Raw genomic sequence first — 72089 nt, 5'->3', positions numbered from 1 at the left:
CTCGTGCAAAGGTTCCTTTGGCTCTTGCTTGAAGGCTAGAATTTCATCCCGAAGAGCCGCCATATGACTTGGAGAAAAGAACTTGGCAATAAATTTGTCCGCCAATTCATCCCATGTTGTAATAGAATGATTGGGGAGCCTTTCTAACCAATCCAATGCTTTACCCGAAGAGAGAACGGGAAAAGACTCAATCTCAACGCATCCTCGGACACATTTGTCTGCTTGCTACCCCAGCATGTATCCACGAACCCCTTCAAGTGCTTGTAGGCATTTTGATCTAAAGCGCTCGTGAAATACCCTCTTTGCTCGAGCAAGGTCAACATAACATTTGTGATTTGAAAGTTCCCCGCCCGGATTCAGCGAGGAACAATAGCACTGGCGTATCCTTGATTTGGTAAAACTCTGGGAGCCACTCTCTGCGGTTGCGGAGGAGGGTCTGGAACATTGTTGTTCTCATTAGCATTTATATTGGCATTTCGTCCTCTCCGTGGAACTTGAGGTAAGACCTCATCTTGTTCTAGATCCTCTACCTCCTCCCCCGCTATCACGTTGCTGAGAGGGTCATTTGCATTAAGATCCATTTGTACCTGATTGATCGACACAAACAAAATTAGTAAACAAGAAGGAAAGAGAAGCAAAACACAAAACTAAATAAACAGATAGTCAACACCGTAAGATCCTAGGCAATGGCGCCAAAAAGGGATCACTGCCAACTCAACGCTACACTAAGGTAGGAAGAGTGGGTCGCAATAGCTTTTACCCGATATGAAGGTCGGGATCGAATTCCTCAGGGAGCTAGTAGTGGAGTTGGATTGTCTATCTATCCTAGAGATGTGTTTGTACTCCAAATGTCACTTCAAACATTTTTAGGTTTTCAAATTATAACTATTTTTGTAAAACTATTGATTAACACTAAATTATGCTACGAGAATATTGCTAAGTTGTATCTAATGGGAAGTCGGGCACTAGGGTCGTGACACTACCTAGGTGACTAATTAACGGGTAGATGTTACTAAGGTCCGATTGACATAATTGGGGCTTATGCTATAACCGTTGCGCAATTTTACCCACTCTCACACCTCTTGGTAGAGAAAGTGACTTTGCCCAATTGACTCTCTCGAGACCAAATGGGTAGGCAAATTAGACCAAGCAACTAGGGTTCAAGTAGGGTAATTACTCTCTCGAGGTTTAACCCGTTAATTGGGACTATCATTTCTCACGAGTCCATCCCAATTCCTTGTTGGGTCAATTTTGGGGTTATGGACTCTCTTTCTCAAGAAGAGTTAAACCCACAAAGCTTGAATAAGTGTTTGCAACCACCAATTCTAGATTAAAATATAAAATCAACCCAAATAGCAAACACCCACAGTCAATCTAACACTAGATGGCAACACCCATCAATTACCCACACTAGGGTTGAGCCACAACCCTAGCTAATGGGTTTAGCTACTCATGCTAGATAAAGAAATTGAAGAAATAGATGAAGAACTAAGCATATTAATTAATTGCTAAAATTAAATGACAAAAATCTATCGTAAATGTAAAGCAAAAGTGCCAAAAATGGCTACAAAATACGTTCTCTCGAGCGCAGCTCTCCACTGATATATCTCATTACCTAAAAATGGTAAAATGTTCTATTTATACTAGGCTAGAAAAACTGGACAAAAATACCCCTGCGGGGTCAGTGCGGGCCACATTAAATGGACCGCGGTCACACTGGGCTCACTCCTGCTTCTCTGAACTTGGACTCCGTAGACCGCGTAGAATGGACCGCGGCCACGGAGGGAGCTGGTGTGGTCCGCGCAACCACGACTGCGAACCGCATGGCACTGGCTTTGCAAACTTCATCTCTTTGAACCTCATTACCGCACAAAAGAGTAGTGCGGTCGTGGAGCCTTCACCGCGGATCGCGAGATGTGTACCACGATCGCGCTTCTTCTAGCCTGATTCACCAACTCTCTGAACCGTCTAGTGCGGCCGCATTCCACTTTGCGCGGTCCGCACTAGGCCTTCTTTTCTTAAATTTCTTGGTCTTTGGTACTTGAGCAGGTTTCACTCCTTTTTGAGCCGATCTTTGACATTTTGTCACTTTGTCGATCAAACCTGCGATCAAGCACAACTTGTGAGCCTTTTAGGACTATTTTGTAATAATATATGATCAAAGAATAGGCAAGTAGGGGCATAAAACATGTTAAAATCCTAACTTATCAGTCTCCAAGGTGACGCCCTCGGCCAGGAAGGGCAGTGTGATCTCTCCAGATGTCCGCTCGACTACATTGTTAAAACCTGGTAGCGTGATGCAGCGTGGAACATCTTGTCCTCGAACTTCATTTAGGTGAGAACTCGAGGATGGATGATGCACACGCCGCTTCCATCATCGACCATAATACATCTTACGTAGAGTTCGTAGAGGGCATTTGACCCTTCCTCAATCGCTCATCAACTTTTTGGTCAGTGATAATAGGCGAAATCTAGGTGATTTAGCTATTGTTTATGCTTCCGCTTGATTATATTCCAATGACATATTATGGTTAATTGATTAAAAATAGGCTTTAATTGTGATATGTATACATTGCAGGACGAGGAGCCTGTATGATGCTTTCAAGAGGATATTGGAATGATTTATGAGCAAGAACAACCCCTCAGAGTTGAGTGCGCGCAAGGACGAGATGAAAAAATGGACGAAATCAAGCTCCAGGTGCGCGAAGGCGCGCAGGAGTTCACGCGTAAGAAAGGCTAAGGCAGAATCATGCGCAAAAAAACGCGTGAAGTTATGCACGAGCTCGCGCGTGTCCGGTCAGGAAAAACATTATTTAGGGGTAAAATTGGAAATCTGGAGAGAAACCCACTTAACCTATATAAAGTCAAGCTCGCCCAAGGTTAAATCAAAAAGGGTTTTCATAGTTTAGTGCAAGAAATAGAGAGGCAAGAGGCAAGGAGGAGTTTTTACCATCAAGTTCTTCTTTTCTTCTCTTGTTTTTGCTATTTTGTGATGAAATTGAACTTATTTGGGATGAACACTAGTATGAGTGGCTAAGACCCATTGTTCTGGGGTCATGGATAAAACATAAATGTTGTTGTTTGGAGTTTAATTTGACAAAGTGGGTTTATCATATTGGGTTGTTTATTTAATTCTGCGTTCAATTATTCTGCTGAGTAGCTAACAGTGAAATACTATCTACGAATCTTTAGTTGAACTCGAAAGTGGGAACTTTAGATTGCATATAGAATTAAATAGAGCAAGTTCTTGAACCTGGGTCTCGGGGAACAGATTCGCAATTGGGATAGACATATACCCAATTGTCTTGCTTGGTTGAAATACAGGAATTGTAAATGTGTTCTTGTTAATCTTAATTCCATAGACATATAGGCATTGAGTTGACTTGAATATTCGAGTAAGAACTCGACAAATTCTTATGAGTAATATCAACCCTGTCAATCAATAACCCAGATAAATTGATTAGTCATTCTAAGCCAAGAACACAACACGATTGTTAACTATGCCCGTGACCCTGGAATATCCTATCCTACTGTTTGTTACTCGAAAGTGGTATTTGTTTGGTTACTTGCTTTAGTTAGATTAATTCTTTATAGTTTAAGCAGTAAAACAATTACATCTCTCTTTTGTGAACAATCTCTTGGGTAGATATAGAAATTGGGTTTGAATCAGTCAACAGTTAATCATAAGTCTTCGTGGGAATGATACTCTACTCACTACTCTATTACTTGATGATCACGTGCACTTGCGTGAGTGTTTTTGGTCACAACAAGTTTTTGGCGTCGTTGCCGGGGACTTAAAAATTAGCTACTTGACTGAATTGAGCTTTTATTATTTATTTATTCGAGTTTTAACTCTCAGTTCACTTTGTTTGTGCTAATACAAGAGTTTCTATTGAATGTGAAGAAGTAGAAGCGCAAACAATCTCCTTCCTCTCGATCCTGAAATTGAACGAACACTTCACAGATTGAGGAGAGAGGTGGACACTAGAACCAGAATTGAAAGAGAGTTGGACATCGTAGTTCAACCACAGCCAATTGAGATGGCAGGTAATGAGGAACGCGCGGTGATTGAAGTCGCAAGGCCCAGTCTGGCTAATATGACTCAGGCTATTGTGAAGCCTGACATCACTCGACACTTTAAGCTGAAACAATACATGGTGCAGCTGATCCAATCCATAAGGCTGTTTGTGGGTTTACCTCATGAAGACCCGCAGAGGCATATTCAGAATTTCTTGGAAATTACGGATACCTACAACTATCCGAACGTTTCCAAGGACTATGTCAGGCTGACACTTTTCCCCTTTTCAACGATTGGGGAAGCTAAGGAGTGGTTGAATAAAGAGCCAACAAATTCAATCCGCACTTGGGATGATTTTCTCGAGGAAATTCTTAATCAAGTTTTTCCCCATTAAGAAAACAAAGGTATTGAGGAGTCAAATTCTTGGGTTTGAACAACGAGCTGGCGAGACACTACGTCAAGCATGGGAAAGGTACAAGAAGATGCTCAGAGACTGTCCTCATTATTGCCAGACGGACGAGGTATTGGGTCACACTTTTGTAGATGGGTTAGATGATGCTTCAAAGATGAATCTTGATTCAGCTTGTGGGGGTAGTTGCATGGCCAGACCGTATAGTGAAATCCAAATCTTGCTGAATAACTTCACTGCTAATGATAAGAACTGGCAAGGTGAGGGTGATTCACGAAAGGCAGTTAAGCAAAAATCAGCTAGGTTACTTGAGTTAGACGAAGTGTCAGCCTTGAGAGCCGATATTTCAAAGCTGGCCAATCTTATGACTAAGATGACAATGAAGCAACCACAGACAATGCAACACGTACAACAAATGACTATTTGTTGCGAACTTTGTGATGACAGTCATATGAGTGATATGTGCCCCACGAATCCAGAATCCATCTATTATGTGGGGAAACAGAACAGAGGTCCACCGAATCAGCATGCATAATACGGAAATTCTTACAATCCAAATTGGAGGAATCATCCCAACTTCTCAAGGGGTGGAAATCAGCAGAATCAGAATCAGCATAGACCCCAAGGGAATTTCAATCAGCCTCAGAGACCACCCCAACAAATGGAAGAAAGTACCAATGATCTGCTAAAGAAATTGTTGATTGACAATCAGCAACTCAGGATCGACTTCAGAAATCTTGAAAGGCAAATGGGGCAGTTAGCAACAAATCAAAACACTAGACCTGCAGGCGCCCTCCCCAGTGATACATAAAAGAACCCTCAAGTGAATGCAGTTACACTTAGAAACGGGAGGGAGCTAGAGGAAGTGCCAAAGAAAAAGAAAGACAAGCCTATACCTGAGGGACAGTTGATCCCTAAAGTGACTCAAGAGCCAAAGAATGCTGATGAAATGTCAGAGCCAGTGGAGGCCCCAAGACCACCACCACCTTTTCCCCAGAGATTGCAGAAAAAGAATGATGATCGCATGTTCACAAAATTCCTCTCTATGTTGAGCCAGGTTCAATTGAATATCCCACTTGTTGATGTGCTTCGTGAAATTCCAAAGTATGCTAAATACATAAAAGAAATAGTGGCTCACACGAGAAGATTAACTAAATTTGAGACAGTGGCACTTACTAAGGAGTGCACTTCAAGGGTCCAAAATAAGCTCCCTCAAAAGCTTAAGGATCCTGGCAGCTTCACGATTCCTATGCGCATTGGCAATATTGATGTGGGTCGTGCTCTTTGCGATTTGGGGGCGAGCATAAATCTAATGCCCATATCCTTGTTCAAGCAACTGTGCCTGGGAGCTCCAAGGCCCACTACTGTGATGTTACAACTGGCTGACAGATCGATAGCACACCCTGAAGGGGTGATTGAAGATGTGTTGCTGCAGATTGGGAAATTCATCTTCCCTGCTGATTTCATTATCCTCGATTATGAGGCTGACGAACTGGTTCCAATCATATTGGGGTGACCTCTCTTAGCTACTGGTGATGCAATTATCAAAGTGAGAGAGGGAAAGATGATTTTGAGGGTAGATGATGAGGAAGCACTTTTTAATGTCTACAAAGCAATCCAACTTCCCTGCCACTATGAGGAGCTCTCATTGATATCTGTTATTGAGGCCGATGAGCAGATTCATTATCCGAGTATATATCTAGATGATTCTCTAGAGAAAGCACTTATGTTGCTTGATAGCCTGGGGGTTGATGAGGAGGTTGAGGAGATGATACACATCCTTGATACATCTTGTGCGTACCTGCAAGGGACGCACCCCTTCGAGCCTTTGAATAGACCAGAAGGGCCTCCTTCAAAGACGTCAATTGAGGAAGCCCCAAAATTGGAACTTAAACCCCTTCCACCTCACCTACAATATGCTTATTTGGGTGACTCTAACACTTTACCTGTTATTGTCTCGTCTGACTTGTCTAAATTACAGGAAGAAAAGCTGTTGAGAGTGCGACGTGAGCACAAGCGAGCACTTGGGTGGACTATGTCTGACATTAAGGGCATTAGTCCAGCCTTCTGCATGCACAAAATCCTCATGGAGGACGGACACAAGCCCAGTGTAGAGCAACAACGCCGACTCAATCCAATCATGAAAGAGGTGGTAAGAAAAGAAGTTATTAAGTGGCTCGATGCAGGTATTGTATTTCCTATCTCAGACAACAAATGGGTAAGCCCCGTCCAATGTGTACCGAAGAAAGGGGGACTGTAGTAGTTAATGAGAATAATGATTTAATACCTACACGAACTGTCACCAGGTGGAGAATTTGCATTGATTATAGAAAATTGACCAATGCCACCCGGAAGGACCACTTTCCCCTCCCCTTTATTGACCAAATGCTTGATAGATTAGCTTGCCAAGAGTAATACTGCTTCTTAGATGGTTACTCGGGGTATAATCAGATTGTTATAGCCCTAGAGGACCAAGAGAAGACCACTTTTACGTGTCCTTATGGCACGTATGCGTTCAAGCGAATGCCCTTTGGTCTGTGTAATGCACCTGCGACTTTTCAAAGGTGTATGATGGTCATTTTTACTGACATGGTTGAGAGGTTTTTGGAAGTGTTCATGTATGATTTTTCTGTGTTTGGATGTTCTTTTGATAACTGCTTGATGAACCTTGATAAAGTACTTGCTAGGTGTGAAGAAACTAACTTGGTGCTAAACTGGGAAAAGTGCCATTTCATGGTACGTGAAGGTATAGTCCTGGGGCACAAGGTTTCCAAAGATGGTTTGCAGGTGGACAAGGCAAAGGTGGAAGCGACTGAAAAATTACCTCCACCGATATCTGTCAAAGGCATTCGCAGTTTCTTGGGCCATGCAGGTTTTTATCGTCATTTCATTAAAGATTTCTCGAAAATTTCCTCTCCCTTGTGCAGGTTGCTTGAGAAAGATGTCGCCTTCAAATTTGATGATGCCTGTCTGAAGGCATTCGAGGAGCTGAAAGGAAGGTTGGTTACTGCACCAATCATAATTGCTCTGGATTGGGAGCAACCATTTGAGTTGATGTGCGATGCGAGCGACTTGGCTATTGGTGTTGTCTTGGGAAAATGAGAAATAAGATATTCCACTCCATCTACTATGCGAGCAAAACTCTGAATCTAGCTCAGATGAACTATACCGTCACGGAAAAAGAGTTGCTTGCAGTGGTGTGGGCATTTGACAAGTTCAGGTCATATCTTGTGGGGACCAAAGTCATCGTCTACACAGATCATTCCGCTATCAGATACCTATTTGAGAAGAAGGATGCCAAGCCGAGACTGATTCGGTGGGTCCTGCTCTTGCAGGAGTTTGATTTAGAGATCCGAGATCGCAAAGGAACAGAGAACCAAGCGGCTGATCACTTGTCCAGGTTAGAAAATCGGAACCATGTGGTTGAAGGGGGTGCAATCAAAGAAACATTCCCTGATGAGCAGTTATTGGCAATCACCTCAAGCACAGACCCGTGGTATGCAGATTATGTGAACTTTATTGCAAGTGGGGTGACACCACCAGAATTGACACCAGACAATAGATGAAGGTTCTTGCATGATGTGAGGCTCTACATGTGGGATGAGCCATTCTTATACAGGCTATGTGCAGATCAGTTGATGCGGAGATGTGTACCTGAGGAGGGGATGAGTGCCATACTTCATAGTTGTCACGCCTCGTCATACGGAGGTCATCACGGTAGAGACAGGACCGCCCAAAAAGTGCTACAATCAGGTTTCTATTGGCCAAAATTGTTTAGGGATGCACACACCTTTGTTAAAATGTGTGACAGGTGCCAAAGAACCGGGATGATCACTAAGAAGCACGAGATGTCGCTGCAAAATATCCTGGTAGTGGATCTTTTTGATGTTTGGGGAATTGACTTCATGTGACCTTTTCCATACTTGAACGGCCATAGATACATCTTGGTGGCAGTTGATTATGTGTCTAAGTGGGTGGAGGCCATTGCTCTTCCCTCTAATGATGCGAAGGTGGTGGTAAACTTTGTCAAGAAGCATATCTTCACACGCTTTGGAACTCCCAGAGTGTTGATCAGCGATGGAGGTACGCATTTCTGCAACAAACTGTTAAACAATGTCCTTGCAAAGTACGGGGTCAAGCATAAGGTCTCCACTGCCTATCACCCACAGATGAGTGGTCAAGTGGAGGTTTCAAACAGAGAGTTAAAGCAAATTATTGAGAAAACAGTGAGTGCAAATAGAAAAGATTGGGCCGAAAAGTTAGACGACGCATTGTGGGCGTATCGAACAGCATACAAAACTCCCATAGGTGCTTCTCCTTATAGATTGGTGTATGGGAAGGCATGTCACTTGCCGGTCGAACTTGAGCACAAGGCCTATTGGGCAATAAAGAAGCTGAATATGGATAGGGACTTAGCTGGAGAGAAGAGGTTGCTGCTACTCGATGAGCTCGAGGAGTTTTGATTACATGCATATGAGAATGCCAAATTGTATAAAGAGAAGACTAAGAGGTGGCATGACAAGCACATTCAACATCGAGAGTTCGAGCCAGGGCAAGAAGTTCTGCTGTTCAATTCGAGGTTGAAGCTTTTCCCCGGAAAGCTTAAATCTCGTTGGTCGGGCCCTTTTGTTGTGGTAAGCGTAAAGCCTCATGGAGCCGTGAAGTTGAGAGATATGAGTTCAACTGGCACTTTCTTGGTGAACGGTCAACGGATAAAACATTACTGGGGTGGTGACTTTTCACGTCACAAGACCTCAGTGGACTTGAAGGATGCTTGAGAACATGTTGAGTCGTGCCGCGACGTTAAATCAGGTGCTGGATGGGAGGCAACCCATTGAAATGTTGTAACCGTCGTGCCACGACGTTAAATAAGACGCTGGTTGGGAGGCAACCCAACGATAGTAGTAGTGTTTTAGTTTGAGCTTTAACTTACTAACAAATGCAGGAAACGAAGGGCGGGTGAAAGGACCATCAACTACAAGCAAACCAGGTGAAAATAAATGCAAAAATAAACGCCCAGGAGCGTGACTTTGCGCCCACTTCGCGCACAAGTTCGCGCGCCTGAGCGAACTATTCTGCTTGGAACTCAACAGCACCACGCGAAGAAACGCGCGAGCTCCAAAACTTCGCGCACAAGTTCGCGCGCCTGTGCGAACCATTCTGCCTGGAACTCAACAGCACCGCGCGAGGTCCAAAACTTCGCGCACAAGTTTGCGCGCCTGGGCGGACCATTCTGCCTGGAACTTTTCAGGCGTTTTGTTTTTCTTTTTAGTTTTAGTTTTTCTTTTTATTTTTTTTTATTTTTGTGGTTTAATTGGTTATTTGTTTTAGACACAATTACCCCCCATTCTATTAAACAAAACCCAAATCCCCTCTTCCAAACTCTCCCAACTCCTTCAAAAACACCAAATTCCAGCACCCCTGCCCCCATCCCCCTCTCTCACGATTTTCAACAAGGTATGAGCCCGAGTTGTAGTTTTCTTTATTTTTCTCTTTCTACTTTCAGATTTTTTTATGTTGTATCTTATACCATTAGTGTAGATGTGTTTTGTGATTTGGTGTTCAAACTTGGTGAAATATGTTTTGGGGTTAGTTTGTTGTAAGTGTGGGGTGGGTAGCACTTGAGTTGGGTTCTGGATAAGATTTTGTGGGGGGGCCTTGTTGCAAGACACTTAGAAAAAAGTTGTGAGAGCCTAATGCCCACAAGGTGTTTGTGGAAAGGCCTCAATGAGCATGATTATGTATTTGTGACCAATTTTGCGCGTGAAGTGAGTAACCACATTAAGTCACACTAATTTTGTTGGGCTGAGCTAATGTGTTCACATTTTGCAGGTATTATGGCACCATCGAAAAAGCGCCAAGCCACAGGTCCATCCTAAGCCGCCAAAGGGCAGCTCCTGCACGTCCCTATGATAGCAACAAATTTGTCTCCCCTGAGGCTCAGACCCGTTTTACAGAGAAGGCTGCCAAGAAGCCAATTCCGGAGAGGGGCATTGACATCAAAAAGGTCAAGGAACGATGCCCCCACATGTACAATGAGTTGATGGAGCAGAGTTTGTAGGCCTTCATTGACGAGCCAGGGGAGGCTAATGTAATGGGTTGGTTGCGAGCTTTGGGGCGTGCGTGCAACGTGAACCCCGAAACCATTTCCGATCAAGAGTGAAGCTTCAGGGAAGTCTCTTTACCTCACTGCTCTTGTAAATTTTAAGCCATGGGGACATGTCTTCTTTTTTAAGTGTGGGGTGGGGGATTCCTTCATTGTATGTTGTATGTAGTTGTACAAATTGCCGGGTTGTTTTGTTTGTTTCATGTAGACTTGATAGTTTTTGTTAAGCAGGAGTAGTTTTTTTTGTTAATTTAGATAAATGGCTCGGCCCGACGACGGATCCCTTTCGACGGGGTTCTTGAGTGACTAGGTCGAGAAAAAAAACTGAAAAAATTGTAGGCTCTTCCTGATGATGGATCATTTAGACGATTTTCTTGAGGGAAGTGAGTCTAGAGAAAACAACAAAAAGATTTTTTCATTTTTTTCTTAGGTAGTGTAGCAATTCCCCCTTGGTTTTTCTTTAAGCCGCGGTTCTTTTCCAAGGGTTTAGCTTGAACCGGGCATAAGTAGTTTTTATTTTTGTTTTCTTTTTGATTTGTAGATTAGGGTAATGGTCTACGAGCTATAAAATTGAAAGAGAACCCATAGCGTTGACACACCTGAACACAATAGACCCTAGAGTGTAACGCTTAGTCCTAATTGCTGAATCTCACAGAAAGTGCCTTAATTTGTATGTTTGTTACTGAATTGAATGCTCGTAATGGAGTGTCTTGATGAGCTGATCTGGAATGAGTCTTATGCCATATGTGGTGAGTTTTGTGTAGTCCATGTATTGTACTTGTGTCTAGAACTTGCCCGGTATGTGAGTTGAAGCGAAATTTTAGGTGATGCTCGGTTTGAAAAATGATGTTAGGCTTTCTTTGACCTTTTTGAGCTTAATTGCTTATCACAAATAAAATTTGTCCCTAGTTAACCTTTTTGAGCCTTTAGACTTTTGGTTGGCACCCGCATTACAAGCCTATACCCTTTTGTTCTTAATTGACATTGTTTTGATCCGTTTACCTATTAAAGCACTTCAATTATGAGAGGAGAGCTAAAAGAAGTAAGAAGGAAATAAGTATGGGGTGGCTTTTGAGTGGAACCAATAAAAGGATGAAAGGTGCACTTATGTTGTAAACGAATACAGCACTAGCAGAAATTGAGTGACAAGAAGAATAAACTAAAAAAAAAGGGAGATGATTACATTGTGTCTTGTTCCAGCTAGTGGGAATGAATTAATAGAGTGCTTAAAGAAGAAGGGAGTATTTGTGGGATGATATTGTGTGTGAATGAGAAGTGGGTTGAAGAATTTGCGCTAAAAATTGCTCATGTGATGTGTTAAAGTGCTTAGGGGTTGAGTCACTATTCCTAAATACATCCTACCCGTCCCTTAGCCCACATTACAACCATGAAAAAGTCCTAATTGATTTTGGATCGAGCTAGCCTACATTAGTAGAGATTTACATTAAGGGCAAGCTTATGGTACCAATTGCATGCATGTGACCTCTTTTGTGAGAGTGAGTGATTTCCTTGATATATGTGAGTATATGAATTGAATGTGGTGGATTGAACTCAGTTTTTGTTGATGTAATTGTGAGGGCATATGATTCGTGACGGAAAAGCAAGTCTTGACTTCTGTGTAGAGTACTTTGAGGAAGTGTGAATAGTGCATGGCACTTGAGAGTCGACTTTGAGGCTAGGATTGTTCACTGCTAGGCGTAATACATGTACATTGTTCTAGGTGTAATGCATTAAGGGAAATGGTTGAGTGAAGGATTCTCTAGAGAGTATAGTTGATTGCTCGAGGACTAGCAATGAATTAAGTGTGGGGTGTTGATAATAGGCGAAATCTAGGTAATTTAGCTATTGTTTATGCTTCCGCTTGATTATATTCCAATGACATATTATGGTTAATTGATGAAAAGTAAGCTTTAATTGTGATATGTATACATTGCAGGACGAGGAGCATGTATGATGCTTTCAAGAGGATATTGGAATGATTTATGAGCAAGAACAACCCCTCGGAGTTGAGTGCGCGCAAGGACGAGATGAAAAAATGGACGAAATCAAGCTCCAGGTGTGCGAAGAAACGCGCGAAGGCGCGCAGGAGTTCACATGTAAGAAAGGCCGAGGCAGAATCATGCGCGAAGTTATGCGCGAGCTCGCGCGTGTCCGGTCCGGAAAAACGTTATTTAGGGGTAAAATTGGAAATCTGGAGAGAAACCTATTTAACCTATATAAAGTCAAGCTCGCCCAAGGTTAAATCAAAAAGGGTTTTCATAGTTTGGTGCAAGAAATAGAGAGGCAAGAGGCAAGGAGGAGTTTTGACCATCAAGTTCTTCTTTTCTTCTCTTGTTTTTGCTATTTTGTGATCAAATTGAACTTATTTAGGATGAACACTAGTATGAGTGGCTAAGACCCATTGTTCTGGGGTCATGGGTAAAACATGAATGTTGTTGTTTGGAGTTTAATTTGACAAAGTGGGTTTATCATATTGGGTTGTTTATTTAATTCTGCGTTCAATTATTTTGCTGAGTAGCTAACAGTGAAATACTATCTACGAATCTTTAGTTGAACTCGAAAGTGGGAACTTTAGATTGCATATAGAATTAAATAGAGCAAGTTCTTGAACCTGGGTCTCGGGGAACGGATTCGCAATTGGGATAGACATATACCCAATTGCCTTGCTTGGTTGAAATACAGGAATTGTAAATGCGTTCTTTTTAATCTTAATTCCATAGACATATAGGCATTGAGTTGACTTGAATAGGCAAGTAAGAACTCGACAGATTCTTATGAGTAATATCAACCCTATCAATTAATAACCCAGATAAATTGATTAGTCATTCTAAGCCAAGAACACAACACGATTGTTAACTATGCTCGTGACCCTGGAATATCCTCTTCTACTGTTTGTTACTCGAAATTGCTATTCGTTTGGTTACTTGCTTTAGTTAGATTAATTCTTTATAGTTTAAGCAGTAAAACAATTGCATCTCTCTTTTGTGAACAATCTCTTGGGTAGATACAGAAATTGGGTTTGAATCAGTCAACAGTTAATCATAAGTCTTCGTGGGAATGATACTCTACTCACTACTCTATTACTTGTCGATCACGTGCACTTGCGTGAGTGTTTTTGGTCGCAACAGTCAGCTTAGCAACTTTTTGGTCGCCCGCAACCCACTTCTGTTCAGCCCATTCTGGAAAGAATCTACCGTCATTCCTTTAGATACATTCAGGAGGGTCATTCTTACACGGTTGAACTGGGCGAGGAAGTCCCTGAGTCCTTCGCTAGGTGATTGCTTAATAGCGAATATGTCGTTCACCCTTGCCTCCGCTTTTTTGGCCCTAGCATGGGCGGTGACGAACTTGTCAGCCATTTCCTCGAATGTTTCTATGGAAAGCACAGGTAACTGCGAGTACTAAGTCAGGGCCCCGCCGGTTAGGGCCTCTCCAAACTTCTTCAACAATATGGATAATACTTGTTCTTTTGCGAGGTCGTTGCCTTTCACTGCAGTGACATAGTGGGTCACATGATCCTCCGGGTCCGTCGTGACATCATATATTTGCAAGTATGGTGGCATTTTGAAAGTTTTTGGTATTGTGTGTGGTGCAGCCTCGTCACTATATGGTTGCTCGACAAAACGACTGGCGTTTCTTTTTGGCAGCAGCTTTGGGGCACCTCGTATTTTGTCTACCCTTTCTTGGTGCTCTTTCATTTGGCTACGGAGCGTTTTGTTCTCGTTCTCCATATCCTCCATTTTCCTCAATATAGCTGTGAGGATGTCATTACCTGCATCACTAACATTGTGAGTAATACCTGATGTGGGGGGAGCGTATTGTTCGTCAGCTGCTGATGCGGCACCAACTCTTGTTTCTTTCCTATTCGATATCCGAGCGGGCTTGACGAGGAAGCCGGTTAGCGTATTTGTCAACCATGCCTCAAGTAATTATCTCACTGCTGGTGGTGCTTCTTCTGTCGTGGACGTAGAGGTGCCCTTTCCGTGCGAGGTCGTGACACTATCGGGAGGTGGAGGCGAGTTGTTTTGCCTGGGAGAGGTGTTTGGTGTTATATCCACACCCTCCATTTCATCTATTTCGTTGATGGTGTTACGGAGATTGGCGGTGAGATCGGCTATCGCCTTTCTCTTTTCTTCTCCAGTGCCTGCTATATCAGATTTGAGCAAACAACGAGATACGACATTTTGCAAAGTTTTGTGCGTTTTGCGTTTTTTTTTTATCTAGAAAAAACTAAAACTTTTAACTAGAAAATCCTCACAAATGGCACCAAAATTGTTTGACCAAAAAGTGTTAAGCCTTTTTGTTAAACTAATTAAACAAATGATAATGGGTAAATTCTAATTAAATATAAAAAATCCTAGATTCAAGATTGATGGATAGTAATAGTTTAGAAACCGAATTTAAAGTTGTTAAATGCCAAAAGGAGGTTTAATGATATTGTTATAAATGAATGAGGGGATAAGGACAAACAATAAATATGATAGATGACAATAACTGTAAATAGAGAGAATAATTCACCCAAATGTATAACAAGGTGGATGATTCTCCCTCTGACAATGATATAAGGTAACCAAACGTGGGAATATCAAATACTTTATCGGATCTGATGTGGGAAAGCTAGGAATAAACAGCAAATCGAATCTTGTGTAAAGATGATGTTTGTAGTTACTGGAGAGTCAACTTTCAAGAAAGAGCTTATCAAAATAGAAAATTATATGTCACATTCTTTCTCTCTCTATTCCTGCTTATATGAGATATATCTCTTACCTACTGAAAGTACAAATGCAGAGAGTATTCCTCAGAATATTCCTTTAAAATATCTTATTGCTAAACTAGCCGTTTTTCCCGATGTAAGTGCTCGACCTTGACATTAGCTACTCAGCTCGCCAGTATTGCTTCTTAAACACGACCTCAGCCTAACTGATTCTTGATTGCCTTACTTCAGGCGAGGGCCTCTTGATCATATTTTGACCCGTACATTTTTCTTCTTTATTTTTTCTTGTTTCACTTTTTTTCTTATTTCTTTGGATTCATTTGCATGATCCTTAAAAGACCAAAATAAAGAAAGCGACAATTTCATGCCAAAAGCTGGTCCAATCTTCAGGCTTTTCTTCTTGTTATAAGAAGATTTTACAAAAGACTAAACTTTTGAAAAAGTAAAAGATAGACAACGAGATGGGCGGGCCAGCAATTTCCTTAAATTATAACTATTATTCATTAAAAATTGAGCTACTTATAAATATATATTTTTTTTGGTCGGACTGATAAGTTTCAATAACTATCAGCTGAGACAATTCAAATTTCAAAATAATAACATTTTTCAAATAAAGATTTATTTTTATTTTTATAGGCTTCAAATTAAGTATCACTATGAGCACATCCTTCTAATTAACGTGGTCAATTCTATAGGAGGAGAAGTTTTCCTTTGTTCTACTTTGTACTATCATTATCTAGAGAGTCAAACTATTATTTTCTTTTGCCTATAACATTTTTCAAATAAACATTTTTCAAATAAATGTTAGTTTTAACTATGTACAAAAAATTATGAATCATAGTATTTTTTCAAACATGAAAATTTTAGTTCTTAAAGAAGAAACGGAAAAAGCCTAAAAATGCCACTTAACTTTCAGAAAAGGCCTATTCATGTCATCCGTTAAAAAATGTTCATTTCATGTCACTGTCGTTACACATATGGCTCACCTATGCCATTATTGACTAACGACTCAATTTTTATTTGGTTCATCCATGCCACTGTTGTTAGTCAATAATGACATGGATGAGCCAAATGTGTAACGATAGTGACATGAAATGAACATTTTTTTAACGGATGACATGGATAGACCATTTCTGAAAGTTAAATGGCATTTTTAGGTCTTCTCCATAAATACAATGTTTGAGTTCTTGTATGAGCTGAATAATATTGTATTTCCCTGGTCGTTCAATCTTCATGCTTTAAGAATATAAAGATCATCAATTATAGGTCAACCTCTTTTCCCTTTTTATTGTCTTTATATTCCCAAATTTGTTTTTGCTATGACTTGACGTCCCCAGGAAGAATAGTACATATCCCAGTTCTTATTGTACTTGAATAAATCTATTATTTCCTGGCGCCAACCGCGCGCAACTATAGAACCTAACGCCACGAATTGAAAAGAATTATTCCCTCCTTTTCAATTACATTTGACTTGGCACGACGTTTAAGTTTTTTTTAAAAAGAACTTTTGTAATTTTAAATATTGCACAATATTCGTATGAATATAAAAATTTCTCACTTAAATTGTTTTCAAATATAAAATAAATTATTCTTTTTAAGCCGTAAGAAAATAAAGTGATGTTCAATTTAGTATATACCGAGATTAATAAATGAAGAACAATTAGTATACGCTAGCTATAAGCAAATAAAATAATACATTTGTCTCATGTACTTCACAGAAGACCTAAACTAATATTACTCTTGTCAAAGAGTGTTTGATAAAAATTATTAAATGGCAGATTAGAAAGTATAATGTGAGGATAATAAGCTTCTATCAATCAAAGGCAAGAATTTAGTTAAAGCATGGGACCAGAAAGTTTGAGTCTCTTAATTAAGCTAATCATACATTCTTTTTCACGCAAAAGATGCAAATAAAAAGTTGCTTGCTACAGCTACTTGTGTCGGGAATATATAACTAAAAAATAATGAGGGAAAGGGGGGGAGAATAAGTGGTTAATGTCCATAAATATATGCAGAAGATACTGAAAATAATAGTATTTCCTTTTCTGGTGTAGTTATTTAATGAATAGTATTGGCTCTAAATAAGTGTATTTTTGTACACTCTTTTATTTTTGTCTTTGTTAGGGAGTGGGGAGGTTTGTGTAATTAAATCCATGTTTTTTTTAAAATTCAACAAACAACTTTATTAAACTTAATCAGCCACCAACAAGTTTATAATAAAATTAGGAGCATGCTTTCAATAAAAAGAACTAGTATAAGTTCTCGACTTTCTTGCCAAACAATAAACTACTAGATTTGCTTGCTTTTTAACCCAAACCAAGAAAACATTAGAATTTCTTTTTAATAAAAAACGACAATCATATAACTAATTAACACTCCAAACAACACCAATCATAATTTCCTTAACATCACATTCAACTATACCCGAGCTATCAAAATGTTTAAACAATCAGTCGAGATCAAACTCCATATTTCTCAATTTATTTGAAAGCGATCTTCTTTAATGTCACTTGCTCCTTTTAATTATGTTTTTACTATTAACGAAAGAGGAAAACAAAACCTTAACTGAAAAAAGTACTGTTCTTTCGTAAAATTTTAAAAAGATATCGGACTTGGTAGCTAATGATCAATTAAAGAGGAAAGAAGAGATAGGGGCATATTTTATCCTAACTCGTTAATTAGGATGAGGAGTGCATGCAGTAAGATGACACATTATTAACTTTAAAAGAAGACGAAATTATAAATTTCACTTAGATACAGTAAATTGTCCAAAATGAACTACTTTTTAATCCTTAAGAGGCTAATTAGTTCAAAATCAAGTTATTCAAGGATTATAATCTTGAAATTATAAGCAAAACTAAAATTTGAATAAGTTATCTCACCTTTGTCAAGATCTTGGTATAAAAATAATATACCAAATACGGATAAATTTAATCCTAAAGTTTATATCGAGATAATTAACCCACCTAATTTCTTGAGCCAAACAAGGAGATGTCTCACTAAATAAACTGAATTAACTCTCTTATCCGATGAATCTTGATGAACTACGTCTACTTCTTCCGTGTCATATTATGTGTCGTGTTTCTCTTTTACACACCCCTTAAAAAATATTAATAGGAAAGGGACTAGACTATCTACCCTTATTTATGTCTTGAGATATAATCTTTTTTCATTGAATATTTATTTTATTTATGTGTTACCTCTATCTTCAAGAACAATTATTACTAAGGGTAAAAAGGAAAAAAAATAATCAATTTTGTCTTGAATTTCTAAAATAACAAATAATTTAAAACAACTATTTTTAGTAACTATGACTATTAATATGGGATAGAGGGAGTAATAAGTATTATAGGAGCAATGTCCAGTAAAGTAGGAGCCTATTTTCTTGTTCTTATCGAGCTATAAATATACTCCGCAGTAATAAAATGTTTTAATTACCAAAACAAAGTATTATAGGAAGGAAAAATCCTTTTGGCCACACCGTTTTTGGCCAGATTGATCCAAATGGGGTCATTTAGGTAATTTTACGCCCTTGTCACGACCCTGGTTCGTCCTTCGTGAACCATCGTGATGGCACCTAGTCTCTACGACTAGGTAAGCCTAACTTTGCGAAAGATAACCAAACTTGCGGAAGTAAAACAATTTAAAAACAGAAATAAGGCAATAACGGTGGGTAAATGTGTCGCTCGGCATACACCATGTTTAACTCTCAACAGCAAACATAAATACAAAACCCGAAAACCCATGAATCATAAGCTAAGAAAAGAAATACTACATGGCTCTAACTCCAGAATTTCTAATAAAGAACAGAAAAGTACATAAAGGCTAAATACTAAAGGCAGGAATAGAAAGGGACTCCTTGGTCTGCGGACGCGGCAGATGTACCTCGGAGTCTCTAAGCAGTTGCCTCCCTCAACGATATTAGGCCTGATCAGCGGTACCTGGATTTGCACATGAAAAACATGCGCAGAAAGGGCATGAGTACACCATAGCGGTACTCAGTAAATGCTAAGCCTAACCTCGGTTGGGTAGTGATGAGGAAGGTTAGGGCCCCACTGAGATTAAATACAATATAAGGGTTAACTGTATGGAATACAACAATATAGATAAGTGCAACAGTAAGAAATAACATAGAATTGACAGAACAACAACAACTAGAACAAAGACAACACAAGCCACGGAAAGAAATACAGCTCAACATAAAGATAACAACCGGGGGCACCTTCCAGGATACCATCCTGTAGTCCCATCTTTACATGTCCAGTGGATCTCCCGGGATACCGTCTCGTAGTCCATCATATATATATATATATATATATATATATATATATATATATATATATATATATATATATATATATATATATATATATACACACATCTCTCGGGATCCCGTCCTGTAGTACAACTCATAGTGCGTGGGGATCTATCGGAATCCCGTTCCGTAGTCCCAAATGTAAATACCTAGTACTGGGGGAATCTACCAGGTGCATTCCCATAGTTCTATATAACTGTGTAGGGGGATCTACCGGGAATCTAACCCTTAGTCCCAAAGTAAATATGCAGGAGGATGTACCGGGAATCTAACCTGTAGTCCCAAAGTAAACAGACAAGGGGGGAGCTACCGGAATGCCACATCCGTAGTCCCAATGTAAATACGCAGCAACAACAAGAAGATATTCATAAATGAAATTTCATATCAAGAAAATGAGTAATTCTAGCCTAACATGCTTCACGTAGTGCAATCAAGGCAATTTAAGCAAAAAGGCAATTCAAGTCAAGTAAACATGCTTTCTAACTAACAACATGCTAAATTTTGCAAGTATAATAAAGCAGGAAAGGAATCATGCTAATAAATACTTTAAGAAAACTGGATTTCCAACAATTTGCACAAGTACGCGCCCGCCACCTCATGCACAAGGCAATTCAATTACCAAACATATCAATCCTAAGGGGGAGGTCCCCCACACAAGGTTAGACAAGCCACTTACCTCGAACCGGCTCAAAATCAACTTGAAACCACACTTTTGCCACGAGTATCCGACTCCAAATGGCCCAAATCTATTCAATTCAATCGCATATTGTAAATAACACTTCAAGTAACTGATTCTACAATTAAATTCTAAGCTAATACACGAAAACATGTAAAATGACCAAAACGACCCTCAGTCCAACGTGTCGGAATCGGGTAAAATATATATTTTTAGAACTCTCGTACTCTCACGAGTCTATACATAACAAGAACACTGAAATTGGAGTTTAAATGGCCCCTCAAATCCTCAATTAAAGGTCTTTTAAACTCAAGCTCTAATTACCCATTTTTTTCAAATTTCTCACCATTAATTAGGTTTTAAATCACATAAAAACGAGTTATGAAGTCAAGGACATTACCTCCAATCGATATCCCTTTGCTTTCCTCAAGAATCCCTCTCAAAAGCTCCAAACCCGGATGAAAATGGTGGAAGAACAACCAATTTTCGCAAAGGCAACTATTTATATGTTCTGCCCAGCGATTTCCGCATTTGCGACTCTGGGACCGTATCTGCGGTCCCGCTTCTGCGGACCACATGTCGCATCTGCGACTTTTATTAAACAGCCTAGGAGTCGCATCTGCAATACTTCTTTCGCATATGTGAGACCGCATCTGCGGTGAACCTTCCGCATCTGCGAAACCTGAAGGAGAATCGAGAATCCGCTTCTGTGGCTCATACGCCGCTTCTGCGGCTCCGCACCTGCGGAACCCAAACCACAGGTGCGGTTATGACAGACACTAGCAAATTTTCTGAAATCTCTGACTTCAAAATCTTTCCGTCAATCATCCAAAATCATCCCGAGGCCCATGGGACCTCAACCAAAAACACCAACGTCACCTAATACCTTATTCAAACTTGTACCAATCCTTAAAACACCTAAAACAGCATCGAAACCTCGGATTAATCAAGAATTTAAGCCTAAGAACTCCAAGTTTTCTCAAAATACGTTTTCGATCAAAAACCTAACCAAACCACGTCCGAATGACCTGAAATTTTGCACACACATCCCCAAATGACATGACGCAACTATTGCAACTTCCAGAATTTCATTCCGACTCTTGGATCAAAATCTCACTATCGGACCGGAAACTTCGAAAATTCAACTTTCGGCATTTCAAGCCTAAATTAGCTACAAACCTCCAAAACACCTTCCAATCACGCCCCTATTCCGAAATCACCTAACGGAGCTAACAGAACCATCAGTTTTCTATTCCGAGGTCGTCTTCACACTGCTCTGACTACGATCAACTTCCCAATACTTTTAAGCTCTCATTTAGGGACTAAGTGTCCCAAAACTCTCCGAAACTCAAAACCAAACGTCTCGGCAAACCAAAATAGCAGAAATAAACACGGGAAAGCAATTAATAAGGGATCAGGGTATTAATTCTTAAGACGACCGAACGGTTATCACATCCTCCTACACTTCAACATTCGTTCATCCTCGAACGATCATAGAGACATACCTCAAGTAGTGAAGAGATGAGGGTAACGGCTACGCATATCCTGCTCGGTCTCCCAGGATGCCTCCTCGATCGGCTGGTCCCGCCACAGAACCTTCACCGGAGAAATGTTCTTTGACCTCAGCTTTCTAATCTGCCTGTCCAATATTGCCACCAACTCCTCAACATAAGATAGATCTTTGTCCAACTGGACTGAACTGAAATCCAACATATGCGACGGGTCGCAATGATACCTCCGGAGCATCGAAATGTGACGACCCGGCCGGTTGTCTTAAGAATTAATGTCTCGATCCCCTATTAACTACTTTCCCCAAGTTTATTTCTGCTAATGTGATTTGCCGGGATGCTCGGTTTTCAGTTTTGAGGAGTTTTGGGACACTTAGTCCCTAAATGAGAGCTTAAGTGTTAGAAAGTTGACCGAAGTCGGAACAGTGTGGAGACATCCTCGGAATGGAAATCTAACGGTTCCGTTAGCTCCTTTAGGTGAATTTCGGGCTGGGAGCGTGTTCGGAATGTATTTTGGAGGTCCGTAGCTAATTTACGCTTGAAATGCCGAAGTTTGAATTTTTGAAGTTTCCGGTCCGATAGTGAGATTTTGATCCGAGGGTCGGAATGGAATTCTGGAAGTTTCAGTAGCTCTGTCATGTCATTTGGGATGTGTGTGTAAAATTTTAGGTCATTCGGACGAGATTTGATACAGGTTTTGATCGAAAACATAATTTAAGAGTTCTTGGAGTTCTTAGGCTTGATTCCTATGTGAAATTGGTGATTTGATGTTGTTATAAGCATTCCGAAGTGTTGATCAAGTTTGAACGATGTCATGGGATGTGTTGGTATAATTGGTTTGAAGTTCCGGGAGTTCCCGGTAGGTTCCGGGATGTTTTAGTGCAAAAATCATAGCTGTACCAGGTCTACAGGGGTTGCAGGCCCCAGAACTCACTCACGCGGTCCGCTCAAAAATTAGTGCGCCCGCGTTGAGTGTTGTGCGGACCGCACAAAAGCGGGCGCGGCCGCGGTAGGCGTCGCGCGGACCGCACAAAGTGGGGCGCGGCCGCGGTGAAGGGCCCTCCCGCTGGTCCTATTTCGGAAGCTCATATTTTTTGATCTACAAGGAATTTTGAGGTGATTCAAAAACAAAAGTTGTAGCCCTTCATGTCTAGTTTCCATAAAGGTACAGATATTGCAATCGGACATCTGTAGCAAAAGTTATGGCCAAAATACTAAAGCCTGTGACTGCAGAGGGAGGCCTGTGCGGCCGCACGTTGCCTTTGCGCGGACCGCACTGGCTTGCGCTGACCGCGTGAGTTTTGGTGCGGCCCGCACTAGCTGGAAACCTGAGGGGTACCTATAAATACGAGGTTTTGGGTTTTATTTAATATTTTGACCTAGAGAGCTTTGATTTTGGCGATTTTTGAAAGGTTTTTCAAGAAATTCATCGGGTAAGTGATTTTAACTAAGATTTGGCTAGGATACATGAATCTAACACTGAATTCATCATTTAATTCGTGATTTGAGATGGAATTTGGGAAGAAAATTGTGAAACCTTTCAAAAATGTAAAATGATGATTTAAAGGACCAAATAGTGTCGGAATTGTATAATTTTCATATGGTTAGACTCGTGGGAGTGCGAGATTCCTGGGAATATAAATTTTTACCGATTCCGAGACATGGTCCCAAGGGGAGTTTTGGTCATTTTCCATAATTTCGCGTATTAGCTTTGAATTAAAATATAGGATCATTTGTTTTTAGATGATATTTACGATATGCAATTGAATTGATTAGATTTGGGCCATTTGGAGTCGGATACTCGTGGCAAAAATGTGGTTTCTAGTTGATTTTGAGCCAGTTCGAGGTAATTCAATTGCATATCGTAAATATCATCTAAAAATGTGGTTTCTAGTTGATTTTGAGCCAGTTCGAGGTAAGTGGCTTGTCTAACCTTGTGTGGGGGACCTTTCCCCTTAGGATGTGCTATATTTGATAATTGAAATTCCCTGTACGTGAGGTGACGAGCGCGTACTTGAGCTAATTGTTGAAAATCCGGTTTTTCCTTAAGTATTTCAATTGAGTTCTTTTCTTGTTTTATTCTACTTGTGAATTTAGCATGTTGCTAGTCTAGAAAGGCATGTTTAGTTGATTTAATTGCTTATTTGCTTAAATTACCTAAATTGCATTACGTGAAGCATGTTAGGCTAGAAGTAAATGTTTACTTGGTACGAAATTAGCGTTTAATTTAATATTCTTCTGTTGTTGCTCTGTGTTTTAAATTGGGACTACGGGTTATATTCCCAGGAGATTCCCCCTGCACATTTACTTTGGGACTACGGGTTAGATTCCCGGGAGATTCCCCCTGCACATTTACTTTGGGACTACGGGTTAGATTCCCGGGAGATTCCCCCTACACATTTACTTTGGGACTACGGGTTAGATTCCCGGGAGATCCCCCGTACATATATTGAGGATACCGAGAGATCCTCGGGATACCAAGAGATCTCTAGTACATATTGAGGATACCAAGAGATCCCGGACTTATATTGAGGATACCGAGAGATCCTCGGGATACCAAGAGATCCCTAGTACATGTCGAGGATACTAAGAGATCCTCGGGATACTTAGAGATCCCCGATTACTTTCCTTATGGTTTGCTTTCATCATTGTTTCCGTTATTGTACTCTTATTATCCTGCATAGATTCTTACTGTAGGTTCTCAATTGCACTGCTTATCTTATCCTGACATCTTTATATTTTATATAACCTCAGTAGGGCCCTGACCTTCCTCGTCACTACCCAACCGAGGTTAGGCTTGGCACTTATTGAGTACCGCTGTGGTGTACTCACGCCTCTTCTGCGCATGTTTTCATGTGCAGATCCAGGTACCTCTACTCAGGCACACTATCAGTGAGGCAGGAGGACTACAGAGACTTCGAGGTAGATCTGCTGCGTCCGCAGACCGACGAGTCTCCCTCTTTATTCTATCTTTAGTACTTAGTCCTCTTTCCTTCCGTTTGTTAGATATTCTGGAGTTTGGAGCCTCACTATACATTTCTGTAGCCTGTGTTTTCCGGTGAGTTTCCGGGTTTTGGGATTGTTTTAGTCTTGAGATATTGAGTCGTATATGCCGAGTGACATTCAGTACAATTTCCTTTTTAGATAATTAAATATGGTATTCTATTTTTCCGCAATTATTAGGTTTCCGCAAGTGTTAGGCTTACCTGGTCACAGAGACTAGGTGCCGTCATGACATGTTCACGGTTGGTGAACTAGGGTCGTGACACGAAACATGAAATACCAGATGAACTCCTGCCAAGCTGGGAGGTAAGGCCAGCTCATAATCAACCTCCCCAACATGCCTCAATATCTCAAAAGGGCCAATAAACCTCAGACTCAACTTCCCTTTCTTCCTGAACCTCATAACGCCCTTCATAGGCGAGACCCGAAGCAGAACCCGCTCTCCAACCATATAGGAAACATCGTGAACCTTCCGGTCCGCATAACTCTTCTGTCTGGACTGGGCTGTACATAATCTATCCTGAATCACTTTAACCTTCTCCAAAGCATCCTGAACCAAATCTGTGCCCAATAGTCTAGCCTCACCCGGCTCAAACCAACCCACCGGATATCTGCATCGCCTACCATATAAAGCCTCATACAGGGCCATCTAAATGATGGACTGATAGCTGTTGTTGTAAGCAAACTCCGCCAATGGCAAGAACCAATCCCAAGACCCTCCAAACTCAATCACACACGCTCGGAGCATATCCTCAAGAATCTGAATAGTGCACTCGGACTGTCCGTCCGTCTGAGGGTGAAATGACGTACTCAACTCTACCCGAGTACCTAACTCATGCTGAACAGCCCTCTAGAACCATGATGTGAACTGGGTACCTCTATCTGAAATGATGGAAACTAGAATACCATGCAGACGAACAATCTCCCGGATATAAATCTCCGCCAACCGCTCCAAAGAATAAGTAGTACACATAGGAATGAAATGAGCGGACTTGGTTAGTCGATCCACAATCACCCAAATAACATCAAACTTCTTCAAAGTCCATGGGAGCCCAACTACAAAGTCTATGGTGATCCGCTCCCACTTCCACTCCGGAATCTCTATCTGCTGAAGCAACCTACCCGGTCTCTGGTGCTCATACTTCACCTGCTGACAGTTGAGACACCGAGCTAAAAATATGACTATATCTATCTTCATCCGCCTCCACCAATAGTGCTGCCTCAAATCTCGATACATCTTCGCGGCACCCGGATGAATGGAATACTGCGAGCTATGTGCCTCCTCCAGAATCAACTCCCGAAGCCCCTCAACATTGGGTATACAAATCTGACCCTGCATCCTCATACCCCGTCATGACCAATAGTCACATCCCTAGCATCACCGTGTTGAACCTTGTCCTTGAGGACAAGCAAATGAGGGTCATCATACTGTCGCTACTTGATACGATCAAATAAAGAAGACCGAGAAATCACGCAAGCTAGAACCCGGCTGGGCTCCGAAAGATCCAATCTCATAAACTGGCTGGCTAAGGCCTGAATATCCATCGCCATAGGCCTCTCTGATGCTGGTAAATAAGCCAAACTCCCCAAACTCTCTGCCCGGCGACTCAAAGCATCGGCAACCATATTAGCCTTGCTCGGGTGATACAAAGTAATGATATCATAGTCCTTTAGCAACTCCAACCACCTCCTCTGGCGCAAATTTAGATCCTTTTGTTTGAACAAATGTTGCAAGCTCCGATGGTCAGGATAAATCTCACAAGGCACACCGTATAAGTAATGGCACCAAATCTTTAGGGCGTGAACAATGGCAGCTAACTCAAGGTCGTGAACATGGTAGTTCTTCTCATGTATCTTTAACTATCTGGATGCGTAGACAATCACCCTACCGTCCTACATCAACACCGCTCTGAGGCCAACCCTCGAGGCGTCACAATAGACCGTATAAGACCTTGAACTTGTAGGCAGTATCAAAATTGGGGTTGTAGTCAATGCTGTCTTGAGCTTCTGAAACCTCGTCTCACACTCCTCCATCCACTGAAATGGAGCACCCTTCTTGGTCAATCTGGTCATGGGGGCTGCAATCGATGAAAACCCCTCCACAAAACGATGGTAGTAGCCAGCCAAACCAAGGAAACTACGGATTTTGGTAGCTGAGAATGGTCTGGGCCAACTCTGCACGACCTCTATCTTCTTCGAATCCACCTGAATACCCTCACTCGATACCACGTGGCCTAAGAATGCCACTGAATCCAACCAAAACTCACATTTCGAGAACTTTGCATATAACTTCTTCTCTCTCAGAGTTTGAAGCACGGTCCTCAGGTGTTGCTCATGATCTTCCCAACTCCGGAAATACACCAGAATATCAACAATAAAAACAATGATGAACGAGTCAAGATAGGGCCGGAACACACTATGCATCAAATGGATAAAAGTTGTTGGGGCATTGGTCAGCCCAAATGACATAACAAGGAACTCGTAATGACCATACCGAGTCCTGAAAGCAGTCTTCGGGATATCTGGCTCCCGAATCTTCAACTGATGGTAACCTAAGCGCAAATCAATCTTATAAAACACCCGTACGCCCTGAAGCTGGTCAAACAGATCATCAATACTAGGCAAAGGATAACGATTCTTCACTGTAACCTTGTTCAACTGGCGATAATCAATACACATACGCATAGAACCATCATTCTTCTTCACAAACAAAATAGGAACACCCCAAAGTGATACACTATGACGAATAAAACCCTTATCAAGCAATTCCTGTAACTGATCATTCAACTCATTCAACTCAGGAGGAGCCATACGATACGGAGGAATAGAAATGGGCTAACTGCTCGGCAATAGATCAATGCCAAAATCAATATCTCTATCAAGCGGCATGCTTGAAAGGTCAGCTGGAAACACATCAGGAAAATCCTGTACTACTGGAACTGAATCAACTGAAGGGGTATCAATACGGACATCCCTTACATAAGCTAAATATGCGTCACACCCCTTCTCAACCATACGAAGAGCTTTAAGAAAATAAATGACTCTACTGGGGGTGTAATCTAAGGTACCTCTCCACTCAATACGTGGTACACCTGGCATAGCCAGCGTCACGGTTTTGACGTGACAATCAAGAATAGCATAATGGGGCGACAACCATTCCATGCCCAAGATAATATCAAAGTCGACCATACTGAGTAACAATAGATCGGCTCTGGTATCAAAACCACTAAGAGAAACCAAACACGACCGATAAACGCGGTCTACAATGAGAGAATCTCCCACAGGAGTAGAAACATAAACAGGGGAACTCAAAGAATCCTGAGGTACACCCAAATGCGGAGCAAACCAGTATAATACCTGTGATGACAGAATCGGAGGCAACAGCCTCGGTACGGGCAGGAAGGGCATAGTATCTGGCCTGGCCTCCCCCTCTAGGGCAACCTCTACCTCCCCGACCTCCACCTCTACCTGGCTGAATAGGTGGGGTAGCAACTGGAGCTGTGATCATAGCCTGAGAACTCTGTGGGGCACGCTGTGGCTGAGAAGTCTGTGAAGGTGCGCCCCTCCCAAGTTTGGGGCAATCCCTAACCATATGGTGTGTGTCACCACACTCAAATAAAGCTTTGGGAGGACGTGGTGGTTGTGACTGGCTAGGGCCAGGCCTGCTGGACTGACCTCTGAAAGCACCCCGCGCAGGAGACGCGCTAGATACCAACGGTGCATAATAAGGCTCCTGAGATCTAGGAGGAGCTGGAGCACTACTGGCTGCTCGAAGAGCTGAATGAATAGGGTGACTCATATAACCCCTACCATGACGACCTGTAGCTGGAGTACGGGCACCAGAATAATGGCCCAACTCTCGAGACCTCTTGGCCTCTCTCCTCTCTCTCCCTAGCATGCATACCCTCAATCCTCCTCGAAATGCTCACCACCTGCTGATAAGAGATGTCCATCTCCAACTCACGAGCCATGCTAGACCTGATGCTAGGAATGAGCCCCTCAATAAACCGGCGAACCCTCTCGCGAACAGTGGAAACCAAGGCTGGTGCATGCCTATCCAATCTAGTGTAACGGATAACATACTCTGAAACAGTCATAGCACCATGGCGCAAATGCTCAAACTATGTGAGCCGCGCGTCCCTGAGGCTCTGAGGAACAAACTCTCTCAGGAACAGCTCTGAGAACTAAATCCAAGTAAGTGAAGCAGCCTCGTCTAGACTGTCTAACTCATAGGTGCGCCGCCACTCATAGGCAGCTCCCGAAGCTGGAAAGCAATGAAGGAAACCCCGCTCGATCCTAACATACCCATAGTGCAAAGGATACAGTGACACTTCTCCAGAAATCCCAGGGCATCATCTGATGCTAGTCCACTGAATACCGGAGGATCATACTTCTTGAACCTCTCAAGTCTCTGTTGCTCATCCTCTGAAGCAGCTGCCCCGTCCTCGGGCTGAACTGGCACTGCAGGTGGTGCTGGAATGATCTCTAGGACCTGCTTAACATGAAATCGCTGCTCAGGAGTGCGGGCGGCGGGAGTCTGTGCTCCTCCTCCGGCCTGGGATGTGGTTGCAGCAAGGGGAAACAGCCATGCCTGAGCTAAGGTGGTGTACATACTCATGAACTATGCCAGAGTCTCCGGGAGAGTTGGAGTGGTAGTAGCAGTAGGCGTGTCAGGTGACTGGACTCCGGCTGGATCCGTTGGTAGTACCTCGGCGGCAACTCGTGCAGGTGCTCTGGCTGCACCACATGCGCGTCCTCGACCTCTACCCCGACCCCAGCCTCTGACGGCTGCAGTAGGGGGTGCGGGTGCCTGATCATCTCGGGTAGCACGTGTCCTCACCATCTGTGAGAGAATAGAAGATAGAAGTTTAGAATGGTGATGTCAAAATATCGCATGACAAGGAAATAAAATGAAGTGGAATTTTTCCTAAGAGTTACATAGCCTCTCTTAGATAAGTACAGACGCCTCCGTACCAATCAGCGAGACTCTAATAAACCGGCTTGTGATCCATGACTCCTATGAACCTAGAGCTCTGATACCAACTTGTCACGACCCTGGTTCTCCCTCCGTGAACTATCGTGATGGCACCTAGTCTCTACGACTAGGTAAGCCTAACTTTGCGGAAAATAACCAAACTTGCGAAAGTAAAATAATTTAAAAACAGAAATAAGGCAATAACAGCGTGTAAATGTGCCACTCGGCATACACCATGTTTAAATCTCAACACCAAACATAAATCCAAGACCCGGAAACCCATGAATCACAAGCTAAGAAAAGAAATACTACATGGCTCTAACTCCGGAATTTCTAATAAAGAACAGAAAAGTACAGAAGGGTTAAATACTAAAGGCAGGAATAGAAAGGGACTTCTTGGTCTGCAGATGCGGCAGATGTACCTCGGAGTCTCTAAGAAGTCGCCTCCCTCAACGATAGTAGGCCTGATCAGCGGTACCTGGATCTGCACATGAAAAATATGCGCAGAAGGGGCATGAAAACACCACAGCAGTACTCAGTAAGTGCCAAGCCTAACCTCAGTTGAGTAGTGACGAGGAAGGTCAAGGCCCTACTGAGATTAAATACAATATAAGGGTTAACTGTGTGGAATAAAACAGTATAGATAAGTGCAATAGTAAGAAATAACATAGAATTGACAGAACAACAACAACTAGAATAGAGACAACACAAGCCACAGAAAGAAATACAGCTCAACACAAAGATAACAACCGAGGGCACCTTCCAGGATATCGTCCTGTAGTCCCATCTTTACATGTCCAGTGGATCTCCCAGGATATCATCCCGTAGTCCTATATATATATATATACATATCCAGTGGATCTCCCGGGATCCCGTCCTGTAGTCCAGCTCATAGTGCGCGGGGATCTACCGGAATCCCGTTCCGTAGTCCCAAATGTAAATACCCAGTACTGGGAGAATCTACCAGGTGCATTCCCGTAGTTCCATATAACTGTGCAGGGGGAGCTACCGGGAACACAACCCTTAGTCCCAAAGTAAATATGCACGAGGATCTACCGGGAATCTAACCCGTAGTCCCAAAGTAAACAGACAAGGGGGGAGCTACCGGAATCCCACATCCATAGTCCCAATGTAAATACACAGCAACAACAAGAAGATATTCATAAATGAAATTTCATATCAAGGAAACGAGTAATTCTCGCCTAACATGCTTCAGGTAGTGCAATCAAGGCAATTTAAGCAAATAGGCAATTCAAGTCAACTAAACATGTTTTCTAACTAACAACATGCTAAATTTTGCAAGTATAATAAAGCAAGAAAGGAATCATGCTAATAAATACTTTAAGAAAACTGGATTTCCAACAATTTGCACAAGTACGCGCCCGCCACCTCACGCACAAGGAAATTCAATTACCAAACATATCAATCCTAAGGTGGAGGTCCCCCACACAAGGTTAGACAAGCCACTTACCTCGAACCGGCTCAAAATCAACTTGAAACCACACTTTTGCCACGAGTATCCGACTCCAAATGGCCCAAATCTATTCAATTCAATCGCATATTGTAAATAACACTTCAAGTAATCGATTCTACAATTAAATTCTAAGCTAATACGCGAAAACAATGACCAAAACTCCCCTCAGGCCAACGTCTCGGAATCGGGTGAAATTTATATTTTCAGAACCCTCGTACTCTCTCGAGTCTATACATAACAAGAACACTGAAATCGGAGTCCAAATGACCCCTCAAATCCTCAATTAAAGGTCTCTTAAGCTCAAGCCCTAATTACCTGTTTTTCCAAATTTCTCACCATTACTTAGGTTTTTAATCACATAAAAACGAGTTATAAAGTCAAGGACATTACCTCCAATCGTTTTCCCTTTGCTTTCCTCAAGAATCCCTCACAAAAGCTCCAAACCCGGATGAAAATGGTGGAAGAATAGCCAATTTTCGCAAAGGCAACTATTTATATGTTCTTCCCAGCGAATTCCGTATTTGCGGCTCTGGGACCGCATCTGCGGTCCCGCTTCTGGGGACCACATGTCGCATCTGCGACTTTAAATAAACAGCCAAGGAGCCGCATCTGCGATACTTCTAACCGCATCTGCGGTGCTTCCGCATCTGCGAAACCTGAAGGAGAATCGAAAATCCGCTTTCGCGGCTCCGCACCTGCGGAACCCAAACCGCAGGTGCGGTTATGACAGACACTAGCAAATTTTCTGAAATCTCTGACTTCAAAATCTTTCCGTCAATCATCTAAAATCATCCTGAGGCCCATGAGACCTCAACCAAAAACACCAACGTCACCTAATACCTTATTCAAACTTGTACCAATCCTTAAAACACCTAAAACAACATCGAAACCTCAGATTAATCAAGAATTTAAGCCTAAGAACTCCAAATTTCCTCAAAATACGTTTTCGATCAAAAACCTAACGAAACCATGTCCGAATGACCTAAAATTTTGCGCACACATCCCCAAATGACATGACGGAACTATTGCAACTTCCAGAATTTCATTCCGACCCTCGGAATAAAATTTCACTATCGGACCGGAAACTTCGAAAATTCGACTTTCGGCATTTCAAGCCTAAATTAGCTACGGACCTCCAAAACACCTTCCGATCACGCTCCTACTCCGAAATCACCTAACGGAGCTAACGGAACCATCAATTTTCTATTCCGAGGCCGTCTTCACACTGCTCCGACTACGGTCAACTTCCCAACATGTTAAGCTCTCATTTAGGGACTAAGTGTCCCAAAACTCTCCGAAACTCAAAACCAAACGTTCCGGCAAACCAAAATAGCAGAAATAAATACGGGAAAAGTAGTTAATAGGGGATCAGGGCGTTAATTCTTAAGACGACCGGTTGGGTCGTCACAGCCCTAATTAGGGTTTCGGGCGTATTTTTATACCCAAAATGCCCTTTCAATAACCTTTTGAATATTTCTCTCCCACTATTAAATATTTGTCTTCCCAATACATGGAAGATCTCAAGGGTTCAAACCCTATTTTCTATAAAGCTTTTTTTTTTTTTTACGTATTTCCATCCTTTTTTTTGTAGTATACACTCATATAATTCGAAATAACTCATCTATATACATGTATTTAATTGTGCATTTCGTATATGTTTAGTATTGAGTGTGTATTTCTTATATTTTTTAGTAGGTCTTCAAAGCCCTACTATTTAAACACATGATACCCTACTTAATCACTACAACAAATTTGATTATCTGTGACGAATTATTTTGTCACTTAAAGCTTATATTTCGTCACAAAAAAATTTTGTGACGAAAATTAATTCGTCAATTGCTCGTCCTTAAAAGAGGGTATACAAAGACAACTTCGTGTTTTGTCGCTAAATATCGTTATATTAACAACGATGTTTTTTTTCCAACCCCTTATTCGTAAAAAAAAATATAAAAAATTTATAGCTGGTTGTTTGTTTTCGTCACTAAAAAGGTTATTAATGCCGACAAACGACCTTTGTCACTAATTATTTAGTTTAATTAGTAACGATATCAATTGTCTCTAAAGTTACGTATATTTCATAGTTGAATAAATGTAATTTTGTCACTAAAGATCGCCTTTTAGATACAAATAATATTTCGTCCCTAAATATATAAATTTGTGACAATTTACTTTTATAAAAATGGTTTACAATTTTGTAGTTAAAACTATCATCTGATCACTAAATATATTATTTTACGGACAAAAAAAATTATCATAAAATGTCATAATTAGTGATAAATATAATAGTCACAAAGTTCAAAGTTAATCCATCGTCAATAAGATAATCCTTGAAAAACTTTATTTTGTCATTAGTTACCTAATTTTTCTTTAATTCTAGAAATTATTATTATATAAATTGGAAGTAACAGGATATAACATGCAAGGTAAAAACAAAAATCTCCATCCATGAACATAAAATTAAAAAGAACTAATACTATATTGAGATAATATTTCGTTACAAACTTCATAAGTTAAAACACAAATAAAGTAAAATATATCCAACATTAAAGTCTAATGGAAATACAAGAATATTGTCAAATTAAAAAATATATAAAAATTTGTTGCTTCCTCAAATTGCTAATGTAACCACTTGTCTAATATTCAATCCTGAAGAAATTTCCACCTTCATATACCTGTGAAAAGAAAATCAAGTAATAATAAATTAAACTTTCAAACATTAATAGTGAAGCAAATGGGATATAAGTAAAGATATTTACTCGAGTTTAAGCAATGGAGTATTTATTATCAATTCTTCTTTGGCTACAAATAATCACAAGAATTAAGAGTAAAGATATAAAATTTTAAGTATTTAACCACTCCAAAAGTAAGAAAACCAAACAAAATTTCTTTATACCTTAACAATAAAATTACAATAAATAAGAACCCTAATACATAAATGCAGCATACCTTCAGGAGAAAACCAAATTTATAAATTCCCAACAAATGCAAGGAAAGGAAATTCTGCATGAGAAATAATATGACATGCCCTGGATCTGTAATGAAACAAAAGAAGCATGAGAAATAAATGCACAACGTTGCAGATTTAGTCTTCTAAAATTATTAAATAAAAAACTTTTTTTTGAAGAAAATCAAACATTGTAAATAGTGTGTATGTGCTTGTGAGAAAGAGAGAAATTGAAATGATATATTATGGTGTTAATGTGGCAGATCTTACTGGAGCAAGGGCTAGATGAGAGTTGAAGATCACATAGAGAGATGGGCGAAGAAATGGCCTAGAAGAAGGGGATGAGAGTTAGGATTACAGATGCGACAGAAGTAAATTAAAAGAGGGATTTGGGGAATTGAAAAAAACAAGGAGGGAACTTTGCCGCATATACTTTTCGCACAACTTTGAAAAAAGAATATAACCTAAACAAAGTTATTGAAAAAATCTAGTATTTTATCAATAATAAAAAAAATCATGAAAATGTATTCAATCTGTTTACACTTAAAATTTATTATATTACCACAAAATATCACAAGATTAAAATATTTAATAATAAGCAACAAGTCATGATTAAAAGTTAATTATATACATAAATAATTAAATTAAATTTTTGTTGTTTATTACAAATGACAAACAATACTAGGTTGTTGTTTTGTTTTTTCAATTTTTTAAAATGATCTTATACTAGGCTGTTGGTTAAAAAACTGTCGTCAAATATGAATTATTTAAACTAATTTAATTTAACGACGTTTCAAACATTTTAACAAAAAAATATTTATCAGTATTTTTTAACAAAGCACACCAATTATTCATCATCAGTTATGTCATTTTATCCAAACACATAAATTTTAATAATAAAATTATATTTAGTGCTTAAAATAGTTTTAAATATTTGACTCTTATAAGTTAACAATAAGCAATGTCGGAACCAACTGTGTTGAACGGGTCAATTGAATCTCCTCTATTAGAGAATTAAATTATACAAGTAGTACAGTCAGACCTCTCTGTAACAACATCCTTATAAATAAGCCGAATGAACAAGTCCATAAAAAATATAGAAGAAGAACTTAAGGTGCAACCTTATAAATAAGCTAAATGAACATCCTTATCGGCCACTAATTATTCGTAGCAACTATATAATTCAATTGCTTTAAAGTTACTTTCATTTTTTTTGCTCTTTATAGTTATATTGAATGTCTTAATTTCATTTCGTTCTCATACTATATCATGTTTCATCTCTTTTGTGACTATAAAGTTTTATTTTAAACATAAGAATTTAATATGTTTGATATTAAAGTATATGACTCAACTAACTATTATATTATATTTTAAATAACTATGCAACTATAGTCATCACTAAACTAGTATATATAATAGGTAGATATTGATAGCGACCATAAATTACGTTTACTACGGTTCCACTAGTCAATTGTCACCAATCGTTATATTTTGAGATATAATTAGCAATTTAATTATGAAATATAAATAATAAGTAGATATTGATACTAGTTAATTACATTGTTGTGCTTTATAAATAGTTACATTGAACGTCTTTATATATATATATATAATAAATAGATATTGATAGCGACCATAAATTACGTTTACTACGGTTCCACTAGTCAATTGACACCAATCGCTATATTTTAGGATATAATTAGCAATTTAATTATGAAATATAAATAATAAATAGATATTGATGCTAGTTAATTACATTGTTGCGCTTTATATATAGTTACATTGAACGTCTATATATATGTGTATAGTAGCCAACATATAATTTGATTCATTAAGGCCATGCGTATATTGATAACGACCATATAATTACGTTTATTATGGTTCCACTAGTCAATTGACACCAATCGTTATATTTTTGAGATATAATTAGCAATTTAATTATGAAATATAAATAATAAGTAGATATGAATTCATATTTTCTTGCACCACCGAATTTTCTTGGTTTGAATCCATTTTTTAGATAGGGTAAAGTGTCCACTTGACTTGGTTTGATATGAAGGAAGTATAATAAATCGTATACCGTATGTATTTTTAAGAAAGGAAGAAAATATAATAATTTGTATACACACTAAATCGTATAATTTGTATAAACATAAAATACACATAAATACAAATATAATACATAAGATTTTTTATCTCCTAACATTTAATTTTCGTATATTTCAAGACTTGAAATTTAATTTTGTGTTTTGGAGGGATAAATATAGGTTAATTAGTTAGAGGATCATTCATGTCTTTTTACTGGTGTGACCAAAGTTGGGTTCTGGTGTGGTCGTTTAGCATCTCTCTTATAGGAATTAGTAAAGCATGTAATCTAAGCACGGCAAAAGACCATAGCTAAAGAAAGTGAAAGTAAAAAGGACAGACAAGAAAGAGTGGCACAAAAAACGAGTAGATGGTAAAAACATTCCATAGGAAAACAGAAGTAAACAAAAGCATGAAAGAGGGAGCCTTTGTCCCTTCATTTTGTTTCCTGCTTTGGGACAAAGATATCCCCTTCCAAATTATTGTGGTTTTAAGGTACACTAATAGGAGCAAGCTTAATCTCGTACTTAGTCGTCAAGCTTTCTGTGTAATTATCGTGATGTTCGAATCAACCTGTGTGCATAGTAATTAATTTCATCGTGTACCTGCAATAACTTGAAACACAAACGAGAAGGAATAGTCTAGTAATTTTGTTCCTCGAGGATTATTTTAATATAAATAGAGACAGAGTTAGGATTTAAAATTTATGGATTCGATATTATGATCCCTTTAAGTTACTAGGTTCCAAATTAATAATTTATACATATTTAATAAATTTTATGAGACAAATACAGGCTATGGACCAAAGCTATTGGGTTCGGCTGAACCCGTAAGGCGTATGCGAGTTCTGCCCCTAAGCATAAAACTTCGTGATTTTCTGCTACTTTATTGACTACTAAGTTACACCCTTTTGAGTTTTTATTTTGTGATTAATCAAGATATTACAGTAGAAGAATAAATAATGATGAGGCCTAAATATTTGTCACCTACACTTCAACTATGTGTCAGCAAGGGCTCACCCTAAAGCTTGGGTTTATATATGCCAGATTAACCAACTTTTAGTAATGCATGAAATCGCCAAATTAAGGAATTGATCCCTTATCAAAGGGAAAAAAGTATTCCATATGAGTTTAATGAAAAAGACAAGTAGTCATGGGGCCTATTCCTATCTCCAGTTAAAGGTTTTTCTGCTTCCAATTCGTAATACGGGACAAGAGATATTAATTAGTAATACCATTCTAATGAGAGTTTTGTTCTTCCTTTATAAATGTTTGAGATATCTGATCGTACCAATCTTTTAGTTGACACTAAAACGCTTTTATGTTTTGCAGCAACCGAAATTTTCAGGATGATGGACGGAAATGGCCCGTGAGAAAGCTGGTCTTAGTCCAATGTCCTTAAAATTGACGGTATTTAAAAAATGGCCCAAGAGAACTAGTGATACAGTAGAGACCCAACTGTTCTCGTATCCATGCCTAAGCCCATAAAGGCCCAGCCTAATTTCTCTACTATTTAATACTTTCATGTGAAAATGACTCCAGGTAGCTACTTTTAAGTATGGTGTTTAAAATAAACTCAAAGTATACAATTTATTTAAAAATTAGCTAATTTCGCTCAAATTTCAGGATACGGCGTCCTAGAGTTTAAACCTCAAAATTCAAACTTCAGTACATCGTGTTCGAAAGTACGAAAATTGTGTCTAGAAGTTCGAATCTTATATCCTGAATTTTAAATTAGTAGTTCCGAAAATCAGAAGTTTGAATGAAAGAGTATTTTAAATTGTAGGAATAATACTTTCTTTTTCAACCAAAAGAAAGAATATTTTTTTTAGTTATGGAGCACAAACTTCAACGTTTTTTTGCGTAAATAAATAAAGCAACACATTAGTTCATTTGGGTTTGTGTGAATTTTTAGAAGAATAATTAAATTTTGAAAGAAAACAAAGTCATGAAAATGTAGGGTATTTGGGGGGGGGGAGAGGGGGAGGGAGCACAGGAAACATAGGGACTTGGGGGAAGGGGTGAGGAGAGTAGAAAATATTTTCCGAAAAAAAGTTTTCACTAACAAGCCAAACAAGAAAAAATAAGTGATAAAACCACTCATTTTCCAAAAAAACATTTTGCACGGAAAACATTTTCCTTCGTTCCAAACACACTAAAGAAGATGGAATCTTTTTGCTTCCCTCATCATTATATTTTATTACTCATCTTTAGATGAAGAAAATTCCGACGGATTGGCGAAAGCAACTTGCCGCTTGGGTAATCAACTATACATTGACTTTTAATGTAATCTAAATCCACAAATTTGTCAAATAAGAAAATATGGATAAAAAACTTGAAATAGAATTTCACGCATAAAAGAATACCATTGTCTTCTGGTTTCGGTATCAATTTCTCAATATCATTTTTTGCATTGAAATGTAAAAATAGCATGGCTAGCTAGTTTTCGGATTGGTCATTCAAAAATAGTCAGCATTTGCAAAATCATTAAAAAATAGCTACTATTTTGCTGCAACACGGAATGTTCCAGCATAATATACTGGAGATCGGTGCACATTTGTATGAACTTCCAGCATATTAAGCTGGAACCCCAACACGCAAAAAGTTCCAGTATAATATACTGGAGACTGAACTGGTATATTATAATACTGGAACTCCAGTATATTATACTAGAGTATTTTTTCGGATTTTGAACAGTATTTTCGCTAAGATTTATCTTTACATGAAAAATGGCTAAATTTCGATTACTTTTGAAATTGTGGCTATTTTTGAATGACCACTTGTAAATCTGACTATTTTTGAATTTCTCCCTGTTGAAATGTTTTCGGGAGAAATTCAAAAATAGCCAGATTTACAATTGGTCATTCAAAAAATAACTCAATTTCAAAAGTAATCGAAATTTAGCCACTTTTCATGTATAGATAAATCTGAGCGAAAACACTGTTCAAAATCTGGAAAATACGCCAGTATATTATACTGAAGTTCCAGGATAAGTATACTGGAACTCCAACATAATATGATGGAGTTCCAGCATAAGTACACTAGAACTCCAGCATAATATACTCGAGTTCCAGCAAGTATAATTGTCCAGTATAATATACTGGAGTTTGGAGCACCAGTGCTCCAGTCTCAAGTATATTATACTGGAGTTCATACACAGGTGCACCGAACTCTTGTATATTATGCTGTACCGGTCTCTGTTGCAGCAAAATAGTGGCTATTTTTCATTGACTTCATAAATGCTGGCTATTTTTGAATGACCAGTTCGAAAATTGGCTATACCGTGCTATTTTTATCACTATTTACCCCAAATTAGGCCCATTATCATAAATGGGCCTAAGGGCTGGTTCAGCCGTTGTTTTTTGTTTCTATGACTCCTTTTTATTTAAGGTATTAAATCTATCAACTTGTGTACTAATTTGGAGAGATTATTCTTGATTCAGCTTTGATACTTTGAAATAATCTCATGGACCTTTTTTGTCTGATTATAATGTACTTCACCTTTTGACGTCTAGTGTTGTACTCCTATGCTTTCTTTCTTAAACTTCTAAATCTGAAACGGAAAATCGATGAATTTGTGTAGGGTGATATGTAGTGAAATATATTTCTTAGACTTTAAAATCATCTTTTTTTTCCACATATACTTTAAAATCATCTTTTTTTTCCACATATAGTTCATTTATTTCATCGACCAAACCAAAAATATGGCTAATGGGGGTGGTTAAACACTAGGAAATATACATATATTTACCTTGACTGAATATGAAAGATTTGTCGAACCCTCTATTCTTGTATGTTAGACACTAGGAAATATTGTCCTTTTGCACTCATTGCTAATATTTCAACCCCATTACAGGTTTTAATCACTTGACTACTATTTGGCATTTCTGCACTCTTATGTGTGGTCAAAATAATACTTACTAGATGCTTTAAGTTCTCGTGGTCCACTAAAATTTTCTGTCAAGTCAAAATGTTTCTCATTATATATATATCAGGTTATTAGTGGGACTGGCTTTTATTTGAGGATTACCAGTAGAGTTTGTATATTTTGATGTTAACGTAATGAGTAATTACTTGCTATATTTCTATTGGATTATCTGCTTAAGGCTAATGAGTATAAAAGTTTCAAGCTCTAAAACTTTTAGCTCCTTTGCTTATAGAAATGACAAAACGTCAATCACGTTTGATGGGACTCCTTGTGAAGTCTCTTTCTATACCTATAATGCGACAAATTTTATTTCAATTCTTTACATTAACAATGTTTGTCTGCTTAATTTCTCCCAACTGTATACTTTACATTGTGTTGATGTCACCATGAGGAGGAAAAAACAGTATTTATAAATCACTCGATCAAAAAGATCATCTACATCGAGTTAATTTGTTTATCCCAAATAAGTTGAGGTCGGTTATATAAATATTTTTTTTTATTTTGCTATATTTGAGCCAATTAAGTGTCACAAAGATTAATCTAAGTTCAATTAGGAGTACTTTTTAATCTTCATCAATTACCTCTATTCTCTTTTTGTGGAATATGGAGAACCAGCTGTTTTTTTGCGTCCGTTTGGATAAATTCTCTTGTTAAGAATACAATGTAAAAGCTATTTTGAGGGTGGAGCTTTTAGTAACAGTACAAAAATAGGAGAAATTCAAAAATAGCCATATTTATAAGTGGTCATTTAAAAATAGGCACAGTTTCAAAAGTAATCGAAATTTAGCCACTTTTCATGTAAAGATAAATTTGAACGAAAATATTGTTCAAAATCCGGAAAAATACTCCAGCGTAATATACTGAAGTTCCAGTATATTATACTAGAACTCCAGTCTAATATACTGGAGTTCCAGTATAATATACCGATCCAGCCTAATATACTGGAGTTTGGAACATCGGTGCTCCAGTCTCCAGTATATTATACTATAGCCAGCAAAGTATACCGGTCCAGCATAATATGCTGGAAGTTCATACACGGGTGCACCGAACTCCAGTATATTATGCTGGACCGGTCTCTGAGCAAAATAGTGGCTATTTTTCAATGACTTGACAAACCCTGGCTATTTTTGAATGACCAGTCCAAAATAGACCGTGCCATTTTAACACAAAAAAATCAGTGTATCAATACCGTGTTTGAAAAGTTGACTAAAATGGCGTGTTAGGATCGAAATAATTAGGTGTCACGTGAAAGCTAGTAAAACAAACCTTGAACGACAATAAATCAGACAATAAAAGAGGAATATATCAAAAGAGACACAAATATTTAACGTGGTTCGGTCAATTGGCCTGCATCTACGGGCAGAAATGAACAATTCATTATATAAAATAGAGTACAAAATATCGAGAGGACAACCTCACAAAGAGACGCACACAAGTATCACGCTAACACTTGTCCTAAAAATTCTTCCCACAAATAAGATTCTCAAACCTCATATGGCTACATCGTGGATACTACTGAATAAAAAGGAAGAATCCTTAATTTGTAGAAGTTAAAACTTTTTTCTCCAAAAAAAAAAAAGACTACCCAAATATAAAAGAATTATATTTTAAACAGATGAGGAGTAGCAGTCAAGAAAAATAGCAGAAGCAATTTTAAACAAAATTTGTCTGTAATAATTAAGCAGCAGCCTCTTTTGGGGGATAATGCGGCCGATCCAAGTCTCAAATTGGCAAGTCGGCAAAACCCCACATGTCGCTATTCTTTCTTGCTTGGTGCGCAGTAGTCGAACTAATATTGCTAGTGGCCAACCTCTTGAATCGTCATCCTACATTGTTCATGTTTCGATACTCTTAATTGATTGTTTAGGAAAAAATAATCGTTGCATTATTTAATGCATTGTTTGGTTGGCGATTCAAATAATACTTGCATAAAATTATGTATATATGTATAATTTTACTGCGAGATAAAAAATAAAATAAGGATAGTGCATTAATAATATGGGATTAGACTATTTAAATTTGAAAATGTCCGTAAAATAAGTAATTTATCTATATCTATCTATCTATATCTATATTATTATAAAAGCATGAATCTTAATGTCAGATTACCAAAATAGCCTTAAAATATTAAGCATAATAACTCACAATAAAAGGACATAATCGGAATTCTAGATAGTAACTTTGTAATCCTATTACTTTTAGGACATACTTATGAATTTTAATTAATATTCATGGAATTGAAAACAAGTAGGTTGACAATCATTGGTTACCAAACACATAATAAAATATTTTAATAATATTTTTTTAGTTACAACTTTTAAATAATAGAACCTGATACAACCATAATATAAGTACTGATACGAAGTTGTACATTAAGCACGTGAATTTAATCATTATATTCTACTTTTTTATTTTTTTTATTTTTTTGCATTTATTGAACAAGCGATTCTCTGAATAAAACGAAAAGAATGTGGAGGATTTCCATGAGCATGTCGGCCCCAAGCTTGCAGATGGAGAGTAACCATTGTTGATAAGGTAAAAATAAAAATAAAAATCTATCTATCTATATCTATATCCATATCTATATTATTATAAAGGCATAAATAAAATATTAGATTACAAAAATAACCTTTTAATATTAAACATAATAACTCACAATATAATAAAAGAACATAATCGGAATTCTAGACATTACCCTTGTAATCCTATTAGTTTTAGGACATAATACTACACGTAATCCTACATGATTACCTTTAGGAATTCTATTACTATAATTATTTTCGGACATAGATATTAGTCTTGTAATACTATCACTTTTAGGATATACTTCTTAAAAATTCCTATTACTAATTTAATTTGAAAATGTATTATATTATTTAAATTTATTTAGAAATAGGAGAGCCTATATTATTATAAAAGTACAAATATAATATTAATAGACCAAAATAGCCCTAAAATATTAAATAGAAGAACTCATAGGGAAAAGACATAGTTGTAATAACTTATTTTTTTGGACTACAATAATTTCTATATAATTTTTTAATGTTTAAGATTTTAAAATCAATATAATCTTGTCTATTGAATTCTTATTAAAAATATGTAGGAAGGTTTAATAAAATCAATTTCATAAGAATTCTCCATATTGGTAATACATTACCACTTTATAATATTCAATACCAAAAAATAAAAGTAATGCTAAACAGACTGCATAAAGCATTGAAATTGAGAAAAAAAATCCCCAAGATAATATATTACTATATTATATTTGAAGTGCTTTCTTATTCAAATAAAAAAATTATAATTAATTTTTCGTGTAATATAGAAAATTATACCCAATTATTAAAGAACAACTAAGAAAATTTTTAGGAATATAAATGCGTGCGAAAAGAAAGAAAAATGTTAGTAATAGGCAACACCACTAATGATTTTGCAAACATAAAAATCTAAAAGCGGAATGTCATCTATCATTTCTCTTTGAGAATAAGATTTATAATGGATAAAATTATAATCACGGTTAAATATTCAAATATGAGATGAACTAATATTAAGAATCTAATTCAACAGAAAATAAATTATATTTCATGTTAAAACCAAATAATTAAATCTTTCAATTAATTATTTAGGAAGAGAATTCAATTAAATTATTTTTTAAATTAATCGTATGAGTAAAATTATTTTTCAAGTTAAAAAAAATATAATATTAAGAAGGTCATACAAGTGTTTGAGGAAGCACAATCAAAGCTAAATCCTGAACAAGAATAAGCTTTCAAGACTATATTATAAAAAATCGATCCTGGTATAGCGAGATTATCCTTTTTAGATGCCTCCACGCGGAATCGAAATGATATTGCTATGTCATGCATTACTTGAAAATGTCAGATCCGGAGGCATGATATTATTAGCAATAAGAACAAGTGGTGTACCAAAAACGATTTTATTATGAGGTCATACAACTCACTTTAGATTAATATACCCTTTCAAATAACTGAAATAACCATCACAAATATATCAAATCAGATCTATAGTACTATTTTTATAAGGAAAGCAAAAGTGATAATATGGGATGAAATGCTTTTGGCTAAGCGTAGACGATCGAATCAATTGCCCATAGTTTTAGCAATATATTGGATATCGATGAACCATTTGGTAGAAAAGTAATAGTTTGGGAGGTGATTTTTGTCAAGTGCGATCAGTTGTTCCAAAATTGACCAAAACAGAAATTGTACAAGTTAACTTGCCAAAATTATACTTATGATCTCAAATGAAAAATATTCAAATGACAAGAAATATAAAAGTAAGAACCGTTTCAACATTCAATGCCTTCTTGGCTCGCGTTAGAAACAAAGAAGAACATCCAATAAAAGATGATTTGGTTCTTCTAGAACACTTGGTTATCAGCCCCAATGGTAATAGTAGTGCATTTAATAAAGAAAATATCTTCATCATTAGATTAAAACGCAATTTGTGCAAATTACATAATAGAAATTAAAGAGCTATCTTAGCTAGCAGAAATTAATATGTTGATCAACTAAATAAAACGTTGATTGCTAAGTTTTATGGTAAAAATAAAATATTTTTTTAATTTTGACTCAACAGAAGATGATATCAACAATAACTACCAAGAAAAATACTTAAATACTTTAATACCAATTGGCCTTCTATTGTACATATTTGTTGTCAAGTTCATTATTTCCTACGTATATTAGTATCACTATATATATAATAGACTAAGTTAAAATTGATCTTCCATTTAATATAGGTTTATGCCCGTCATGCTAATGCAAAATTAGATTCACTAAATAACTTATGTAATAATATACATATGGTATATAGAAGTCTTGACAATAACGTTATACATGCAGAACTTATGATATTGGTCAATGTGCGTCTAAGTATGCGTTTATCCCCAAAATCAACGTTCGTCTTCCGAAACTAAAGAATATCTTCTTGAATTTGTGTGAAAATAATTTTCAGTATGTTTATGTTTTGTAGTTATAATAAATAAAGCACAAGGACAGACATCTTAAATATTGAACTATATTTATCACAATATGTTTTCTTACACGAATAATTATATGTTGCATTTTTCAAGAGAGGTATCAACATCGACAATAAGTGTTCTGGTTTTAGAAGGAAACATATACAAAAAAATATCATCTATAAAGAAGCGTTCGGTAAGATACCATCACATTAGATATATTTATATTACAATACATAATTATTTAGTTAACATGACTAAAACTGATCATTTATGTATGTCCCGATGATATCCTTTCATTTTGAATTCACGTATTATGCTAATGTAACAATATTTTTTGGCATTTAAATTATTGTTGTAGTATTACATATAACTTTTCTCTCATTAATTTAATTTTATTATTTTTCATATAAGTAAATATTTAAACCATCATGTGCCATTATTAACGTGCAACGCACGTTTATAGATACTAGTATTATTATAAAAGCATGAATATAATGTTGGATTACAAAAATAACCTTTTAATATTAAGCATAATAATTCACAGTAAAAGGACATAATCGGAATTCTAGATATTAGCCTTGTAATCCTATTAGTTTTAGGACATAATACTAAACGTTAGGAATCCTACATGATTACCTTTAGGAATCCTATTAGTATAATTATTTTCGGGCATTAGATATATAATACTACATGCTAGCATGTAAACCTAATACCTTTAGGAACATGTTAGATTTTCTATTAGTTCACAAAAAGAGACGAAAATATTTTATGTTAGTATTGATAATCACAAAAGATACATAATAATTATGAAATATATAGACTATTTCGGTAAACAGAAGAAAATTAGAGTTCTAAATAGATTCTACCTTTGTATTTTGGTTTCAAAATAAAGAGCGGCTACATATTATTATTTGTTCAGGAGTTGGTTGTATTAAACATTAGTCACAACGCCAATTAAATTTTCTACTTCTTATTTTTTGACACTAATTACAACTTTTTGCATTAGTTTCATTAGTTTCTTCAGTTAACTGAATTTCTTAAAGCAAAAGTTTTGATTAATCTATAATATAGAAACTCTTTGAATAGAGTGATGGCGAGATTATGTATTATGTGAATAGATTTGATCTAAAGTATTATTTTCGACTATGTTTGTAATCCATACATATATTGCACGGTAATTGCTGTTAAAAGTCCTCAAAAAGGTTCTATAATCGCAGCTATATGTTCATATATATTGGAAGAATTCATGAAAAGGTGCATATCGATAGAGCATGGAAGTAGTTATACAAAAGTGAAGTATACCATATATGGATGTTGTATATTGAAGTGAGAGCACATATTACTTAATTGTATTAAATAATAAATATATGTTTAAATCACATAAATCTTGTATTCATTTGTTAGATATAAATATTGAGTTCTAATAAATCTTTAAAATAATATTCTAGCACTAAAAGTTTGCAAGTCGTATTAGCTCGATATTTTTCCTACAAAAAATTTGCTTTAGATGTTAGGATATTATTCGGAAGGATTCTCTTGTATACTAATTGTATTAAACAAAAAAATATTTCAGGAGATAGCTAGGAGTTGATATCTCGAAAATCGTAGCTTTCTTTAGTCAAAAGATAGAAAGGCATAATCCTGGAATTCATTAAATTTTAGACTCTTTAAAAAAATTAAATGATTCTTTCAAACAAGTAATTCATATCGGATAAAAATAGTGATTCACAATTTAATTTGTTGAAACTTCGACTATAAATCAAGCTCTAAGGTGTACTGATTACTATCTCATATACTAATATTAGGACTTTGAAACAAAATTAGTAACTTACTTTACTTATACAAGAATTTCTTATGGGATCAATAATGAAGTTTTGAAATTTTAAAAGCAAATCACTAAATCAATGTTTAAACTAAAAACTTAAACACATAGTGGAATTCAGTTAACGGATGGTTTAGAGTCAAATTGGAAGAAGCAATTTAGTTTTGGAAGTTCGAACGGTGAAAATTTGATCGGAATTGGACTTTAGGTAAACGGCCCCGGAATGGGTTGTGGATGATATCAACAGCTTCGTATGGTGATTTTGGACTTAGGCACGCGTCTGGATTCAGATTTGGAGGTCCGTAAGGTAATTTGAGGCATTTTTTCGGCGAAAGTTGAAAAAGTTGAAGTTTGGAAAATGAAGAAGTTTGACCCATAGTTGACTTTTGTGATATAAGGGTCGGAATGCAATTCTGAGAGTTGGAGCAGCTCCGTTATGTCATTTTGGACTTGTCCGCAAAATTTGGCGTCATTCCGGGTTGATTTGGTAGGTTTCGGCACGAGTTTAGAAATTTGAAGATTTGAAAGTTCATAAGTTCAATTTATGGTTTGATTCGTTTTTCGGTGTTGTTTTGTGTGATTTGAAACCTCGAGCGAGTCCGTGTTAGGTTATGTGACTGGTTTGTGTGATTAGACGGGGTTCCGGGAGCCTCGGGTGTGTTTCGGATGGGCTACGGATCTTTTTTCCCCATTTTGGCACTGCTATTTTGCTGCTTCTGATATCTTTCTTCGCGATCGCGAACAGCCTCTCGCGTTCGTGATGCATTGTTGCTGACCACCTCGAAATCCTTCTTCGCGTTCACGAAGCCCTGCATTCTTCTTCTTCGCGTTCGCGTCTCTCCCTTCACGATCGTGAAGCCTCGCATTTTTCTTCTCCACGTTCGCGAGCTCATCATCGCGTTCGTGATGAGCAACCCGGGCAGCCTTAAAATTTCTTCTAAGCGATCGCGACTCTTCTCCCGCGATCGCGATGCACAAATACCTGGGCAGACAGAATATATCCCAAAGTCGAGGGTTTCACCATTTTCATCATATTTTGACTTCTAGAGCTCGGTTCTTGGCAATGTTTGAAGGAATTTTCACCTGGGCAACTTGGATAAGTGATTCTTACTCGGTTTAGACTAATTTCCATGAATCTTCTCTTAAATTCGTCTTTTAATTTCGGAATTTTGGTAAAAATTGGGGAAAAAGTTCTTAGACCTAGAGATTGGGTTTTGATTGGGTATTTGACATCGTATTGGGATAATTTTGATATGGTTAAACTCGTGAGAGTGTTAGTATTCTGAAAATATAAATTTTATTCGATTCCGAGGCATGGGCCCGAGGGGCGTTTTGGTCATTTTACATAATTCCGCCTATTAGCTTAGAATTTAATTGTAGAATCAGTTTCTTGAAGTGTTATTTACATTATGAAATTGAATTGAATAGATTTGGGTTATTTGTAGTCGAGTACTCATGGCAAGAACATGGTTTCTAGTTGATTTTGAGCCGGTTCGAGGTAAGTATCTTGCCTAACCTTGTGTGGGGGACTTCCCCTTAGGATTTAAGTCTTCTCTGTTGATTGTAATCTGTGTACGCGATGTGACGAGTGCGTGCTTGGACTTATTTGTGGAAAATTGGCCTTTTAGGTTCTTAGGTCCTTATATTCACCCAGTATGAATTGTTCTTGATATGATTGAATTCCTTATTACTAGTTTCACCTCTACATGTCTTAATTGGAATTAATTGCTTTATGGTTCATTCTTATTGCCTAATTGACTCTTACTTTGCTTAACTGAAGATCTTTATCCCTTCTATTGTCATGTTATCTTTCATAACTGCTTGTCTTTACTGGAAATCATTATTACCTCTCATGTAATTATTTAGTCTTAATTGAGGTCAGGATTATCTTCCCGTTGCTCATCCTTAATTGAAATTATTGTATATCTTTTGTAACTTGCCCAACTTTAAAAGGAGTTTAGATATCCTATGTTTAGTTGACATTTCCTTATTTGATTCATGTTAACTTCCTTGTTGTTGAACCACATATTATGGAATTGTTGCTTCATATTGTTTTCTCTCTTGTTGAGTTGTTCTTATTATGCTTAGTATTCTCTGTTATGGTTATTCCTTGTGAGTTAGTTTTATCGTCCCCTGGTGAACGAAAGTTCTTGAGTTGATTCACTTGTCGTGCTCTTGTATATATTGCCATTGTTGTTGTTGTACTTGTGATGGTGGTGCACGAGGTTTCTGACATGCGGTTGTTGATATTGTGATGCACGAGGTTTCTGCCGTGCATTTGCTGATATTGTGATGCACGAGGTTTCTGTCGTGCGGTTGTTGTTGAGAGGTTGTATGAGGTCTTTGCCGTGCTATTGTTGTTATTGAGATATTGCACATGCGGTGTAACAAGGAGGGATATGTTTATATGCTTATATGTGGGTTGCGCATGTGGCGAGACAAGGTGGGAACATTATGATGCACGTGTGGCGAAACAAGGTGGGCACTTATTATGTTATTATTTGCACATGTGGCGATATAAGGTGGGCTATGTCAGGGATTGATCGTGATGATTTGTGATGGCTTGAGGGGCATCCTTGTTGTTGGATATTGTGATTGTGGCACACTTACTGGTATGAGCTTTATCTCGTGGAAGTTGTGAGGAAACATCGTACTGCTGCCCGTTCTTCTTCTCACGCTTATTAGCTGGTAGAAATTATGTTAAAGCACTTGCACTAGCATACACGTAGTTGAGCACTCCTATTGTACGTAAAGTCCCCCTGATTTTGCTAAGCATAAATGTACGCCCTCGTTATTTATTATATATGTGAGAGTGGCCATAGTTAGCAAGTGAGTCGTCAGTATGACCGTGAGGCTGATGGGGGCGCAGGAATGCCAAGTGTTAGATTTCAAGTACTGAGTCGTAATTTGTCCGAGATTCGGTAATTCGAGGAAATTGTTGGATAAGACCTGATGTGAACATTGTCATAGGATCTGAGCTATTATTTTGTTTTTCCTTTATTGTATTGTAATTTTAGGATTTGGGTTGTGTTTTGCTCGTTCTTATGTGTCTTCATTCTTAATACTTTCATTGTTACTTGTTGTCCCCTTCCCTTATTGTGACTATAGCATATATATATATATATATATATATATATAAATATATATATATATATATATATATATATATATATATATATATATATATATATATATATATATATATATCATGGGAACCGGAGTTTCTTCTGTTTATTTCCGTTATTAGACCAGTGGGTGTCTTGACTGTTCCTCGTCACTACTCTACCGAGGTTAGTATTGATACTTACTGGGCACCGCTGTGGTGTGCTCATGCTACTCTTCTGCACATTTTTGTTGTGTAGATACAGGTACTCCCACTCAGTTCTGTCAGCCTTGGAAGGAGGCATTTCTTGTAGAGACTTCGAGGTATATTTGCTTCGTCCGCAGACCGAGGAGTCCCTCTCTATCTTTCTGTAATAAGTATAGCCCTTTCTGTATTTTCCTTTGTTTAGACATTTCCGGAGTTAGAACTTCTTATGTACCCTTTAACTTGTGATTTGTGAGATTCCGGGTTTTGGGAATTATGTTAGCTTCGAGAGTTGTTATTGAATGTGTCGAGCGACACCTTAAACACTGTTTTATTTTACTATTTCTGTTTTAATTATTTCTTCCATAATTATTGTTTATATTCCGCATTGTTAGGCTTACCTAGTCGTAGAGACTAGGTGCCGTCACGATGGTTCACGGAGGGCGAACCGGGATCGTGACAAGTTGGTATCAGAGCTTTAGGTTCAAAGGAGTCACAAATCACAAGCCGGTTTATTAGAGTCTCGTGGATTGGTACGGAGACGTCTATACTCATTTGCGAGAGGCTATGTAACAGTTAGGAAAATTTCACTTCATTTGATCTCCCTGTTGTGCGAGATTTTTGACATCACAATCCTAAACCTCTGTCTTCCATTCTCTCACAGATGGTGAGGACACGTGCTACCCGAGATGATCAGGCACCCGCGCCCCCTACTGTAGCCGTCAAAGGTTGGGGCCGGGGTAGAGGCCGATGATGTGCATGTGGTGCAGCTAGAGCACCCACACGAGTTGCCACCGAGGTACCACCAGCAGATCCAGCCGGAGTCCAGGCACCTGACACGCCTAATGTTACTACTACTCCAGCCTTTCAGGAGACTTTGGCACAATTCATGAGCATATACACTACTTTGGCTCAGGCGGGGTTACTTCCCCTTGCTGCAACCACATCCCAGGCTGGGGGAAGAGCACAGACTTCTGCCGCCCGCACTCCTGAGTAGCGAGTGCATGTCGAGCAGGTCCCTGAGATTATTCCTGCACCGCCTGTAGTGCCAGTTTAGCCTGAGGGCATGACAGCGGCTTCCGAGCAGGAGCAGCTAAGGCTTGAGAGGTTCAAGAGGTACAAACCTCCTGAGTTGAGTGGTCTACCATCGGAGGATGCTCTGGGATTTCTTGATGAGTGTTACCGCATTGTCCATACTATAGGAATCTCAAGATCGAGCAGGGTTTCCTCCACTACTTTCCAGCTTCGAGGAGCCGCCTATGATTGGTGGCGCACCTATGAGTTAGACAGTCCAGACGAGGCAGCTTCACTGACTTGGACCCAGTTTTTAGATATGTTCCTGAGAGAGTTTGTCCCTCAGAGCCTCAAGGATGCATGGCGCGTGGAGTTTGAGCATTTGCGCTAGGGTACTATGACCGTCTCAGATTATGCTGTCCATTACACCAGCTTGGCTAGGCATGCCCCAGCCTTTATTTCTACTGTCCGTGAGGAGGTTTGCCAGCTCATTGAGGGGCTTATTACCAGCATCAGGCCTAGCATGGCTTGTGAGTTGGAGATGGATATTTCTTATCAACAGGTGGTGAACATTGCCAAAAGGATAGAGGGTATGCATACTAGGAAGAGAGAGGACAGACGGGGTCATGAGAGATAGGGCAGGTGAGATCAAGAGAGAGAGTTTGAGGAGGCGAGGAGACCTCGTAGACCGGTGAGATATACTAGTCCTTATTTTGGAGGCAGGGTGCGTCATGGTAGAGGTTTTGTGGGTCATCCAGTTCAGTTCACACTTCAGGCTTTGCATGGTGACTCAGGTGTTCATGGGTCTCGGAATACCCGTACCGCACAGTTCCCACCGCCTCATCAGCAGAGAAGGTGCTTTGAGTGTGGAGATACTAGCCATATGGTGAGAGATTGTCCCCGACTTTGGACTGATGTGTCACAGCGAGGTATTCAGGGGAGTAGAGGGTGCCCAAGAGGGGGAGGCCCGGCTCGTTGATGTGTTTCATATAGTAGGCTTGAGGCCGGCGCGCCAGCTTAATGTCATATAGGTATGAATTTAGTTTGTTATAGAGGGGCATTATCTATAGTTCATTACAGTTATGTTTATCGGGGTGAGTTCCCTTATTTATTGCTCCATTTATGGGTGCGATTCATGATTTGCACTTTGTTTATGTGATTATCCTGTTGGGAGGTTCTATGAGTGATAGCCGTGCATATCGTCTATTTCTAGCCATTGTCGGGAGTTATAAGACTAGTAGTAAATTCCTGTTGTCCGTTTTGGTAGGTTTGATGTAATTTTTGAGTATTCTAGGTTACGAGCAGTGATTTTTATGCTCCACCGGTGTGGGAGCCATTCCGTGTTGTAATTTTGTTGACGGAATTGATCTAGTGAGAGTTTCTAGATGGCTTGATGGGCACCCTACTTGTGATTCAGAGTTGAGGGCGGGACCCTCATGATTTGATGTGATTTGATGTGATGATACCGGGCTGTGTACCGCGGTGAGAGTTATATCAGTATAACATCCTTGTGATTCTTTTATATGCTTTCATTCTTTCTTGTTAGATTGTTTTGTAGATTAGTGTTTTAGAAAATTTGCGCTTGTCCGACTTGTTTGATAGTCCCCTTATATGTTTCTCTTCCCATATTCAGTCATTTTCGTTCTGTGATTCTTGAGTTTTAACTTGTGGGGTGTGTGTCCGTTGGTATTAGCTGAGGTTTGGTGATTCGAGTGTTTAGTTATGTGGTTTTTGTGGTTATTGTATCATCGCCAGTATTGTGGAGGTTTGAAAAGAGTTCCTATTGAATATGAGGCTTATGGCCGGTGCGGATTTGATTTCGGGCAAGTATTGTTATCAGGAATGTATTGTGGGCCTATGTATGATGTGTCATGTTGTGTGGTTGTACCTTATGGGTGTTGGAATGAATTGAAGTAGCAGGTTAAAACTGATACCGGGTATGGATTCAGAATCGGGTCTTTTGGAAATGGATGGGAGGTGAGAATTCTGGTTCTAAGGCTTATTGGTATTGCTAGGAAGGCTAAATTTCAGTTGAGATGATGTTGTCAGGTTTATGTGGAATAGGGTGATGCGGGATTACCCAAGGGTGTATGTTGGGAGTGTGCATTCAGTGACTTGAGGACTTCGAGGCGAATCTTAGCACGTTCGAGGATGAACGTTGGTTTTAAGAGGGGGAGGATGTAACGACCCGACCAGTTGTTTTGAGAAATTAAGCTCCGTCCAGCGGCATAAGGTCTGGAACAACTTCAGAATATGAGTATCAACTTACGTGTATGGTGGAATTCAGTTAACGGATGGTTTAGAGTCAAATTGGAAGAAGGAATCTAGTTTTGGAAGTTTGAACGGTGAAAATTTGATCGGAATTGGACTTTGGGTAAACGGCCCCGGAATGGGTTGTGGATGATATCAACAACTTTGTATGGTGATTTTGGACTTAGGCGCGCGTCCGGATTCAGATTTGGAGGTCCGTAGGGTAAATTGAGGCATTTTTCGGCGAAAGTTGGAAAAGTTCAAGTTTGGAAAATGAAGAAGTTTGACCCATAGTTGACTTTTGTGATATCGGGGTCAGAATGCGATTCCGAGAGTTGGAGCAGCTCCATTATGTCATTTTGGACTTGTCCGCAAAATTTGGCGTCATTCCGGGTTGATTTGGTAGGTTTCGGCACGAGTTTAGAAATTTGAAGATTTGAAAGTTCATACGTTTAATTTATGGTTTGATTCATTTTTCGGTGTTGCTTTGTGTGATTTGAAACCTCGAGCTAGTCCATGTTAGGTTATGTGACTGGTTTGTGTGATTAGACGGGGTTCCGGGAGCCTCGGGTGTGTTTCGGATGGGCTACGGATCATTTTCCCCCCATTTTGGAACTGCTATTTTGCTACTTTTGATATCCTTCTTCGCGATCGCGAACAGCCTCTCGCGTTCGCGATGCATTGTTGCTGACCACCTCGAAATCCTTCTTCGCGTTCGCGAAGCCCTGCATTCTTCTTCTTCGCGTTCGCGTCTCTTCCTTCGCGATCGCGAAGCCTCACATTTTTCTTCTCCGCGTTCGCGATGAGCAACCTGGGCAGCCTTAAAATTTCTTCTACGCGATCGTGACTCTTCTCCCGCGATCGCGATGCACAAATACCTGGGCAGACAGAATATATCCCAAAGTCGAGGGTTTCACCATTTTCATCATATTTTGACTTCTAGAGCTCGGTTCTTGGCGATTTTTGAAGGGGTTTTCACCTGGGCAACTTGGGTAAGTGATTCTTACTCGGTTTAGACTAGTTTCCATGAATCTTCTCTAAAATTCATCCTTTAATTTCGGAATTTTGGTAGAAATTGGGGAAAAAGTTCTTAGACCTAGAGATTGGGTTTTGACTGGGTATTTGACATCGGATTGGGATAATTTTGATATGGTTAGACTCATGAGAGTGTGAGGATTCTAAAAATATAAATTTTATCCGATTCCGAGGCATGGGACCGAGGGGCATTTTGGTCATTTTACATAATACCGCGTATTAGCTTAGAATTTAATTGTAGAATCAGTTACTTGAAGTGTTATTTACATTATGAAATTGAATTGAATAGATTTGGGCCATTTGTAGTCGAGTACTCGTGGCAAGAACGTGGTTTCTAGTTGATTTTGAGCCGGTTCGAGGTAAGTATCTTGCCTAACCTTGTGTGGGGGACTTCCCCTTAGGATTTAAGTCTTCTCTATTGATTATAATCCGTGTACGCGAGGTGACGAGTGAGTGCTCGGACTTATTTGTGGAAAATTGGCCTTTTAGGTTCTTAGGTCCTTATATTCACCGAGTATGAATTGTTCTTGATATGATTGAATTCCTTATTACTAGTTTCACCTCTACATGTCTTACTTGGAATTAATTGCTTTATGGTTCATTCTTATTGCCTAATTGACTCTTACTTTGCTTAACTGAAGATCTTTACCCCTTCTATTGTCACGTTATCTTTCATAACTTCTTATCTTTACTGGAAATCATTATTACCTCTCATGTAATTATTTAGTCTTAATTGAGGTCACGATTATCTTTTCGCTGCTCATCCTTAATTGAAATTGTTGTATATCTTTTGTAACTTGCCCAACTTTAAAACGAGTTTAGATATCCTATGTTTAATTGACATTTCCTTATTTGAAATTATTTGATTCATGTTAACTTCCTTGTTGTTGAACTACATATTATGGAATCGTTGCTTTATATTGTTTCCTCCCTTGTTGATTTGTTCTTATTACGCTTAGTATTCTCTGTTGCGGTTATTCCTTGTGAGTTAGTTTTACCGTCCCCTGGTGAACGAAAGTTCTTGAGTTGATTCACTTGTCGTGCTCTTGTATATATTGCCATTGTTGTTGTTGTACTTGTGATGGTGGTGCACAAGGTTTCTGCCGTGCGGTTGTTGATACTGTGATGCACGGGGTTTCTGCCGTGCATTTGTTGATATTATGATGCATGAGGTTTCTTCCGTGCGGTTGTTTTTGAGAGGTTGCACGAGGTATTTGCCGTGCTATTGTTGTTATTGATATATTGCACATGCGGTGTAACAAGGATGGATATGTTTATATGCTTATATGTGGGTTACACATGTGGCGAGACAAGGTGGGAATATTATGATGCACGTGTGGCAAAACAAGGCGGGCACTTATTATGTTATTATTTGCACACATGGCGATATAAGGTGGGCTATGTCGGGGATTGATCGTGATGATTTGTGATGGCTTGGGGGCATCCTTGTTGTTGGATATTGTGATTGTGGCACTCTTACCAGTATGAGCTTTATCTCGTGAAAGTTGTGAGGAAACTTTGTACTACTGCTCGTTCTTCTTTTCACGCTTATTAGCTGGCAGAAATTATGTTAAAACACTTGCACAAGCATATACGTAGTTGAACACTCCTATTGTACGTAAAGTCCTCCTGATTTTGCTAAGCATAAATGCACACCCTCGTTATTTATTATATATGTGAGAGTGGCCCTAGTTAGCAAGTGAGTCGTCAGTATGACTGTGAGGCTGATGGGGGCGCAGGAATGCCAAGTGTTAGATTTCAGGTACTGAGACTCGTGAGTCATAATTTGTCCGAGATTCGGTAATATAAGACCTGATGTGAACACTGTCGTAGGATCTGAGCTATTGTTTTGTTTTTCCTTTACTGTATTGTAATTTTAGGATTTGGGTTGTGTTTTTTGCTCGTTCTTATGTGTCTACATTCTTAATACGTTCGTTGTTACTTGTTGTCCCCTTCCCTTATTGTGACTGTAGCATTGTTAGTCTTTTCGTGTAGCCTTTATATATATATATATATATATATATATATATATATCATGATCAATAGTTCCTATAGTTGTACTGTTTATTAGACCGATAGGTGTCTTGACTATTCTTCGTCACTACTCTACCGAGGTTAGTCTTGATACTTACTGGGCATCGCTGTGGTGTGCTCATGCTACTCTTCTGCACATTTTTGTTGTGCAGATCCAGGTACTCCCACTTAGTTCTGTCAGCCTTGGAAGGAGGCGTTTCCTGTAGAGACTTCGAGGTATATCTGCTACGTACGCAGACCGAGGAGTCCCTTTCTATCTTTCTGTAATAAGTATAGCCCTTTCAGTATTTTCCTTTGTTGAGACATTTTCGGAGTTAGAGCTTCTTATGTACCCTTTGGCTTGTGATTTGTGAGATTCCGGGTTTTGGGAATTGTGTTAGCTTCGAGAGTTGTTATTGAATGTGCCGAGCGGCACCTTAAACACTATTTTATTTTACTATTTCGGTTTTAATTATTTCTTCCGCAGTTATTGTTTATATTCCGCATTGTTAGTCTTACCTAGTCGTAGAGACTAGGTGCCGTCACGATGGTTCACGGAGGGCAAACCGGGGTCGTGACACTTATGGGAACAATAATATGAAGTTTTGAGATTTTAAAAGTAACTCACTAAATCAATGTGTAACCTAAAAACTTAAACGTAATTATCAACACTCAAATAATTTTAACTTTAACCAATCACTAACTTTTAATTTTCACCAAAGACAAGAATTTCAAGTTTCCAAAATTGAAAAACTAGGATATTCTAGGTGTGTTCTTGGTGAAGAAAAACAATTGCGGCACATATAACTCAAGAAGACTATTTTCGCAATAAAGTAAACGAATGTATAATATCTAAAGAGTAATCCTTTAAGGGGACGATCGCTGCCATAAAACTATCGAATTCACAATATTCCCTATTTTATAATATATATATATATATATATATATATATATATATATATATATATATATATATATATATATATATATATATATATATATATATATATATATATGATAGGTTTTAAATGTTCTTGCCTTATGTTTTGATGATCTAACAAACTTACTGTTAAGAACCAGATAGGGAACCTGACCTACTCGGACTTACTGCAAGCTTAACGAATTCCAGCTAAAGATGAACTGTTACAGCTTCAGGAACTAGGAACCCAAAAAAGGATCTGATACCCTTATGGTTCCCTCATCACAATACAAGTCAATTGGTCACAACTGAAAATGAAGTGACTGACTGCATTGTTTCTGCCGCACTGCACTGTCTCCAGCGCCCACTTATTCTCTAACCAAATAAAGTGCTCACATCATTTCAAGTAATGTGATCAAGGTGTACCTACAATGAGTTTATACAAAACATCACTTGACGGTTTCAGATTCTCATTCAAGCTTCTTGCCAAAAACAGAGAAATCAATCCTCACAAGCTTGAAGAACAAAGTTGAATGCAACTATGGACCAATTCCTAAAAGATACTTGTTATTGTCCTAGTTGAGTTGTAACTTTGTGATTGTACTTGTTGTATCTCCTAAACTGCTTAGCTAGAAGCGTTTGATTAGGAATCCTCTTGTAAATCCATAAACTCCTTGAGTTTATGTTGTGACTAGGTTTAGTCATAAGCAAAAGCCTTTGTAACTGTAGAGTTATGATCTCTGCCAACTCAACGCTACACTAAGGTAGGAGGAGCGGGTCGCAATAGCTTTTACCCGATATGAAGGTCGGAATCGAATTCCTTGGGGAGCTAGTAGTGGAGTTGGATTGTATGTCTATCCTAGAGATGTGTTTGTACTCCTAATGTCACTTCAAACATTTTTGGGTTTTCAAATTATAACTATTTTTGTAAAATTATTGATTAACACTAAATTATGCTACGAGAATATTGCTGAGTTGTATCTAATGGGAAGAAGGGCACTAGGGTCGTGACACTACCTAGGTGACTAATTGACGGGTAGATGTTACTAAGGTTCGATTGACATAATTGGGGCTTATGCTATAACCGTTGCACAATTTTACCCACTCTCACACCTCTCGGTAGAGAAAGTGACTTTTCCCAATTGACTCTCTCTCGACCAAATGGGTAGGCAAATTAGACCAAACAACTAGGGTTCAAGTAGGGTAATTACTCTCTCGAGGTTTAACCCGTTAATTGAGACTATCATTTCTCATGAGTCCATCCCAATTCCTTGTTGGGTCAATTTTGGGGTTATAGACTCTCTTTCTCAAGAAGAGTTAAACCCACAAAGCTTGAATCAGTGTTTGCAACCACCAATTCTAGAATTAAACATAAAATCAACCCAAATAGCAAACACCCATAGTCAATCTAACACTAGATGGCAACACCCATCAATTACCCATACTAGGATTGAGCCACAACCCTAGCTAATGGGTTTAGCTACTCATGCTAGATAAAGAAATTGAAGAAATAGATGAAGAACTAAGCATATTAATTAATTGCTAAAATTAAAATACAAGAATCTATGGTAATGTAAAGCAAAAGTGCCAAAAATGGCTACAAAATTCGTTCTCACGAGCGCAACTGTTGTCTGATATGTCTCAATACCTAAAAAATGGTAAAATGATCTATTTATACTAGGCTGAAAAAACTGGACAAAAATACCCCTGCGGGGTCAGTGCGAGCCGCATTAAATGGACCGCGGCCGCACTAGGCTTCCTTCTGCTTCTCTGAACTTGGACATCGCGGACCGCATAGAACGGACCGCAGCCACAGAAGGAGCTGGTGCGGTCCGCGCAACCACGACCGCGGAGGGAGTTGGCGCGGTACGCGCAACCACGACCGCATGGCACTGGTTTTGCAAACTCAATCTCTCTGAACCTCAAGACCGCAGACCGCACAAAAGAGTAGTGCGGCCGCGGAGCCTTCACCGCGGACCGCGAGATGTGTACCGCGGTCGTGCTTCTTCTAGTCCTGATTCACCAACTCTCTGAACCACCTAGTGCGGCTGCATTACACTTTGCGCGGTCCGCACTAGGCCTTCTTTTCTCAATATTTCTTGGTCTTTGATACTTGAGCAGGTTTCACTCCTTTTTGAGACGATCTTTGACATTTTGTCACTTTGTCGATCAAACCTGCGATCAAGCACAACTTGTGAGCCTTTTAGGACTATTTTGTAACAATAGATGATCAAAGCATAGACAAGTAGGGGCATAAAACATGTTAAAATCCTAACTTATCAAGTTACAAAGTGGCTTGTGGTGAGAGCATCACAAATTAGTAAAAGCCTTTGTAACTAGGAAGTCACAAAGTGGCTTGTGGTAAGAGTACCACAAGTTAGTTGAGTAAATTCTTTGTAATGGAGTCATTGCAAAGTGGCTTGGCTTGTAATAGGTTTTTTACAAGTTAGTGAAGTTGAAATCCTACAGGTGTAGGTCGTGATTTTTTGATCCCCTTGTGTGGGATTTTTCAATGTAAAAATCATCTCCCTTATTTATGTACTATTTTATTAGCATTCTCAGAAGAATCTTGTAGAGGACCAGGTACTCTACTATTTGATGGACTCATACAAACTAACAATTGGTATCAGAGCAGGTTCCTCCTATTAGGCTAACACCTAGGAAGGATCCTCATGGCTGCTCCACCAAATTTTAAAGAAGGTCAATCTATATACCGACCACCCAAGTTCAATGGACAATACTATGGGTGGTGGAAAATAAGAATGCACGATTTTATCATGGATGAGGATTGTGAGTTATGGGATATCATATGCAATGGTCCTTATGTTCCAACCAAGGTACTAGAGGAACTTCCATTTTCAATGGCAAAAACAAGCAAAGAGTACACTGAAGCATACAAGAAAGCTGTAGTGAAGAATTTTTGTGCCAAGAAAATTCTAGTATGTGGAATAGGACCTGAAGACAATAGAATCTCCACCTGCGACACTGCCAAGGAGATATGTGAAGCTTTGCAAATAGCTCATGAGGGAACTACACAAGTAAAACAGTCTAAGATTGATATGCTCACTACCAAGTATGAACTCTTCAAAATGAGGGACAATCAATCCATTCAAGATATGCACACAAGGTTCATTTCCATCATAAATGAGTTACACTCACTTGGTGAAACTATTCCCAGAAACAAGCTAGTAAGGAAAATCCTTGGCTTTTTGCCTAGTTCTTGGGAAAGCAAAGTGAATGCTATTACTGAATCAAAGGACTTACAGGAGCTGACCATAGAAGAGCTAATCGGAAACTTGAAGACATATGAGTTGAAGAGAAAGATAGACAGTGAAAGAAGAGAATCAAAGAAGGAGAAAAACCTAGTACTTAAAGCTGATAACAATGATTCAAGTGAGGAAGATAGTGACATGTCTTACTTAACCAAGATATTTTAGAAGATGGTCAGAAGAAATGGAGAAATGCTAAAAAGGGATAGCTCTAACAGACCAAAAAACTATGATCTTTGTTACAAGTGTGGAAAGCCTGGACATTTCATGAAAGACTGTCCTCTCTTGAAGCAAGAATTCTCCAAGAACTACCATGAGAAAACAGCTAAGACGAACCCGGTTCCTTTCAAGGACTTCAAGAGAAAACGATCCGCTGACAATATGATGAGATAGGCTCTTACAACATGGGGGGATTCCTCTAGTGAGTCTGAAGATGAACCTGATACTGGTGATAATTCCATGATGGCAGTTGAATGCGATAAGACTGGATATGACTCAACTTTTGCTTTGATAGCTCAATCAGATGATGATGAAGACAATGGCAACAAAGAGGTAAATTTCATGGATGTTCAGAGAAATCTGAAATCCTATATATTCTCCAAAAAAACTCAAGTCTTTAGCTGATGTATTAATCACTGCTTTTCATAGTCTTGTGGAGGATAGGGATTCTTTGACCTTATAATTAGGAGAATATGAACAAACTAGAGACGACTTAGTGGCTGTAGTTACTGACCATAAGAAAACCATTGAAATCCTCAGAAAAGAAAAGAATGATCCGTTGGCAGAAATTGCAGACCTAAAGGAAACAATAGTGAAACCATGGACTAAGTCAAAACCTGGAAATTCTTGAAAGGGAAAGGAGATAGCAAGTGAGGAACACATTAGGCTTGAAAATGAGGTGAAAGCTATGAGATCTAGGATGTGTGCTGAAATTGAGAAAAACGAGCAACTCCAAACTAATCTGGAAAGAGTAAAGAATGATCTTGAAAAGTCCCTAAAGTGGAACTGGTCCTCAGAAGCTACTACTACCTTGCATACTAATGATTGTGAAAATAGGCAGGGAATAGAGTTCCAAAGGGAGAAAACTCCTCACAACCCTTATAGTAAGTACGTCACTATCTCTGATAACTGGCCCTGTACCCGATGTGGGAACACTGGGCGCTACAAGGAAGATGTCCAGGCCGAGAATCAATCGGTTCAGAAAAACAAAGTATTTGCTGAAATAGTGACTATAAAAGAGGGACCGTGTTCCACTCACAAAAAACGCACATTACCTGCATGGACTAAGAGAACTCTTATTCATCCTCTTGCCTACTACAAGGGACCCAAACTTGCTTGGGTTCCTAAAACTAACTCTTAATCTCTTGTGCATGGAACAATAAAAGGAAGTGGTCAACAATGGTTCATAGATAGTGGGTATTCAAAGCACATGAATGGGAACACCACAGACTTTCTTTCACTAAAAGCCATGCAAGGAGGTAGTGTATCCTTTGGCAATGGTAAAAAGGGGTACATTCTTGGAGTTGGAAAAGTTGGGAAGTCACTCACTCATTCTATTGAAAATGTGTACTATGTCAATGGGCTTAAGTACAGTCTCCTGAGTGTTTCTCAAATCTGTGATAAAGGAAACAAGGTGGAATTCTTGTCCAAAATATGTACAGTCACTGATCTTGTGACATGTGACATAGTTCTTGTGGCCAAAAGATACAAGAACATCTATGTCACTGATTTTGAGGCCTTACAAAGTGGTGATCCGAGTTGTCTGAAAGTTGTTGATGATGATGCTGAACTATGGCACAGAAGACTAGGCCATGCAAGTTTTTCTCTTCTGAACAAACTAATTCAGAAGGACCTGGTCCATGGTCTGCCTATGTCGCAATTCAAGATGCAAAAAGTCTGCGATGCCTGTGCTAGAGGAAAACATGTGAAGTCCTCTTTTAAGTATAAAAGAGATGTGAGCACCTCAAAGCCACTAGAGCTTCTGCATATGGATCTGTGTGGACCCATGAGAGTGCAAAACAGAGGAGGAAAAAGATATATTTTTGTGATAGTAGATGACTACTCCAGATTCACATGGACTCTGTTTCTCTGAACCAAAGATGAAACTGTTGAGGTGTTTGTGGCCTTTATGAAGAAAATCCAGGTGAAGATGGAGTCTAGAGTCGCATGCATTAGATCAGATCATGGGACAGAATTTGACAATGTCAAATTTGATGAATTCTGCAACGAAAATGGCATCACTCATAACTTCACAGCTCCCAGAACTCCCCAGTAAAATAGAGTAGTAGAAAGGAAGAACAGAACTCTGGAAGAAATGGCAAGAACAATGCAGATTGACAGTGGAATTACAAAGAACTTCTGGGCTGAAGCTGTCAATACTGCATGCTACTTGGTGAATAGGTGCATGATCAGATCACTTCTGAACAAAACCCTGTATGAATTGTTGAATGGAAGGAAACCTAAGCTGACTCACCTAAGAACATTTGGGTACAAATGGTATGTTCTCAACAATGGAAAGGATCAGCTTGGTAAATTCGATGCCAAGAGTGATGAAGGAATATTTCTGGGCTACTCTTCTCAAAGCAAGGCTTACAAGATATATAATAAGCGGACTCAATGTGTTGAGGAAAGTGTCCATGTTATTTTTGATGAATCTTATCCATCATGTGAGAAGAGTGCTGAGGAAGATCAAGATGAAGAACCCTTACTAGTCCCTGGTGAAGTCATTGACATGAGTCAAGTAAAGGAGCTAAATGAAGACAACGCTGCCTCATCTTCAATAGAATCAAGCACCTCAATTATAACCACTGAAGCTGAAGAAGGAGTGGTTGATGCGGTTCAGGGAACTCCACTAGCGCCTGGAGAAGGACAGAGTAAAATCATCCAAACATACCCTCTTCCTCTTAGAATGAACCTCAGACGTCTAATTGGAGACACCAAAGCTCTCATCCAATAGACAACATTATTACTCCTCTAGATTCCGGAGTACAAACTAGGTCAATAGCCAGAAATTCACTTGCCTTCTCAGCCTTTCTCTCCCAGATAGAACCCAAAAATATCAAGGAAGCCTTGAAAGATGCAGATTGGATTACAGCCATGCAAGACGAGCTACATCAGTTTGAGAGAAACAATGTGTGGCACCTGGTACCTAGACCCCCAGATCAAACCATTATAGGAAACAGGTGGGCATTTGGAAACAAGCTCGATGAACATAGAATTACCATAAGGAACAAGGCCAGGCTAGTGGTCCAAGGCTACAATCAGGAGGAAGGAATTGACTATGATGAAACATTTGCTCTAGTGGCTCGCATGGAAGCTATTAGAATTCTAATCGCTTTTGCATCTCAAATGGAATTCACCTTGTTCCAAATAGATGTCAAGAGTGCATTCTTGAATGGACTCCTTAAGGAAGAAGTCTATGTGAAGCAACCCCCAGGGTTTGAATGTCATAAGCATTTTGAATATGTGTTTAAACTGAACAAAGCTCTGTACGGGCTAAAGTAGGCTCCTCGAGTTTGGTATGAAATGTTGTCAAAGATCCGCTTGGAAAATGGCTTTAAAAGAGGGAAAATTGACAACACTCTTTTCTTAAAGAAACGAGGAAGGAACATTCTCATTATTCAGGTCTATGCTGATGATATCATTTTTGGAGCAACAGCTAATTCTCTGTGTGAAGAATTTGCAAAACTCATGGGAAGTAAATTTGAAATGAGCATAATGGGGGAACTGAACTTGTTCTTGGATCTTCAAGTAAAACAGATCCCAAAGGGTATATCCATTTGTCAATAAAAATACATCAGGGAGCTCTTGAAGAGGTTTGACATGGAAGCATCAAAGGTGATAGACACTCCCATTGCTACTGCCACTCGACTGGACATAGATGAAACTGGATCTCCTGTGATTCAAACCATGTATAGAGGCATTATTGGGTCTCTCCTCTATCTCACTGCCAACAGACCTGATATTGTTTTTAGTGTAGGGCTGTGGGCAAGGTTTCAATTAAATCCCAAGGAATCTCACTTGAAGGACGCCAAAAGAATACTGAGATATCTCAAAGGAACACAGGACCTGGTGTTGTATTATCCGTCAGGTGACAATTTTAATCTGATTAGGTATGCTGATGTAGATTATGCAGGTTATCTTGTGGATAGGAAAAACACTTCTGGAATGACTCACTTCTTAGGTTCATGTCTTATCTCTTGGGGCACAAGGAAGCAAAATTTAATGGCTCTTTCAATAGCTGAAGCTGAATATGTAGCCGCAACATCTTGATGCGCTTAGCTTTTATGGATCAAGCAGCAACTGGAGGACTTTGGGGTACTCACTGAGAGTGTGCCCCTTCTATGTGACAACACCAGTACACTCAACATGGCCAAAAATCTAGTTTAACACAAAAGGACAAAATATATTGATGTGAAGCATCATTTTCTGAGGGACAATGTGGAGAAAGGGCTGATATGTATGAAGTTCTGTAGCACAGAAGATCAAATTGCAGACATTTTCACCAAGGCGCTAAGTAGGGAACAGTTTGAAAGAAACAGAGTGAAGTTGGGGGTTTTAAAGCCCAATTGAGAACTTGATTCCTCTTTCTCTAGCTTTCACCTTCAAGAAATAACTGGCTAAAAGAGTTTTTGGCCATGTCTAACTCACTTCAATACCATTGCAGGTAAACATACATAATGAGTATAGAAGCTGTAGATGCAGTGCATGAATGATAAAAGAGGATTGATTCTTTCAAATAAAAAGGTCAAGAACCTGGTTCTTATACCAAAGGTTAGTAGTTCTGTGCATCCTTTAATACACGTCTTAAAAAGGGTACAAAACACAATTGCCATGTCATCAACTTTTCAGATCCTGCTGTCACGTCTCTTCTTTTCAAATCGTTCTATCTCCCTTTGAAATATTGTAATTCTCCACGCCCAACCGCTATTTCAGAACCGATGCCTATTCCTCTCTCTTCATAATTATCCTCTCCTCTTAAAACCCCTATTTTCAGTTCTTCCTAACTATAAGTCTTACATTAGAATTTCCCAAAAGGATCATCACACCATTTCTTTCTATGGCTGAGACAACTTCCGATCTCCCTGCCTCAGTCGTAACTACTACTGATCAATCTATGGAGCCTTCCACTACCACTGAGCCTTCCTCACCCACTATTACTCCTGCCACTACACTCACACCTCACCCAGTTTTCCAGTCTCCTCCTAATTCAGAAACCCTTAAAAATGATACTCCGTTCTCCCCATCGTCTGAGGCTCCTACTAGTCAAAAACCAAGTGGAGAACAAGGTCAACACCCTGAGGTCACAAAGAGTTCTGCCATCGCTGTTACTGATTTCATGGTGGTGGTAGCACCATTTGAGGAAGAGAAAAATGTTGTAACTGTGTTTGTGGTGTCTGCTGATGGTGTACTGCATGAGATCACCTCTTAGAAAAATGAGGCACAAAGTGTTGGGGAAGAAGGGGCCATTGTAACTGTTGAAGGGGATGAACTAGTAGATACTACTAGGGCATCACATGAGGAACCTGATCCCTCTCCAAAGGACCCAGTTCAGGGCTCTCATTCCCAGGACAGTGTTGTTCCTGCATTCGATGTTGTGCCCCTGGAAATTCAAGCACCTGAAATGAGATCCAGTAATGAAGAAGACCTAGATAATGTGGCTATTGATGCATTCATAAGTAAGCGGAGGGTTGTGTCCACCCCTGAGTCTGAAACCAAACGACCTACTACTAGGCTTCAAGTTAAAGTTGCCTATGATTTTGCCCTTCAAAAGTGCAAGAAGAGTAGTAAGAAGAAAATAAGAATGTTGGTGAAAGACGGTGTACTTGTAAGTGATAAGGCGATCCCTGTAGTCGAGGTGGAAGAGGAAACCCCAGATGAACCTGGTTCACTTGTTACACAGTATTCAAAAAAGATGAAGCCTACTTCAATAGAGAAGGGGTCAACATCTATGTCCAAGATGAAGGAGGTGGTGAGTGAGTTTTTAATGTCTGATGAGGATATGTTAGTCAAATCCCAGGGAAAAGGAAAATTCAGTGGAGAGAAGTTCGGCAAATGCAAGTTTGAACCTTTTGAAGAACCTGGTTCTGTGAAAAGAATGAGAAGTGAAGTCAGCCTTGGCTCTTAGCACCTGAGGCATCAAAAAGTTCTACTGGGTCGTACGTTTGACCCAGCAATCTCTGAAATGGCTGGAATGCGCCAAATTCTGGAAATGGTCGAGTTTCAATGCTGGGCGCATCTATTTCAAATTGACGCAGCTAAGGTATATGAGGATGAGCTACAAAGCTTCTTTGCTAGCCTCTTTCCAGTTGAGACTGACCACATTTGTGCTTTGGTCAATGGGGTACACATCGTGTTCGATGTAAAGTTGCTTGGAGAGATTCTAAAAGTTCCTACAACTGGTGTGTCTAGTGTAAAAGATGTGTGTCAGTTTAACTTCAGAAATGTCGTGGTAAAAGACAATGCAAACCAGAAGGGGGACCAGATCCATAAGAAAGCGCTACTCACTGTCTATCAGCTGCTGTTTGAATTGGTTAACAAAGTACCATTACCTCGAGCTGAGAGGAGGTCAGTGACATCTAAGTCTGACCTATTCTTGATGGAGCAACTTGATAGTTTTACTCCTATGAGTCTGCCTGCTATTATGATTGAACACATGTAAAAGGTTGCCACCTTAAAATATGGTAATCATGGCCTTCCCTATAGGTTCCTGCTTACACAAGTGTTCAAATTCTTTGAAGTCCCACTAGGGACAGGCAAGGTGGGGACTAGGAAGAAGACTTTCTCACAGACAACTTTGGAAGAGTGCGAGTGCATGGAAAAGAATGTGTGTAAGAATGGGGGGGGGGGGTAGGAAGTACATCAACCGTCTCACAGCTTATTAATGCTCAGAACAGTGCAGCTGAGGAGATTCGTCGGTTGAAGGCCAGGAATGCTATCCTGGAAGGTCAGCAAGCCCAAGGGGTTCCGGTGTTAAATGATGAAGTGGCTCATTTGACAAAGGAGAATAATGATCTCAGGGTGCAAGTAGAGAACCTGAAAGCAGAACTGCTCAATGAGCAAAAGTCGCCAAATGCCCGAATAGACCTCGTTCTCCAAACACTTGCTGCAGCTTCCAAGCCCTTTACTCCTACTGCCCCCTAAGTACCCCTTCAATGACCAGTTTCTGGAAATGTTTGTTAAGTTTTATTTGATGTTTTGGCAGATGTTTTTGTTTTCTTTTTTTATGTGGTTGGGATGAAACACTACTGCTCCCGTTCTAACAAGTCCAATGTTGCCTTTCGATTTTTCAAGGCAAAGGCATATTAAAGCTTTATTAATATCAATCCTTGTTTTATTATGTCAGTACTCTCCTTCTGCCCCAAGTCGTGTGACAAAATTGTGTGCACATATGTGGCATGAGTTAGCTTAGCTGGACTTCTTTGTGCTGTTATTCTGTCTATTTTTTAATGATGCCAAAAGGGGGAAAAATAATCAACTCAGGGGGAACACATGTGTTACGAAAGGCATAGAGTCAGGGGGAACATGTGTTCCCCTATTACTTAATCTGGTTCTTACTGCTCTAAATCCACTCTATAAAAGTTAAGTTTGTCATCGTCAAAAAGGGAGAAATTGATAGGTTTTAAATGTTCTTGCCTTATGTTTTGATGATCTAACAAACTTACTGTTAAGAATCAGATAGGGAACCTGACCTACTTGAACTATACTGCAAGCTTAACGAATCCCAGCTAAAGGTGAACTGCTACAGCTTCAGGAGCTAGGAACCCAAACAAGGATCTGATACCCTTGTGGTTCCCTCATCACAGTACAAGTCAATTGGTCACAACTGGAAATGAAGTGACTGACTGCATTGTTTCTGCCGCACTGCACTGTCTCCAGCGCCCACTCATTCTCTAACCAAATAAAGTGCTCACATCATTTCAAGTGATGTGATCAAGGTGTACCTACAATGAGTTTATACAAAATATCACTTGAAGGTTTCAGTTTCTCATTCAAGCTTCTTGCCAAAAATAGAGAAATCAATCCTCACAAGCTTGAAGAACAAAGTTGAATGCAACTACAGACCAGTTCCTAAAACATAGCTTCTTATTGTCCTAGTTGAGTTGTAACTTTGTGATTGTACTTATTGTATCTCCTAAATTGCTTAGCTAGAAGCGTTTGATTAGGAATCCTCTTGTAAATCCGTAAACTCTTTGAGTTTATGTTGTGAGTAGGTTTAGTCATAAGCAAAAGCCTTTGTAACTGTAGAGTTTCAAAGTGGCTTGTGGTGAGAACATCACAAGTTAGTAAAAGCCTTTGTAACTAGGAAGTCACAAAGTGGCTTGTGGTAACAGTACCACAAGTTAGTTGAGTAATTCTTTGTAATGAAGTCATTGCAAAGTGGCTTGGCTTGTAATAGGTTTTTTACAAGTTAGTGAAGTTGAAAGCCTACAGGTGTAGGTCGTATTTGTTTTATCTCCTTGTGTAGGATTTTTCTATGTAATAATCCCCTGCCTTATTTACGTACTGTTTTATTAGCATTCTCAGAAGAATCTTGTAGAGGACCAGGTACTCTACTGTTTGGTGGACTCATACAAACTAACAATATATTTATGCTACGTTGAACCGTCTGGACGAACTCATCAAAATCATTAGGTGCAATCAACAAAAGCAAATTGATATATGAATCTGTAAGTTACTATCAATTCTATATGCTTTCCTCTGTACTTTAGGTTGTGGAGTTCTGAGTTGTTATAGAATTTTGGATTTCTTGGAAGCCAACTCTACAAGACTATATGGTTTTAATAAGTTTTTACTCTTTTTAAAAAAATTATGTTCTTCTCAGTCTATAGTTTGCAGCTATATTTGTGCATTTAGTGATAAATCTAGCTAAAGATAAGGAAAGGGATTCATTCGGTTAGAAATACGGCAAAGTATTGTGAATGGTGATACCTAATAGGGAAGATTATTTGTAATAAGTTATAGGTACTTTTGAAGCAATTGTAAATTAAAAAGTGATAGGTCATTCAATTTTCATAAACTAATTAATTAACTCACGAGATTTAGCATTATGGGGAAACTTTGTAACTGCTATGTTACCTCAAAATCAAAGTGAGATTAGTTTATGAAATATGTCCATAGATGAAAGATGAACAATGTAAGAGTTACCATCCTCCGGTATGTAATAATAAATCAATGTAACAAAATGATGTACAGTTGTACACTATTTATAGGAAAAGAAATGATATGAAAATTACAAATGTTCTTCAGCATGAAAATGAATAACCAAATGAGTTGAGCCATATAATCCTTCTTTACTAACTAGATACAATTGCAACTTTAATGTAGAAACTTGCTCCAGGAGTATATAAATAGTAAAGTATCTATATAATTTATACAAAGACCATGATAGTTGTGTTCTTTATATCATGTTAGATGAGGAAAAAGTCAGTTTAAGTAATCGTATAAAGATAGTATGTAAAGATTTTAATAACATGTGTGATACATGCATGTTGAACCAATATGGCTCCAAACATGTGTATTCCAAGAATTCAACTTTCTCCTCTAAAAAGTGGATATCCTTTTATATTTATTTGAAAATAAGTATATTTGTTTTTTCAACAACAAATGCTCATATGATTCTCAATGTAGTATACTTACGGCGACATGTTTTCTATCTGAACAATTTTATATTGCATTTTCAAGAAGTATATCAATATTGAGAAAAGAGTATTAAACATGACACAGTAACTACAACAACAAAAGCGTTTAACTAACTTAATTAATTTATTTTTGCAAGTTCAAACATTATTTAATCATTTTAAATTTAAGTATTATGTTGACTAAGATATACGTGCAACGCACGTACATAGGAACTAGTGTATAAAAATAAGTCTACCATTATTTATCATCATATAACAATCCTTATATCATTAATCAGCACAAAAATAATTCATGCGTTATAATTTTTTGCATAATTAGTATGCTATATCAGTTATGGGACTAAAACTTAGTTATTGTTGCGGAATATCGTGGGTTAACTGTTAAATCTAATTTTAATGATGAAAATAATATATTTGCTCTTTGTATAGGAATTCTTGTATTGGCGAAATCAATTAGCAATGATCAAGGAACATATGGATTGATATACAGAATTGACGGAATATATGCGCGGTTGAAGGAAGAAGAAATTAGTAGTGAAGATACTGACTGGATCAAAAGATGCGATTAAAGGAAGAAGAAATCAATCAGAAGATACTGATGGGATCAATCAAAGCTAAACTCAAGGAATCAAATAAATCAAGATCTCGCTGAATATTCAATCAAGTGTCTAAATATGGAGGATCAAGATTACGGGTTCAAAAGAGCCGTTGCAGAACAACTTTATTCTTGGAAAGAATCAATCTCTTTCCAAGGATCAAATCTCTTAGATTGGCAAATCTTTCCTGAATTCAAGCTTCTCTCAAAGTATATAAACCTGTAATCACACCTTAGCAAGACATACTTTGATCAAACCAAACACCCTCTCTTTGTTCTACTACAAACAAACATTGTGGCTCTCTAAGACATGTTGTTATAACAAGTTAGAGAAGAAAGAAAGAACAACACTGGTGAGGCATTGTATCAAAAAAGACGAGTGATATAGGAACTGAGCTATCACGTTATTTCCATTGCACTCGAAGAAACTCATTCACTAAAGAGAACTCCCTTGCAACCCAAGGGGACTGGACTAGGATTCATATCGAATCCGAACCAGTAAAAAAATTCTGGTATCTTTAATTCCTGCATTTAATTTCAGCATCTTATATTCAGTTATTACAACTGTTAGTTTATTACATCTAGTCGACTAATTGAAAAAGCAGTCAACTAACAGATATTAAGTTTAAAAATAAACAATTCACCCCTATTGTACTTTCATTAACTAGCACCCAATCACATACAAAGCAAATACAGACGAGAAATCAACACAGGGATTTAACGATTTGTTTCTGCTATTGCCTTCTCCCTTTGACTGTCCAGTGAGGCAGATTCATTGAATGTTACATCCCTACTGATAATTAGCCCTTAGTCTTTTGATCTGTGCACCGCAACCTATAACATTTCACTCCAATTGCATACCCTAGAAATATGCACTTATTTGCCCTTGGCTCAAGTTTTCCATCCCTCACATGAGCATAAGCAGGACAACCAAATATCCTTAAATTTGAATAATCAGCAGACGAATCGGACCATACCTCAAAAGGAGTTTTAAACTCAATAGTTGTGGATGGAGATCTGTTGACCAAATAACAATCTGTACTGATTGCTTCAGCCCAAAAAATCTCTGCTAACACATGAGTGTGAAAG

At 38.6% G+C, this 72089-nt stretch overlaps 1 protein-coding gene and 1 long non-coding RNA gene across 2 annotated transcripts; one reads left to right on the top strand and one right to left on the bottom strand.

Moving 5' to 3' along the window:
* The first annotated feature begins 5376 nt into the window (after window positions 1-5376).
* LOC142170156 (uncharacterized) lies at window positions 5377-10488 on the top strand. The gene is made up of 6 exons (XM_075231988.1): window positions 5377-5531; window positions 7355-7426; window positions 7702-7923; window positions 8239-8296; window positions 8399-8856; window positions 10260-10488. The coding sequence occupies exons 1-6, from the start codon at window positions 5377-5379 to the stop codon at window positions 10486-10488; spliced, it is 1194 nt and encodes a 397-aa protein (XP_075088089.1).
* A 23246-nt stretch (window positions 10489-33734) lies between these two features.
* On the bottom strand, window positions 33735-34535 carry LOC107777217 (uncharacterized). The gene is made up of 3 exons (XR_001646145.2): window positions 34413-34535; window positions 34145-34230; window positions 33735-33870 (listed from the first exon to the last, which is right to left on the bottom strand). It is a non-coding gene; the product is annotated as an uncharacterized LOC107777217 (long non-coding RNA).
* Between the last annotated feature and the right edge of the window lie 37554 nt (window positions 34536-72089).

The sequence above is a fragment of the Nicotiana tabacum genome, chromosome 16 (genome assembly GCF_000715075.1).
Source record: "Nicotiana tabacum cultivar K326 chromosome 16, ASM71507v2, whole genome shotgun sequence".
NCBI classification, from domain to species: Eukaryota; Viridiplantae; Streptophyta; class Magnoliopsida; order Solanales; family Solanaceae; genus Nicotiana; species Nicotiana tabacum.
The sequence above is the reverse complement of the archived record's forward strand: the minus strand, read 5'-3'. Positions and strand labels throughout refer to the sequence as shown.

Coding starts and splice junctions, on each gene's coding strand:
- LOC142170156 (XM_075231988.1), top strand. CDS start 5,377: ATGTCAGAGCCAGTGGAGGCCCCAAGACCACCACCACCTTTTCCCCAG. Junction 7,924..8,238: donor ACCTCAAGCACAGACCCGTG/GTATGCAGATTA, acceptor AATGTGTGACAG/GTGCCAAAGAACCGGGATGA. Junction 8,297..8,398: donor TGTCGCTGCAAAATATCCTG/GTAGTGGATCTT, acceptor TATGTGTCTAAG/TGGGTGGAGGCCATTGCTCT.